Below are 72,089 nucleotides of genomic sequence, written 5' to 3'. Positions count from 1 at the left end.
ACAAGGGCCAACAAGTTCCAGGGAAAGACATACCAAGCAAATTCTCCAGCAACAAGGAACACAGCCCTGAGCTCCAAGATACAGGCAGCTCAAAGTCACCCCAAAACCATAGACATCCCATAACTCATTACTGGACATTTCATTGCACTCCAGAGAGAAGAAATACAGCTCCACCCACCAGAACACCCACACAAGCTTCCCTAACCAAGAAACCTTGAAAAGCCACCTGTACAAACCCACACACAGCAAGGAAACGCCACAATAAAGAGAACTCCACAAACTGCCAGAATACAGAAAGGACACCCCAAACTCAGCAATTTAAACAAGATGAAGAGACAGAGGAATACCCAGCAGATAAAGGAACAGGATAAATGCCCACCAAACCAAACAAAAGAGGAAGAGATAGGGAATCTACCTGATAAAGAATTCCGAATAATGATAGTGAAATTGATCCAAAATCTTGAAATCAAAATGGAATCACAGATAAATAGCCTGGAGACAAAGATTGAGAAGATGAAAGAAAGGTTTAACAAGGACATAGAAGAAATAAAAGAGAGTCAATGTATAATGAATAATGCAATAAATGAAATTAAAAACACTCTGGAGGTAACAAATAGTAGAATAACAGAGGCAGAAGATAGGATTAGTGAATTAGAAGATAGAATGGTAGAAATAAATGAATCAGAGAGGATAAAAGAAAAACGAATTAAAAGAAATGAGGACAATCTCAGAGACCTCCAGGACAATATTAAATGCTACAACATTCGAATCATAGGAGTCCCAGAAGAAGAAGACAAAAAGAAAGACCATGAGAAAATACTTGAAGAGATAATAGTTGAAAACTTCCCTAAAATGAGGAAGGAAATAATCACCCAAGTCCAAGAAACCCAGAGAGTCCCAAACAGGATAAACCCAAGGCGAAACACCCCAAGACACATAGTAATCAAATTAACAAAGATCAAACACAAAGAACAAATATTAAAAGCAGCAAGGGAAAAAGAACAAATAACACACAAGGGAATTCCCATAAGGATAACAGCTGATCTTTCAATAGAAACTCTTCAAGCCAGGAGGGAATGGCAAGACATACTTAAAGTGATGAAAGAAAATAACCTACAGCCCAGATTATTGTACCCAGCAAGGATCTTATTCAAATATGAAGGAGAAATCAAAAGCTTTTCAGACAAGCAAAAGCTGAGAGAATTCAGCACCACCAAACCAGCTCTCCAACAAATACTAAAGGTATTCTCTAGACAGGAAACACAAAAACGGTGTATAAAATCGAACCCAAAACAATAAAGTAAATGGCAATGGGATCATACTTATCAGTAATTACCTTAAACGTAAATGGGTTGAATGCCCCAACCAAAAGACAAAGACTGGCTGAATGGATACAAAAACAAGACCCCTACATATGTTGTCTACAAGAGACACACCTCAAAACAGGGGACACATACAGACTGAAAGTGAAGGGCTGGAAAAAGAGTTTCCATGCAAATAGAGACCAAAAGAAAGCAGGAGTAGCAATACTTATATCAGATAAAATAGACTTTAAAACAAAGGCTGATACAATTATGTAAAGTTTAAAAATTAAAATAAAAAAATAAAATATTAAAAAATTTTTTAATAAATTATCTTTGATCAATAAAAAAAAGGCTGTGAAAAGAGACAAAGATGGTCACTACATAATGATCAAAAGATCAATTTAAGAAGAAGATATAACAATTATAAATATATATGCACCCAACACGGGAGCGCCACAATATGTAAGACAAATGCTAACAAGTATGAAAGGAGAAATTAACAATAACACAATAATAGTGGGAGACTTTAATACCCCACTCACACCTATGGATAGATCAACTAAACAGAAAATTAACAAGGAAACACAAACTTTAAACGATACAATAGACCAGTTAGACCTAATTGATATCTATAGGACATTTCACCCCAAAACAATGAATTTCACCTTTTTCTCAAGCGCACATGGAACCTTCTCCAGGATAGATCACATCCTGGGCCATAAATCTAGCCTTGGTAAATTCAAAAAAATAGAAATCATTCCAAGCATCTTTTCTGACCACAATGCAGTAAGATTAGATCTCAATTACAGGAGAAAACCTATTAAAAATTCCAACATATGGAGGCTGAACAACACACAGCTGAATAACCAACAAATCACAGAAGAAATCAAAAAAGAAATCAAAATTTGCATAGAAACTAATGAAAATGAAAACACAACAACCCAAAACCTATGGGACACTTTAAAAGCAGTCCTAAAGGGAAAGTTCATAGGAATACAGGCATACCTTAAGAAACAAGAAAAAAGTCAAATAAATAACTTAACTCTACACCTAAAGCAACTAGAAAAGGAAGAAATGAAGAACCCCAGGGTTAGTAGAAGGAAAGAAATCTTAAAAATTAGGGCAGAAATAAATCAAAAGAAACCAAAGAGACCATAGCAAAAATCAACAAAGCCAAAAGCTGGTTCTTTGAAAGGATAAATAAAATTGACAAACCATTAGCCAGACTCATCAAGAAACAAAGGGAGAAAAACCAAATCAATAAAATTAGAAATGAAAATGGAGAGATCACAACAGACAACACAGAAATACAAAGGATCATAAGAGAATACTATCAATTATATGCCAATAAAATGGACAACGTGGAAGAAATGGACAAATTCTTAGAAAAGTACAATTTTCCAAAACTCGACCAGGAAGAAATAGAAAATCTTAACAGACCCATCACAAGCACGGAAATTGAAACTGTAATCAAAAATCTTCCAACAAACAAAAGCCCACGTCCAGATGGCTTCACAGCTGAATTCTACCAAAAATTTAGAGAAAAGCTAACACCTATCCTACTCAAACTCTTCCAGAAAATTGCAGAGGAAGACAAACTTCCAAACTCATTCAATGAGGCCACCATCACCCTAATAACAAAACCTGACAAAGATGCCACAAAAAAGGAAAACTACAGGCCAATATCACTGATGAACATAGATGCAAAAATCCTTAACAAAATTCTAGCAATCAGAATCCAACAACACATTAAAAAGATCATACACCATGACCAAGTGGGCTTTATCCCAGGGATGCAAGGATTCTTCAATATCCGCAAATCAATCAATGTAATACACCACATTAACAAATTGAAAAATAAAAACCGTATGATTATCTCAATAGATACAGAGAAAGCCTTTGACAAAATTCAACATCTATTTATGATAAAAACTCTCCAGAAAGCAGGAATAGAAGGAACATACCTCAACATAATAAAAGCTATATATGACAAACCCACAGCAAACATTATCCTCAATGGTGAAAAATTGAAAGCATTTCCTCTAAAGTCAGGAACAAGACAAGGGTGCCTACTTTCACCATTACTATTCAACATAGTTTTGGAAGTTTTGGCCACAGCAATCAGAGCAGAAAAAGAAATAAAAGGAATCCAAATTGGAAAATAAGAAGTAAAACTCTCACTATTTGCAGATGACATGATCCTCTACATAGAAAACCCTAAAGACTCCACCAGAAAATTACTAGAACTAATCAATGATTATAGTAAAGTTGCAGGATATAAAATCAACACACAGAAATCCCTTGCATTCCTATACACTAATAATGAGAAAACAGAAAGAGAAATTAAGGAAACAATTCCATTCACCATTGCAACGGAAAGAATAAAATACTTAGGAATATATCTACCTAAAGAAACTAAAGACCTCTATATAGAAAACTATAAAACACTGGTGAAAGAAATCAAAGAGGACACTAATAGATGGAGAAATATACCATGTTCATGGATTGGAAGAATCAATATAGTGAAAATGAGTATACTACCCAAAGCAATTTATAGATTCAACGCAATCCCTATCAAGCTACCAACAGTATTCTTCACAGAGCTAGAACAAATAATTTCACAATTTGTATGGAAATACAAAAAACCTCGAATAGCCAAAGCGATCTTGAGAAAGAAGAATGGAACTGGAGGAATCAACCTACCTGACTTCAGGCTCTATTACAAAGCCACAGTTATCAAGACAGTATGGTACTGGCACAAAGACAGAAATATTGATCAATGGAACAAAATAGAAAGCCCAGAGATAAATTCACGCACATATGGACACCTTATCTTTGACAAAGGAGGCAAGAATATACAGTGGATTAAAGACAATCTCTTTAACAAGTGGTGCTGGGAAAACTGGTCAACCACTTGTAAAAGAATGAAACTAGAACACTTTCTAACACCATACACAAAAATAAACTCAAAATGGATTAAAGATCTAAATGTAAGACCAGAAACTATAAAACTCCTAGAGGAGAACATAGGCAAAACACTCTCTGACATACATCACAGCAGGATCCTCTATGACCCACCTCCCAGAATATTGGAAATAAAAGCAAAAATAAACAAATGGGACCTAATTAAACTTAAAAGCTTCTGCACAACAAAAGAAACTATTAGCAAGGTGAAAAGACAGCCTTCAGAATGGGAGAAAATAATAGCAAAGGAAGCAACTGACAAACATCTAATCTCAAAAATATACAAGCAACTCCTACAGCTCAACTCCAGAAAAATAAATGACCCAATCAAAAAATGGGCCAAAGAACTAAATAGACATTTCTCCAAAGAAGACATACAGATGGCTAACAAACACATGAAAAGATGCTCAACATCACTCATTATCAGAGAAATGCAAATCAAAACCACTATGAGGTACCATTTCATGCCAGTCAGAATGGCTGTGATCCAAAAGTCTACAAGCAATAAATGCTGGAGATGATATGGAGAAAAGGGAACCCTCTTACACTGTTGGTGGGAATGCAAACTAGTACAGCCACTATGGAGAACAGTGTGGAGATTCCTTAAAAAACTGGAAATAGACCTGCCTTATGATCCAGCAATCCCACTGCTGGGCGTACACACTGAGGAAACCAGAAGGGAAAGAGACACGTGTACCCCAATGTTCATCGCAGCACTGTTTATAATAGCAGGACATGGAAGCAACCTAGGTGTCCGTCAGCAGATGAATGGATAAGAAAGCTGTGGTACATATACACAATGGAGTATTACTCAGCCATTAAAAAGAATACATTTGAATCAGTTCTAATGAGGTGGATGAAACTGGAACCTATTATACAGAGTGAAGTAAGCCAGAAAGAAAAACACCAATACAGTATACTAATGCATATATATGGAATTTAGAAAGATGTAACAATAACCCTGTGTACGAGACAGCAAAAGAGACACTGATGTATAGATCAGTCTTATGGACTCTGTGGGAGAGGGAGAGGGTTGGGAGATTTGGGAGAATGACATTGAAACATGTATAATATCATGTATGAAATGAATCGTCAGTCCAGGTTTGATGCACGATACTGGATGCTTGGGGCTGGTGCACTGGGACGACCCAGAGGGATGGTGTGGGGAGGGAGGAGGGAGGAGGGTTCAGGATAGGGAACACAGGTATACCTGTGGCGGATTCATTTCGATATTTGGCAAAACTAATACAATATTGTAAAGTTTAAAAATAAAATAAAATTAAAAAAAAAACTCAGCATTAAAAAACTAAAAAAAAAAAAAAACAAAAACAAACCACCACCACCACCAACAACAAAAACACGGTCATGAGTTACCTTCCTGACAAGCTATGACCAGAGGCAGAAATGGCTACATCCTCCCTGAATTCTTATCCATTACCTCTCCATGGACTGTAGTCCACCAGGCTCTCTGTCCATGGGGATTCTCCGGGCAAGAATACTGGAGTGGGTTGCTATGCCTTCCTCCAGGGGATCTTCCCAACCCAGGGATTGAACCCTGGTCTCCTGCATTGCGGTGGATTCTTTACCATTTGAGCAACCAGGAAAGCCCAAGAATACTGGAATGGATAGCCTATCCCTTCTCCAGGGGATCTTTCCTACCCAGGAATCAAACCAGAGTCTGCTGCATTGCAGGAGGATTCTTCACCCGCTGAGCTACCAGGGAAGCCCTTTACCTCTCCAAGTCCTGTAATTTCTCTGTCTTGTTAGACATTTGAGAAAATCTTAGGGAATGAGTTTTTGTTATTTCATTCACCTTTGGGTTGTCTTCAGCAGAAAGATTGGTTCAAAATACTGCATCATCATTACTACTCTAAAGACACCATTGATATTTTTTAAGTTGTATTTATTATTTGTATACTTATCTACTCCCCCAAATAAATTGATTCCATTTCTATGCTCAAAGAGTGATGCAAATTTCAAAATAACCACTATAGAGATGGGGATAGCTAGTGGAATTTGGTTTTAGCTTTGGATTTTTAAAAATTATTTTTCTTTTTGTATTGAGGTATGCTTTACATACAGTGGAGTGCACAAATCTTAAAGTACAGCTCAGTGAATTTTTACATATTGGGATACCCATGAACTTGCCCTTCAGATAAAGATATTACCCAGATGGTTCCATCTTGCTCCTTTGTAGTCAATACCATTCTCTTCCTACTGAGGGAAACGGTCCTTTAACTTCTATCACCATAGATGAGTTTGCCTCTTCTAGAACTTGATATAAGTGAAAACATATGTTTAATATTTATGATTACCATTACCTGCTCATCATTATTCATTTATGTTGTGACTAGCAAAAGTTTGTTCTTCTGTATTTCTTTGTAGTATTCTATGTTATGACTGAACACTTGGGTTACTTTCAGTTTGGGGCTATTGATGAAAAACACTGCCATGAATATTCTTGAAAATCCTTTTAGTACTCATTTCTCTTACATTGTTAAGTAGGAGTGAAATTGCTGGGTCATAAGTATATGCTTAATGTTAGTAGATACTAATAATTTTCCACAGAGATTGGACCCATTTACCTCCCTGGAGCCAACCGTGTAGAAGACCTCTGCCATCCCCCTGTGCCTTGGTAATGCTGGTCCCAGCCCTGTGCATTGTAAACATGTTTACCCCAAACATTCTGTTGGGGGTAAAGTGGTATCTCATTGAGATCTTACTTTGCCTTTCTCTGATAGTTGGTGATGTTGAGCATCTTTGCATGTATGTGTTGACTATCTGAAGATATATATATATGCCGGAGTCCAGCTCCAGCAGCCAGGGATTCAACCTGAAGTGGTGAGTGGTGTTGGTGAGAAACTGAGGCAGCCTCTCAGTTTTCTTGGACTGCCTGTTTATTTCAAGCTTATGATTCTCTTTTATACTTTTACAAAAGCATTAGGTCAGAGGTTTGATATTTTTAGTTCCCACTGACCCAGATTTGTTGTCTCCATAAATCATTGTTGCCCCTCAAAAGGAGTTTTTGCCTCAGCGATTCTCTTATCTACTTTTTCTCATGTGTCCTTGTGAATACACTGTAACTCATGCTAATGTCTGGGCTGCATACCACATTCCTCAGTTTATTTCTTATCTTTCTAAATCCTGTTTGCCCCTAGAATCCTAAGCTCACTATTTCTTAGAAAGGGCTTCTAGCTAATAATATCTCTAAAGTCCCTAATTTTTATAAGCTATAGTAGAATATGCTAACATTACAGCGTCCCTTAAATCTTTAGCTTCTAACTATTTTAATTATTCCTAAGCCCTAAATTCAGCAAACTCCTTTGCAATAAACACTTTCCTCACAAACAGGCTTCAGATAGCAATCCCTCCCATGGTCTCAAGCTGTGGCCTGTGTGTTCACCCTGGAACATTTTTTTGTAAAAGTCCTTGAACAAATGTCAGTGATTAACTTTATGAATTATTCTCTGAGCAGAGCTGCAGAAGGCTTTGTGCCTTCTCATGCTCCTCTCAAAAGCAATAAGCACCTTAATATTCCTTTTCAGTCAACTCAGCCGAGGAGGGGAAAAGACAAGTCAGAATTACAAGGCCTAACTCCTTCATCCCAGGACCATGCCTGCGGAATGAGGAGAGGGGTCTGGGGCCATGACTCCATTTTGTCAGTAATGCCTAATGCAGCTCCTGACATATATACATACAATATATAAAATCAAATGCTTCAAATCTTTGCTAATTTTAACAACCAGGTTTGCTGTCTTATTGATTTATATTATTTTAAAAATATATTTTGGACTCAGATTCTTTCTCAAATGTATCATGAACATCTTCTCCTAGTCTATAGCTTGCTTTTTCACCTTCTACCTGTTGTCTTTGGATAAACAGAAATTATTAACCACTGTAAAGTCTAATTTATGAATTATAAACATAACGATAATCTTTTCTTCTATGGTTCATACCTTTAGTGTCCTGCTATCCTGGATTTGGATTGGAGTATTCAGTTCAGTTCAGTTGCTCAGTCATGTCTGACTCTTTGTGACCCCATGAATTGCAGCACGCCAGGCCTCCCTGTCCATCACCAACTCCTGGAGTCTACCCAAACCCATGTCCATTCAGTCAGTGATGCCATCCAACCATCTCATCTTCTGTTGTCCCCTTCTCCTCCTGCCCTCAATCTTTCCCAGCATCAGGGTCTTTTCAAATGAGTCAGCTCTTCTCATCAGGTGGCCAAAGTATTGGAGTTTCAGCTTCAACATCAGTCCTTCCAATGAACACCCAAGACTGATCTCCTTTAGGATGGACTGGTTGAATCTCTTTGCAGTCCAAGGGACTCTCCAGAATCTTCTCCAACACCACAGTTCAAAAGCATCAATTCTTCAGCACTCAGCTTTCTTTATAGTTCAACTCTCACATCCATACATGACCACTGGAAAAACCATAGCCTTGACTAGACGGACCTTTGTTGGCAAAGTAATGTTTCTGCTTTATAATATGCTGTCTAGGTTGGTCATAACTTTCCTTCCAAGGAGTAAGCATCTTTTAATTTCCTGGCTGCAGTCACCATCTGCAGTGATTTTGGAGCCCCCAAAAATAAAGTCAGCCAATGTTTCCACTGTTTCCCCATCTATTTGCCATGAAGTGATGGGACTGGATGCCATGATCTTCGTTTTCTGAATGTTGAGCTTTAAGCCAACTTTTTCACTCTCCTCTTTCACTTTCATCAAGAGGCTCTTCTTTACTTTCTGCCATAAGGGTGGTGTCATTTGCCTATCTGAGGTTATTGATATACTCCTGGATTGGAGTATTACCCTTGCCCTAATCTGCCCATCTGTATTAAACTTACGCATATAGCAGACCACAGAGAATCAGAGGAAACATTTATGTTTCAGCTTTTGAGTCTACAACAATAATTATAATGGCATTTCTGTCTTCTCCTTCAGCTCTAGGCTTGGATATACAGATTAATGTTCAAGTTCCTGATGCAAAAGGGTGCATGCTGGAGTGTAACTCGGGAGGGTGGTTCCCATCACCCCAGATGGAGTGGAGAGACAGCAGGGGAAATGTAATTCCACACTCATCAAAGTCCTTCTCAGTGGATGGAGCTGGATTATTGCACCTGAAGATGAGTGTTCTTCTCAAAAACAGCACCCACAGTCCTGTCACTTGCTGCGTTTGTAATCCAGTCACTGGTCAAGAGAAAAGGGCAGGTGTTATCCTACCAGCTGAGTGCTTGTGGCTTGGCTCTATCAAGGAGAAACTGTTTTCATCTATGTGACAGACGAAAGATAAAGCTGACTGAAATAAATAAACGTGAAGTTGCTTTATAAACTACAAACTGCTCTAGACATGTAATATTTAAACCTTATTAAGTTCCCAGGAACAGGGAAAACACAGGATGTGAAAGGGGATATTTCTTTAAATGGAAATAATTGCATTAATTAGATAAAGAGCCCTTACTCTGTTTAGCATGTTAAGGTTTCAAAAATTATATGTCATTCAAATGCTAGATCCACTATCTCTAGCCTTGTGAACTTTGTTATTTGAGTGCAATATTCACTCTTTCTAGATTTCTAGATCCACTTAAACTTTAAGACCACTCATTTTTCTTGTTTGGAAATGATAGCATAGATAGATGGCATTTTGAATTTGAAATAAAACATTGCAAATGAAATGGCTTTACAAGACATAAAGCAAAACACAGAACTAAGATTGACTTAACAATTACGGATGCCACAAGTGGTCTTTATTACCACCTTATGAATAGATATACAGAACAGTTAGTAAATATCCAGCAATCAGTAAGTGACAAATCTAAGATTGGGGCCCAGTTCACACGGTGAGTACCTACGATCTGAGCAAGGCTGTTTTTTTTTTTTTTTTTTTCTGACAAAGGGTAACTGTGATCAGGGAAGTCGGAGGTGAACACAATAAACTGTGTCCTTTGTGCTTTGGCCAGTGACTAGGTACAGTCCCCAAAGAAGTCAAGGTGGATGGAAATGACAGGAGGCGAGAAAAGGCCCATTTAGTTAGAACAACAGTTCAACTGTTATACAGAAGGATTACTATCCCCAGCAGTAGTTCAAACACAACAGAAATAGTCAAATAGTTTACGAGGCTCTCTGTACTCCTTGAGATACTCAGATACCTGGGTTCCTTCTACCTTACTGCTCTGCAACCTCAAGGGTTCTAGTCCTCCTTGCATGGTTAGGTCTGATTTTCATCATTACAACTTTATCCCAAGTCTTGGGGATGTAGAAAGGGAAGAAGCAGAAAAAAAGCAATTTTCTTTCACATTTGGAAGTTGCGTAATCACTCCAGTTCTATCCCATTGACTTAATATTAATTGCCACAGCTAACTGCCACAGAGACTGACGTATAATCTTTCACTTGGTGACCACATGCCGCTGTAATAGAATTGGGGTTTCTGTCCACGGGGTCGCAAAAGAGTCAGACACAACTTAGCAATTAAACCACAACTACAGATCACTGCAATTGATAGTAATGATGGGCAAATGCTGGCATTACACTTTTCTGCACTTTGGGGAGTTTGAGGACTTCCTTGATTTATTTGCACTGAGAAATTTGTAGCTTTACAAAATATTTTGAGAAGGATATTGGGTTTTCTTTCCTAGGGGAAGTTTTATCATGTCAGTCCTAAACTAGAGAGAATTTAAACTCTGAATGTTAGGTAACTCAGTTTTATTTCTAGAATTTCAGAGATTTTGTATTTTTTAAAACTTTCTAAAATTTCAGTGAGGCACATCCTGATCCAGTTCCATGGCCATTGGCAGTCCCACATGTTACATGTATTGTGGTGCCCAGGTCCCTGTCCTGTAATTTTGTTCATTTCATGGATTTGTCCCCTAGAATTAAAAGGAAAAAAGTAGGAAGTTATTCCCCCATCCAACCCAAGCCTGTCCCATCCTTGGCCCCCAAATTCCCTGATTTTAGTCTATCCCCCAGTCCAGCTTCATTGGACAGTAGCCTTCATCTGAGCCCGGTACATAGTGCAGAGTGTAATGGGGGCCTTGAGAGTGGGTCCTGCTTCCTTAGCAGCAGTAGTCTATGCCCAGGGGAGCCTTGTGATACCACTGCCCTGCTTATCACGTCTTTCTCTGTCTTTCAGATATCCTGTTCAAATCAAAGTGTGCGGGGATGTTATGTGAGAACTTATACCTCCTGATATATCTGATCATTTTACTTGTTGTTTCATGTATTTTACTCAGGACAGGTAAAAAGCTCTGAAGTCACCCCATTATTTACCTGATATCAAATGCCTAGGGAAGGCTCATACAAAACTGTAAGCCCACACCTCAATGTATCCCACTCCTCTTTGTCAAAGAAGGTCTCAGTGTCTTGAGTTGCATCAGGTTAGGCTGCCATCTTCTCTCCTTGTGATTCTCCAGCACCGCTGCTGCTAGAGGGTCTATCACTACCAAGGCCTCCTGGTCCTTTCAGAGATACTGTTGCCCATCACTTGGGCCATTTTCTGAAATCTTAATGATAATAATCTGTCCTTTCCCATAGACAGCCATGGATCTTTAAACTTATCACTAGAATGGGTCAGAATACTTTACCTGATAACAAGAATAAAAGGAAAACATATGGACCAATGCCCAGATTTCTGTCCCTTCTCAGTTTGCTCTCAACGCCACTTTTTCTCTTCCTATCAATTAACCTGAACATACACTCTTTTTCCCCATTAGAAGTAGGAAACAGAGGCTTAATTTAAGCGAACTGAAAACAGAGGGCAGTTGAAGTTATCAGATATGTTGGTGAATGACTTTGGCCTTAGGAACTTCAGACCATGCAAGATGAGTAACAGAAGTGACTGCTTATGACATCAAATACTTTAGACTTTCTGAGAGAAAGAGGCCATCATACATTCTAGGCTTTTCTGAAAGGAGGAAGAGATGGATCAGAAGACTTTGGGTAATTACCTGATATATGGTGAAAAAATGACAGAAACACATTCAAAGACAGGTTCCTTTTGAGAGCTGTCATGAAAATGAGACTTACCTATGATTCAGGAAATATAAGGCTAAAAAAGAACATGGGATTCAACTTGTCCAGCCTTCTACCCAATTCATAAATCCCTCTATAACCTTGAATGAGTATTTATCATATGTCAACTGATGAGACAAACAATAAGTAGTAAACCACTTACTAACTTACCCAAACATTCCTACAAGTTAGGCTGTACTTATTATCATCATTCTTTAGATGAAGAAATTAAGGAGCAGAGTTTTTAAGCGACTTGGTCAGGCTCAAAGGTTCCTATAAATACAGAGGCAAAATTGGAACCCAGATGTTTCAAACGTCAAACACTTTGCTCCAGCCACCATGCTCTTCTTCATGTTGACTTTGTGTCTTATCAAGACTATGCTTTGCTTATTTTACAATGATGGGGAGGTCACGGGCTTATTAAAAAATTGAATTATTTATTCAGCATATTTATATTAAACCTCTCCTAGATAGTAGGTACTGTTCTAGATATTGACAATAAAGTACAAGAAAAAGCCAAAAAGTCTTTGCCCTTGTAGAGTTTACTTCTAGGATGACATGAGAAAACTTCCTTTTGGAACTTTCTTGTTGGTAATTTCTGCTCTTTGTGGTTTAAAAAACAAAACAAAGAACTAAGACAAAAATAAAAGCAAATACTTTCTGGGCCTTCTCTATTCTAAGCCAAGCATTCATAGTTATTTGTTCCTTGCATAGTATATTTCAGGATTACCCAATAATCTTGTCATTTTCCTCTAGAAATGTTAAGAATCATTAAATGAATCTTTTTCATCTTGCTTGCTGTAGGAACTCATGGCTTAATAAGAAGAGTTGTCTAGTCTTAAAATGATCTTTCTTACATTGTAGTAAGCTTCTTAGTATATGAATATTCAAGCAAAGATTAAATAGCTAAATGACAGAGATGCTGTAGGGGAGAGGCTTTCATTTTACCTTAAGGCTCTTACATCTGTTAAATTCTTGGTTACCAAAGTACTTTTGTCCTGTTAGCTAATTCAGAGTTTCCTCAAACTACCACTTTGTTGGTTCTATAAACTTTAGACCCTTAAGCATTTACAAGGTTATGGTGACCAGGCCCCTCCTCTTTCTAGATCTTTTTCCAAGGCTGATCATGTGCTGCATTGTGCAGAGGGAGGTAATTCTTCCTAACCCTTCTCTATCTTCGATGTGAATGTCTGTAAGCCCAAACTTCAGCCCAACTCCTAATTTTTATGCCTGAGCTCTGACATAGTTAAACACACGTGAATAGAAATAGCAATGAGAACTTTCCAAAGCTTCCTGTAACCAGAATGTTTGCTGTTATTCCAATGTATCCCCCAAAGACCTATCTTCCTAACTCTCTTGTTTTTTTTTTTTTTTTTTTTAGTTTCACAGAATAGATGGTTTGTTCTCTTTTCATGCTGTATCCCTTACATGATATATGCTGGCATCTCGCCTGTCTACTTGAAATTCAAGATTGGAGGTAAATGGGACTATTAAAATGGGATCTCTCTTGCCTGGTACCCTTGTGATTAGTAGTATTTAAATAAACCTGGGTGATCTTTGTAGCGGCAACAGGATAAGGAGTTGGGGTTTAGGTGACTTGCCAGAGGCTTTAGATTCTGCTCCCTGAACTGACTGAGGCCCAGAGTTTTAGGCTGTACTGATAGCTGTATTTCTGCCACCACTTATGATCATATTTGCTTGTGCTCTGAGGGAAAGTATATATTCCTTCAGTCCTTATAGCCATTTCATCCAAATTTATCAAATCCAGGCATTTATTTAAAAAACCCAATTATTATTTCTTTGAAGTGTCACTGATATACAGTATTGTGTTAGCTTCAGGTATATAGCTAAGTAATTAGCTTCAGTTCAGTTCAGTTCAGTCGCTCAGTCATGTCCAACCCCATGAACTCCATGAACTGCAGCACGATGCAAAGTCGTGTCTTCTTGACCCCATGAACCGCAGCACACCAGGCCTCCCTGTCCATCACCAACTCCTGGAGTCCACCCAAACCCATGTCCATTGAGTTGGTGATGCCATCCAGCTATCTCATCCTCTGTCATCCCCTTCTCCTCCTGCCCTCAATCTTTCCCAGCATCAGGGTTGTAATTAGTATATATATATATATATATACACACATTTCAAAATTATTTTTCATTGTAGGTTATTATAAGATATTGAGTATCTTAATAACTCCCTGTGCTGTAGACTAAATCCATGTTGCTTATTTATTTTATGTATAGTAGTTTGTATCTGTTAATCCCATACACCCAAGTTATCCCTCTCCTGCCTCCTTTTTACCCTTTGGTAACCACATTTGTTCTCTATGTCTTTGTTTCTGTTTTATATATAGATTCATTTGTATTTTTTTTAGGTTCTACATACATCACATAGTATTTGTCTTTGTCTGATTTCACTTTATATGATATTCTGTAGGTCTATCCATATTGCTACAAGTGGCAATATTTAATTCTTTTTTATGGTTGAGTAATTTTCCTGTGTGTGTGTGTGTGTGTGTGTGTGTGTATCTCACATCTTAAAGCAATCATCTGTGGAGGGGCACTTGGACAAAACCCAATTATTATTTTTTTAATTAATTTTATTTTATTTTTAAACTTTACATAATTGTATTAGTTTTGCCAAATATCAAAATGAATCCGCCACAGGTATACATGTGTTCCCCATCCTGAACCCTCCTCCCTCCTCCCTCCCCATACCATCCCTCTGGGTCGTCCCAGTGCACCAGCCCCAAGCATCCAGTATCGTGCATCGAACCTGGACTGGCAACTCATTTCATACATGATATTTTACATGTTTCAATGCCATTCTCCCAAATCTTCCCACCCTCTCCCTCTCCCACAGAGTCCATAAGACTGTTCAATACATCAGTATCTCTTTTGCTGTCTCGTACACAGGGTTATTGTTACCATCTTTCTAAATTCCATATATATGCATTAGTATACTGTATTGGTGTTTTTCTTTCTGGCTTACTTCACTCTGTATAATAGATTCCAGTTTCATCCACCTCATTAGAACTGATTCAAATGTATTCTTTTTAATGGCTGAGTAATACTCCATTGTGTATATGTACCACAGCTTTCTTATCCATTCATCTGCTGATGGACATCTAGGTTGCTTCCATGTCCTGGCTATTATAAACAGTGCTGCGATGAACATTGGGTTACACGTGTCGAACTATAGGTGATTTACAATGTTAAGTTACTTTTTGCTGTAAAGTGATTCAGTTACATGTTTATATATATCTTTCTGTTGTAAAACCCGATTATTGATGTTACCTATAGATTGACTCCAAGTCATGATTCATAAGCACTTTTGGGTTAGAGATTGTCTTTGAAAAATTAATGAAAAAATTAAAATGTAAAATTTTGCTTATTTTTATTATATATTCAGTTTCAAGACTGTTGAAAGCTATCTCTTAACCCTCTTTACTATATATTTAAGTGTCATTTAGAAGTGCAATTATACTATGCCATATTCCTTGTGATGCTAACATCTGATTAGTTTGCAATCACTGGGAAATATTTACATAGAACAATGACTGTCAAAGTAAACAAAAGAATCCCTTTATTATTTGCTAGGGCATTTTCCAATCTAGTACATATTTCTTAATTGCCCACAAATTAAGCACATTTTCATCTCCAGTTTGCATCTCCAGTTATAAATCATTTGCATCTCCAGTTATATATAAACTATTTACATGTCCAGGTATATGTAAACCATTTGCATCTCCGTTTACAAACCCAAGTCTCAAATCCTTACAAAGATGAAGACAAAGGCCAACCCTATGAAGTTAATTAGAAAGTAGTAAAACTATGTAAAACTGTACAAGATGAAATTCTAACAGTATGGGAGGTCTGAGTACCCTAAACCAATGTCAGACTACAATATACATGCTGCAGTACCTGTCTATGTATCTACCTATTTATCTAAACTTCTGCTGCTGCTGCTGCTAGGTTGCTTCAGTTGTGTCCGACTCTGTGCAACCCCATAGACTGCAGTCCACCAGGCTCCCCCGTCCCTGGGATTCTCCAGGCAAGAACACTGGAGTGGGTTGCCATTTCCTTCTCCAATGCATGGAAGTGAAAAATGAAAGTGAAGTCGCTCAGTCTCGTCCAACTCTGTGACGCCATGGACTGCAGCCCGCCAGGCTCCCCCATTATCTAACCTTCTAACAGCTACATATTTATCTATCATCTATCTATCACGTACCTACACACCATTGGTTTCAGGTTAGCTATTGAGAAGCATTGCTAAAAGAGAATTTTCAAACAGAAGAAATAATACCAGAAGCAAATATGAACATTAGGAATTAAGGAAGAAAAAGAGAAATGGTGGGCTTCTTGTGTAGCTCAGCTGGTAAAGAATCCACCTGCAATGCAGGAGGCCCTGGGTTGGGAAAATCCCATGGAGAGAGCATGGCAACCCACTCCAGTATTCTTGCCTGGAGAGAATCCCCATGGACAGCAGAGCCTGGTGGGCTACAGTCCATGGGGTCACAAAGAGTCGGCCACGACTGAGCGACTAAGCAGAGCACAAGAGAAATGGTAAATAGTTGGATAAACCTATTAGAATGTCCTTCTTCTCTTGAGTTCTTGAAAAACCATTGGCTATTTCTCTCCATGTTGTCCTACGAATTGACTCTGGACAAAGTACCATCACTGGAAGTGTATAACAAATGGCTTGGTCTTAGTCCATTGAGGCTACTATAACAAAATTCCACAGATCTGGTAGCTTATAAACAATAGAAATTAATTTCTTACAGTTCTGGAAGCTGAAATGTCCAAGATTAAAGTGCCAGGATGATCATATTCTAGTGAGGGCCTTCTTCCTCTTTCATAGCTGGCACCTTCTCACTATGTCCTAACATGGCAGAAGGGACCCGAGGAACTTAGTGTGGTCTCCTTTATAATAACACTAATCCTATTCATGAAGGTTCCAATCTCATGACCTCCCAAAGGCTATACTTCCTAATACCATCACATTTGCTGTTAGGATTTTGACATATAAATTTTGAGAGGGACACAAAAATTCAGACCATAGCAATGGAAGTAAGTAAAAGACAAACAAACATACAAAAACAACCTTCAAAAATGTTTGATGGTGGAAAACAAAAATCAATATTGTCCCACTGGATTTTAATGTATCTAGATATAGATGTAATATATAAGACAATTACAACATAAAGTAGTGACAATTAAAGGGACCTAATTGTAGTGGTAAAATTGTGATTCCAAGTAGGTTGTAGAAAGTTGAATATGTATATTTTAATGTATATTTTAGTGCAATCATTGAAACAAAAAAAACCCCAAAACAGTGTAAAATGATACAATTTCAAAACACAAAAGATAAATTAAAATATAATAATAAAAAGTTCAAAGTACCTCAAAAATTCAGTAAAGGGGAAACAGAGAAATAAGAAATAGGGAAAATGTAGAAAGTAAATTTAAAAAATGATAAAAACTTAAATCCAAAATATCAATAATTGTATTGAATATACATGATTTAATTTGTCAATTTTTCTTTACACTTCTTTAATTTGAAGCCATATTAAGTATATATACATTTAAAATTGATAAATGTTACTGATGAAAGAGAATATTAATCATTACAGTGTAGGTAATAATGCTTTCTTGCCTTAGTATCTACTTTGTTAAATGTAGTGTAGCTACACTGGTAAACTTTTGTTTGCCTTGTGTATCTTTTTTTAACCCTCAATCTTATAAAAATCTTTATTTAGTCTGTGTGCTCATGCTTTTATATTCTTCTTGCAAAAAATCATATAATTAAATTTTAATTTTTAAATCGATGTTGATGATAATTGCCATTTAAATGGATCATGTATCCTTTTTGCTTATTGATGTTTCAAATCTCTAACAACATTTTGTGTTATTAGTATTTTGTGACCTTCTTCTTTTATGTATGTTTCCATTCTTGCATTCACTTTTGTTGTATATTTTTTGTAATTACATTCTTATTTTTATAATTTCAAACAACTCCATCTGTTTTCACTTATAATTGGCATATAATTTATACAGCATTTCTATTATCTAAGTGATTCCCTAAGAAATTGTTAACATGTACACTTAACTTACCAAGTCCAAAGTGAATTAATACTTTAAACACCATTAGAAGATAACATGACTTTAGAATAATTCAATAGCATTTAGCCTTGTTGAGTTACATACTGTGGTTGTTGGGAATTTTAATGCTGTGTATAGTTAAGCCTCAGAAGAGGTTATTATAACCATTGCTTTATATATCATTGTTTATTTAAGTTTATCTATATATTTACAGTTTTTTAAAAACATTCATTCTTTCTTGCATCTCAGACTTTACAAATACTAACATTCTGAGTGGCAACATTTACCTCAACTTTATTTCAATAGTTACAGAATTTTAGGTTGAAGTTATTTTCTTCCAGTGCATTGAATATATTATGTCAGTATTTTGGCTTCTATTCTATTGAGAAATCTGCTGTCAGTTTGACTGTGACTCTTGAAAGTGAACTTTATCCTCTGGCTGATTAAAGAAATTTTATTTGCCTCTGTGTGTGTGTGTGTGCGCGCGCATGTGTGCGCACGTGTGCACACGTGTACTGTGGGATTTAACATTTTTTTCATAATAGAAATTTGTAAGGCTCCCTGATTTTCTAGATTAGTATTTTTAATGAGGTCTCAACAATTGTCAACTACCATTGTTTCAAATTCTTCCCTTTTTTCATTCTTTAACTCTTCTTTTTTTACAGCTGTAGATAACTATCAATCAGAACTTTCTACTCCATGGTATGTGTCTCCTTCCTTCTCTTTTTTGTTTTCTGTTTTCTCTTCATGTTCATATCTTCCCATTTATTATTTAGTTTATTAGTTACCTCCTGAAATATTACTACTCTGTTTTGAAACCCACCTTTGAATTCTCTATTTTAGATGTTGTTTCAATTTCATCTATTTACTACTTTCCACAGGTACCATGTCTCATTATCTGTAGTGCATATATTTCTTACATTTCTAATATTTCTTGTTTATTTCAAGTTTTTAAATATAATATGCATAGTGTTTTATAAGATTCTGTCTTATAATTGCAATATCTAAAATTATTTTGAATCTGTTTTGGATTTATGCTTAATATTGTCTTTGTAGTTCTAATTCATTCAACAAATATTTAATAAGGGCCAGACATATTTCTCAGAGAAGGCAATGGCACTCCACTCCAGTACTCTTGCCTGGAAAATCCCACAGACGGAGGAGCCTGGAAGGCTGCAGTCCATGGGGTCGCTGAGGGTCAGACACGACTCAGCGACTTCACTTTCACTTTTCACTTTCATGCATTGGAGAAGGAAATGGCAACCCACTCCAGTGTTCTTGCCTGGAGAATCCCAGGGACAGGGGAGCCTGATGAGCTGCCGTCTATGGGGTCGCACAGAGTCGGACACGACTGAAGCGACTTAGCAGCAGACATATTTCTAAGAACAGGAGATTCAGCAATAAACAAAAAATTAGAAGACCCTGACCTCCTGGAGTGTAGATTTTAGTGACAACATTTGGAATTAATGAAATGAAGACTACTATCTCTAACTTTTTGGTTGGTTCTTCCCGGTTTTATCACTATGACAGACTTTAAAGATTTTAACTGAGTGATCGTGACTCCCTTTTATCACTGTTTGTCCATTTGTTGTTTAAATGGATTGAGCTCCTGAGATACTGTGATCATATCCAGCGCATATTCAAATTTTGCCTTCTACCACTGAGCTGCAGTTACAAATAATTTTGTTTTAGCCACCTGCACAGAGGACCACTGTATTATATCTATGACATTTCTGGAACATTTTGCTTCTATATCTCCTAACCAAGCGTATAAAAACAAATAAGAGTCTGTCTTCAGTTATCTGGGGAGGAGTGAGTAGAGATGGAACTTCACAGATTGCATTCAAGACTCAGTTCAAACTGCATGCTCACCCTGGTTCATCCAAACCAGCAAGTCTTATCTTGTCATAAAGCCTGGAGGTGCTGTCACAAACTGGGCTCAGAAAATACATGTAAATGAGGGCCAGAAGGCAGATTTTCCTTTATCAATGTTCCATCTTCTTATCAAGTGGGTTCTACACAGGTTTCCCTTATTTGTGCATCTTTTCCAATTCTATTTCATTTTGTTTAAAAAATACCTTTTTTTTTCAATCCTCCCTCTTTTCCAGTCTCTGATTCAGATAATCTATTCCCATTGTATAGTACTTGGATACGTGATATATGTGTGATCCTGACTGTACTGATGATATTTTTCCCCGTACTCATTTCTTGTCTACTGCAGACCCTGGAAGGTAAGTGAGGCAGCAATGGGAGGAGCTCTGAGAATGTTATCTCCTATACCCCTAGCTGAATTGCTTGAGTGTTAAACCTGCACTCTTGAAACTTCTCTTACATGGTTATATAAGCACAAGGAAAAAAAAAAGGTAGCTTGGGTTATTCATATGTTTTCTTCTACATTAGCAAGCAGAACAAGGGCATTTTAGGGTTTAACCTCATGCCTTGTTAGGTGCTCATTCCATTAAATTCTAAAATTCCCCTTCCCTGATAAAAGAACACAGAAGTGTGAGAATAGGGGTTTTACCACTTATATTAAATAAAGAGTTAGTGTCACCAGAGAAAGACCTCAGCCCAACCACACCTAGCTGTTGACCAATTAATTATTGAAGATTTTCTTTTCACAGCGAAGGCCCACAGGGAAGGTCCTCTTTGACATCTGCATGGAACTCTTCCTTCACCTGAAGCTTATGGCATGGTGATGAAGGCACTTATACAGGGAGGAGTAGCATATAATCCAAATCATGAGCAATCTCCATGTAAAAGTCACATGTTAGCAAAAAGAAAGCAGATTCAATAGCATAAGAGCCAGAGCAACAAGAGCAGATTCATTTCATACCCTTCTGAATGCCATAGTTCCAAACCCTAATTAATTACTCAGTCATTATACTTCTCTGGAACTAATAAACAAGGATTTGGGGGTTACCTAGCGAAGAAGAATGGAGATCACATTAATCTTCCTATTCTGCACTTTCAAGTTCATGAATAAAATGTCAAAAAAATTCTACTTACTGAAACTTTTTCTCATTTTGCTTAAAGTTTGACATTTTAATTCTAGAGGCTTTTCTCTTCATGTGGGCCATAGATACCTAAACATTAGTCTCTTTTATAATAATTCCTTCCAATAACAGATACAGGAAATAGAAAAGAAGTAGGGATATTTAGGCAAGGTTACAGAGTCTAAATCCTCTATTCTTGTTATTTACTATCCACTGATTACACAGACAGTATTCCCAAGGCAAGTAATAAACAGAGACATGGCCAGGAAAATTGCCACTCCATAGTACTGAGAACTTTCTACAAAAGAGTTAAACTTCAATAAGTGGAGACTGAGCCTACTGCTGTTTACATTTGAGTTGAGCGTCATACCATGAACTAAAGTGGCACCAAATGTTTTAGACCCATAAACCCAACAATGATCTACCCTGTTGACTTTCCCACTACAATTGTGGAGGAAGGCCAGTCCAACAGGGCACAGCACTCAGGCAAAAAAATCAGGACAAGGGAAAGAAAGACAGGACAAAAGTGTGTTTGTTTGAGTTTCCTGAGCCATACAGCAAATGTAAGTTTCCGTGTTATTCTTTCCATACATCTCACCATCTCCTCCCCTCTCCCCATATCCATAAGTGTATTCTCTATGTCTGTTTCTCCATTGTTGCCCTGTAAATAAATTCTCCAGTACGGAGGGAGTTTCAAAAGAGAGGGGATATATGTATACCTATGGCTGATTCATGTTGAGGTTTCACAGAAAACAGCAAAATTCTGTAAAGCAACTATTCTTCAATAAAAAATAAATTAATTTTAAAAAGAAATAAAGCAGGGGATTATAAATTTGATGATATTTAAAAAGTGACTCTCTAATTGACCAGGTAGGTTAAAAGAAGAACAAAATAAAACTTTTAGAAATGACAAAAAAAAAAGTATGTTTGTCCCAGTGGAGACTTATATTAAGGCTCTGCTTCCTGCCAGAGATAAAAATGAAAGTCCACATGGAGGCGGAGGTAGCACACCATCCATACACTAAACAATGTCTCCAGAGGAATAGCATGCCAACCAAAGAAAGAACAAAGTAAGAGCGTGAGAGCCAGAAAAGGGCTGTGCTTGCTCTAACATAAACGCCTTTTGTCCCTTTCTTGCTACTGTTCAAGGGTTTTCCCTTCTGTCAAAAGAGGATCAGATAGATTCCAAATTGGTCCTAATTTGCTGATGTCCAAAATACCCATCAATTCCCTAAGGTTGTGAATCAAGAATTTCCTTTTCTGAGAGGTGTCAGAGTGTGTCTTGTCCTGACTTGTTCCTAAGTCAAGCAGTTTCAGAAGTATCAGGCTTCCTTTACCTGGACTGCAATTTCCAAAGAAATGGGTCATAGCTATGATATTTGAGTTAATGTTCTACTTCCAAATAATACCATTTAATGTTTTCCCTGAAAAATATATTCCAAATATTCCAACATGAAGTTAGAACTATATCTGTCTTAGGAGAGACTCTATTCTCTTTTCAAAATTGTATATTCCAAGTTTATTGTAGGCAGTTCTCAGATTTTGTGGCTTGCATGATACTTAAAGCATTATCTTTGTTTGTCTCTATGTATCTCTCTATCTTTCAGCCTTCTTGAATGACCCTTGTAATTTAAAAATTATTGCTAATATTGGTTTATGCACTAGAACTTAACTGTATAGAACATTACAATCAAAGGGGTTCTTCTTTCTCCAGTTTTGTTTTATCTAGAAAATGTAGACCTTTATCTTATCTCCACTGTTTTGTGGATGTCATAGAGTACCAACGTGGCCTCTGGTGTACACTCCCCCCATATCTAACTAATTAGACTTGAACTTACACACCTTCAATATTACTCACTGCTTCTGTAACAAGTTTTCTACAATGATGGACATTCAACTTCTCATACAAAACATAGGATACTTGAAGACTGTAGAACCAGCAGTATAAAACTTAGAGGAAAAAGCATTTTGGACCAATGTCCTATACTTTTGTGTAAACCCAAATAATTGCCAATGTATGAGAGCAAATTAAAATTTCTATATATAGTCTAAGAACTCCTAAAATATATCACCCATGTATCTTCCTTGCAAATTTATGTGAGAAGTTACCTAAGGCAAGTGCAATTGTACCATAATTAAGATCTCAAGCTAGGAGACTATCTCATATATAGGAAAAGTGGTATGCTGAGAAACAACTAAATGTATCATAAAATCTAAATGTTTCCCTTAAATAATCCAAACATACCATAGTCAGAGATATAAAAGGACTAAAATCTTTGACTTTCAAACTGAGACTTAAATTAAGATGAAGTTACAAAATAGAAGATGGTTGGTTTTCAGGACATATGCTTTGATGGTTAATTTTATGTGTCAACTTGACTGGGCTAAGAGACCCCCAGATAAGTGACAAAACACTTCTGGGTGTGTCTGTGAGTGTGTTGCCCAAAGAGTTTAAGATCTTAATCAGTAGACTGAATAAAGCAGTTAGCTCTCTCCAAGATGGAAAGACATCATCCAATGCGTTGAAGGTCTGAATACATCAAAGAGGTGGAGGAAGGGCAAATTCTGTCTCTTCTTAAGCTGAGATGTCCACATTCTCCTGACCTCGGACATCAGAGATCCTGGTTTTCAGGCCTTCAGACTCCAGAACTTAACACCAGTGACCCTTGATTCTTCGGCCTTAGATTGGGAGTTATACCTTCAGTTCCCCTGGTTCTCAGGTCTTGAATTTGGACTGAATTATACCACCAGCTTTCCTGGTTCTCCAGCTTGCAGTTTGAAGACTGTGGTACTTCTACTGGTATCTGCATCCATGTGATCAAATTCCTATAACATATGTCCCGTTATATATCTCTACATGTATCCTATTGGTTCTGTTTCTCTGGAGGATGACTAGTATATATGCTTAAAACGTAATGATGAAAGCAGTTTCAGTGTAAGGGGATTTAAAAAGCCTGGAAAATAATAGCTGTATACTGATATTAGGGCTTCCCAGGTAGCACAAGTGGTAAAGAATCCCCTGCTGATGCAGGAGACTTGAGAGATGTGAGTTTGATCCCTGGGTCAGGAAGATCCCCTGGAGGAGAGCATGGCAACCCACTCCAGCTTTCTTGCGTGGAAAATTCCATGGATGGAGGAGCCTGGCAGGTTATAGTACCTAGGGTCATAAAGATCCAGACATGACAGTAGTGACTTAGTATGCACATGCATGCATACTGATATTAATACTTGTAATTATAAAGAAAATATAATTAATATAGATAAAGAGGATTACTATTGTTGTTGTTCAGTTGCTCAGTCGTGTCCGACTCTTTGCAACCCCATGGACTGCAGCATGCCAGGCTTCCCAACCATGCCAGTTCCTTCTCCAACACTTGGAGCTTGCTCAAACCCATGTCCATTGAGTTGGTGATGCCATCCAACCTTCTCATCCTCTGTTGTCCCCTTATTCTCCTGCCTTCAATCTTTCCCAGCAACAAGGTCTTTTCTAATGAGTCGACTTCACATCAGATGGCTGAAGTATTGGAGCTTCAGCTTCAGCATCAGTCATTCCAATAAATATTCATGGTTGATTTCCTTTAGGATTGACTGTTTTGATCTCCAGGATTACTACACAGCATTTTAAACTTTAGCCATTTTGGTTGGCATGTGGTGCTATTTCACTGGGTCTTAATTTATATTTATGTGATAACTACAAATGTCACTTAGTGAAATGTATTGGGAAAAAGAACATATTTAACAGACTGGTTCCAAATAGGAAAAGGAGTTCGTCAAGGCTGTATATTGTCACCCTGTTTATTTAACTTATATGCAGAGTACATCATAAGAAACGCTGGACTGGAAGAAACAGAAGCTGGAATCAAGATTGCCGGGAGAAATATCAATAACCTCAGATATGCAGATGACACCACCATTATGGCAGAAAGTGAAGAGAAACTCAAAAGCCTCTTGCTGAAAGTGAAAGTGGAGAGTGAAAAAGTTGGCTTAAAGCTCAACATTCAGAAAACAAAGATCATGGCATCCAGTCCCACCACTTCATGGGGAATAGATGGGGAAACAGTGTCAGACTTTATTTTTCCGGGCTCCAAAATCACTACAGATGGTGACTGCAGCCATGAAATTAAAAGACACTTACCCCTTGGAAGGAAAGTTATGACCAACCTAGATAGCATATTCAAAAACAGAGACATTACATTGCCAACAAAGGTTCGTCTAGTCAAGGCTATGGTTTTTTCTGTGGTCATGTATAGATGTGAGAGTTGGACTGTGAAGAAGGCTGAGTGCCGAAGAATTGATGCTTTTGAGCTGTGTTGTTGGAGAAGACTCTTGAGAGTCCCTTGAACTGCAAGGAGACCCAACCAGTCCATTCTGAAGGAGATCAGCCCTGGGATTTCTTTGGAAGGAATGATGCTAAAGCTGAAACTCCAATACTTTGGCCTCCTGATAAGAAAAGCTGACTCATTGGAAAAGACTCCGATGCTGGGAGGGATTGGGGGCAGGAGGAGAAGGGGACGACAGAGGATGAGATGGCTGGATGGCATCACTGACTCAATGGACGTGAGTCTGGGTGAACTCCGGGAGATGGTGATGGACAGAAAGGCCTGGCATGCTGCAATTCATGGGGTCGCAAAGAGTCAGACACGACTGAACAACTGATCTGATCTGATCTGATACTTGTCTTTCACAGTACAAAAATCAATCCAAGGCAATGCATAAGTGTCTACATGAGACTTTAAGAGAGTGAACTGTTAGGCTGTAATCCAAAATGTTAGATTACAGAAGGAAAAGTTTGATGGATACCTAACACCTCAAAGAAAGATTTCTGGAGGTGGAGTTTGAATTGGCCTTTTAAGACTATTAATGTTTTAGGCTCAGAAATTAGGAGAAATAAAGCAAGAGGAGAAGACAGTTAGTGATGCTAAGGAATAGGTCTGTTGTAAGAATGGATTGTTTTTAAGCAGTCTTGCTTCTCTCTTAGGTCCCCGGTGATGTGAAAAGTTTCTCTGTGAGATCTGCATGGTGGATGAGAATTAGGAACATGTTAATACACTTTTCTGATTACAGAATTAAATGAGTCATAGAGTCTGAGTCCAGCATCTTTCTGAGAATATGTTGTATCTGGAAATCCTTCACTTTCCTACAGGACTGAATTTTTTTAATAGGAATATTTTGTTCAATATAGTTAGGTCTGAAGGGTAAATTGAAAAGGACATTTTTTCCTAGGGTTGTACAGGTACACAGATTATTCATTTCTTTTTCTCTAAGCCTGAAACCATCATGGTGTGTATTGCAATTCATATATTGATTTTAAAATATGCAGATTATTACACTATTTTAAGTTGTTATACCTAAATTTTAGAGTCACAAACACTATATGTAAGTTAAGGACAATACTTAAAATGACCTAGGAAAATGTTTTTTACTGCCTCTTCCTTGGTCAGATCTATAAATATTTCCAACTTTTAAATAAACATCACTGTTGCTTCTTGGAGAAAAGAACTTCGCTTGATTGAAATGCAATGTTGTTTTTCACAATCAAGATGTGTGACAAGAAAGTAAACGAGCTCATTAAAGTCACATTGTCTTGGGCTTCATTTCCTCATTGGTCATTCCTGGGTTTTGATAAGCTAATTTGTACTGAAGTGTCAGTATTTTATTTGTCATCCTTGAAATATGAGATTCTACCACAATGCCCCATTACATCTTAGTAGTAGCCTCAGGTTAGATAAAGCACTAGTATAAAATTCAGTGAACTGAATTTTCGAGTATTATAGCCGGCACAACTAGTCACAAGGAGCGGATTTTTTCACTCTTTAGCAGTTAGCAAAGATGCAACATGAGATTTAGCTAGCAAAGTTTCTGATAAAAGCAGTAATGGCTTCAATAACCGTGTATCTATCAGGTATTTATCCCCATAATCCTCTGTTTTGATGGTTCTCGAAAAATATTTGTATTACAGAGAGCTCTTTTACCTTTACTACCCCATAGGTTTATTTTCTTGTATCATCTAATTTTATGCTTTCATATATTTCTGTTAAGTTGATAATTTCATTATCTCACTAGTCATGACCTGAGACCAGATCCTGATACACTTGCCAGCTAGCTGTCTTCACCATAGACATGTCAAAATCAGTACTCAGAATTGATATACATTTCCCTTCAGTGCTCTTAATTCTGTTTTCCTGCCTCCTGTATTTCTGTGTTGATTATCAGTATCTCCATGTTTATGATCTCTCAAAAAATACATCTGGGCATGGTTATTTACTTCTTTATTCTTCTCAGACTCTTTTCCTGCCCAACACATCCTCTAGTTTCATCAATACTGTTCACTTCTCCTTTAATATATGCCTTTTAGAAGTACTTCTCACTAATGAGAAATTGGAAAATCACATTGGGAACTCTGAGGAGGGCAAATGTATTAGAAATTTTGAAACAGGGAGAGGATAGGAATTGATACCATCTACAGCAGCAGCATATGAAAAATCTGCAGATGATAGCCCTGCTGCTGCTGCTGCTGCTAAGTCGCTTCAGTCGTGTCCAACTCTGTGCGACCCCATAGACGGCAGCCCACCAGGCTCCCCCATCCCTGGGATTCTCCAGGCAAGAACACTGGAGTGGGTTGCCATTTCATTCTCCAAAGCATGAAAGTGAAAAGTGAAAGTGAAGTCTCTCAGTCATGTCCGACTCTTCGCGACCCCAAGAACTGCAGCCTACCAGGCTCTTCCACCCATGGGATTTTCCAGGCAAGAGTACTGGAGTGGGGTGCCATTGCCTTCCCCAATGATAGCCCTACATGTGTTTAAAAATGGAGTAAATTACATGAAGAAGACAAAATAGAAGAAAATGATTAATAATGTATTATTACAAACCTTTATTCTGATGATAGAGACTGTTTATCGACAAAATTACTGAAAATCATATCAATCACACTGTATCATGGATAGTTCTTAGAAAAGTAAGGGATGCATATTGTTGCCAAAATCCTATTCTTGGAGTTTGGGGTAGCATAGGCATTAAATATTAGTGACAGTATATTCTGAGTCACAGATTAAATAATATATCTCTTGATACCTCAAGTTTATTTAAAAACAGAGTGGGTTAGAGATGAGCTATTTTTAAATAACCTTTCCCCCAAACCTTTCATAACATATTTTCATTGGTGTACTTTTTATTTTTGAAGGGAAGTGGGAAAAAAGGAGCAAATTTTCCTAATTATTTGACAAAGTTAGTGAATATTGATATGTACACTGTAAAGGAGCACAAAAAAACCTCATATAACCTTTGAATTTATGCAAGAATCATACACATAATTCTTGTAAGTGAAATTAAACATTACATGAAAACTAACTTCTAACTCAACCAAGAAGAGGATCAAAAGGATCCTTTACTATTAAGAATATAGTATTATATTAGCATAATATAATGCATCAATTATTCCAATGAGAAATATGATAATAATATAGTTGATGTCATTAGAGTTATTACATTTTGAAATAGTTTCTAACTCAAGCTAATCAAAAGAAAATGTCTATTTTAATATTCTATATATTAACCTTCAAAAACAGAGTATTGGAAATATCAAGTATTATTATTAAGTAGCTGGATATGAACTTGGGCAAACTCCGGGAGATGGTGAGGGACAAGGAGGCCTGGTGTGCTGCAGTCCATGAGGTCACAAGGAGTCAGACAAAACTTAGCAACTGAAAACAACAAAAGCTGGAGAGAATGCTCCTTGTAGCCTGCATTAGCTTATTTAGGTGATGGGTTGAGATACAGAGTTTTAAAATGAGCTCAAGATCAAAGAGTTAAAAGCCCCTGTATTTTTGAGGTGTTGTTTATATCACTGGTAAAAAGTTTGGAAGGTCTGAGTATCCTGTGGCTTGCCTGGTGCTATACTTCTAGCGCAGCCTGAGATGAAGAGTCTGATTCTGTACACCCCTGACAGGGGCCATGTTTCATTTGAAAGTAAACCTTTACCAAATCAAGACGTTAGATATAAACCAAAAAGCTAGAAAATGAATTTCAGAAAGTAAAACATAGAATAAAATAACATAAAAGCATAAATAAAAAATGTTCAGATTACCAACAAAAAACCTTGATTTTTCCTCTAGTAAAATAGACACATACCATAGTTAAACTTTTTTATGAAAAAAAGGGACAGGTCGTATGTAAAAATATAACAAGAAGGAGTAGATAGTTCTGCCTCAAGCCATGATGAAACAAGATGTTCCTAAACTCTTCTTTGTGAACTGTTTAAATAGATGAGTAAAACATGTGTTTATCAAGTGCTTGAGTATGTCAGTGAGAATGGTGAAGTAAGAAACTTCAAAAATCCACCTCTGATACAGAGTGTTTGTGGTCCACCCCCACACCCAAAATTCATGGGTTCACACCCTAGCCTAATTTACTTGGAGATAGGACCTTTACAGAAATAATTAAGGTTAAATGAGGTCATAAAGATAGGGCCATGATCCAATAGGATTAGTTTCTGTGTAAGAAGGAACATGAGAACTAGTGCACTCTCTCTCTCTACACTTGTACACAAAGAGGTCATGTGAGCACGCAGCAAGGAGGTGGTCACCTACAAGTCAGGGAGAGAGGTCTCACCAGACACGAGCCTGGCACCCTGATCTTGGACTTCAAGTCCCCAGGACTAGGAGAAAATACACATCTGTTGTTTCAGCGGCCCAGTTTATAGTATTTTGTTATGGATGCCTGAGCAGGTTGATGATTTTCCTTTATGAGATAGTAAGTACACTAGGAAAAAAAAAATGCCAGAAATCAACTTTTTTCAGAATTCTGGAAAGTAACCACAAATTTGTAGTCAGGGGAACAATTAGAAAAAAAATCTGAATTTCACTAAGAATAGTGAGCTTTGTGGCATTCTAACTTAACCTGTTCTTATCACCTGCTTCCCATCTCAGTAGTAACCTTGAAAAGAATAGCCTTAATTCACCTACTAGTATTGAAACAGGTAGTAGAACGGACTTCAATAGCAAAGATACAAACAGGATGGAACCCACATGCATGGACTAGACCCTCATTTGTTGCTGTTATTCAGTCCCTCGGGCTTGTCTGATTCTTTGAGAGCCCATGGATTGTAGCATTCCACTCTTCCCTGTCCTTCACTATCTCCCTGAGTTTGCTCAAACTCATGCCCATTGAATTGATGACACCATCAAACCATCTCATCTTGTGTTTCCCCCTTCTCCTCTTGCACTTAATCTTTCCCAGCATCAAGGTATTTTCCAATAACGGCTCTTTGCATCATGTGGTCAAAATATTGGAGCTTCAGCTTCAGCATCAGTCCTTCCAATGAATATTCAGGGTTGATTTCCTTTACAATTGACTGGTTTGATCTCCTTGCTGTCCAAGGGATTCTCAAGTGTCTTCTCCTTCACCACAATTCTAAAGAATCAATTCTTTGGTGCTCAGCCTTCTTCATGGTCCAACTCTCACATCAGTACATGACTACTGGAAAAACCATAGCTTTGACTATATGGACCTTTGTTGGCAAAGTGATGTCTCTGACTTTTAACATGCTGTCTAGGTTGGTCATAGCTTTTCTTCCTAGGAGCAACTGTCTTTTAATTTCATGGCTGCAGTCACTGTCCACAGTGATTTTGGAACCCAAGAAAATAAAGTCTCTCACTTTCAATATTTTCCCCATCTATTTGTCATGAAGTGATGGGACTGGATGCCATGATCTTAGGTTTTTGAATCTTGAGTTTTCTTAAATTAATTTATTTTTTAATTGAAGGATAATTGCATTACAGAATTTTGTTGTTTTCTGTCAAACCTCAACATGAATCAACCATAGGTATACATACATACCCTCCCTTTTGAACCTCCCTCCCATCTCCCTCCCCATCCCACCCCTCTGGGTTGATTCAGAGCCCCTGTTTGCCTTTCCTGAGCCATACAGCAAATTCCTGTTGGCTATTTTACATATGGTAAGTTTCCATGTTACTCTCTCCATACATCTCACCCTCTCCTCCCCCTCTGCCCATGTCCATAAGTCTATTCTCTATGTCTGTTTCTCCATTGCTGCCCTGTAAATAAATTCTTCAGAACCATTTTTCTAGATTTTGTATACATGCGTTAGAATATGATATTTATCTTTCTCTTTCTGACTTACTTCACTCTGTATAATAGGCTCTAAGTTCATCCACCTCATTAGAACTGATTCAAATGCATTCCTTTCTATGGCTGAGTAATATTCCATTGTGTATATGTACCACAACTTCTTTATCCATTTATCTGTCGATGGACATCTAGGTTGCTTCCATGTTCTAGATATTGTAAATAGTGCTGCATTGAACAATGGGATACATGTGTCTTTTTCAATTTTGGTTTCCTCAGGGTATATGCCTAGGAGTGGGATTGCTGGGTCAGATGGTGGTTTTATTCTTAGTTTTTTAAGGAATCTCCATACCATCTTCCATAGTGGTTGTATCAATTTATATTCCCACCAACAGTGCAAGGGTGGGACTTTTCTCCACACCCTCTCCAGCACTTGTTTGTAGACTTTTTGATGATGCCAATTCTGACAGGTGTGAGGTGATATCTTATTGTAGTTTTGATTTGCATTTCTCTAATGCCATCACTTCATGGCAAATAGATGGGGAAACAGTGGAAACAATGGCTGACCTTATTTTTCTGGGCTCCAAAATCACTGTGGATGGTGACTGCAGCCATAAAGTTAAAAGACGTTTGCTCCTTGGAAGGAAATTTATGACCAACCTAGACAGCATATTAAAAAGCAGAGACATTATTTTGTCAACAAAGGTCTGTCTAGTCAAGGCTATGGTTTTTCAAGTAGTCATGTACTGATGTGAGAGTTGGACTATAAATAAAGCTGAGAGCATAAGAATTGATGCTTTTGAACTGTGGTGTTGGAGAAGACTCTTGAGAGTCCCTTGAACTGCAAGGAGATCCAACCAGTCCATCCTAAAGGAGATCAGTCCTGGGTGTTCATTGGAAGGACTGATACTGAAGCTGAAACTCCCAATACTTTTGCCACCTGATGCGAAGAGCTGACTCATTTGAAAGGACCCTGATGCTGGGAAAGATTGAGGGCAGGAAGAGATGGGGACGACAGAGGATGAGATGGCTAGATGGCATCACCGACTCGATGGACATGAGTTTGGGTAAACTCCAGGGAGGCCTCGCATGCTGCGGTATCATGGGGTCACAAAGAGTCGGACACGACTGAGGGACTGAACTGAACTGAAGTGGGCAGTGTATGGCAACTAGTATTGGCCAATACATTCCAGTATCTTGCCTGGAGAACCCTGCTTGACAGAGAAGCTTGGCGGGCCACAGTCCACAGGGCTGCAAAGAGCTGGACACAACTGAAGACTTTTTTTTGCCTGTGGCAGCTCTGCCCCAGTGAGGGTTGAGCATGAAGGTGGTGCAGCTGCTTGGCTTGCAGGGACCCTGAGGTGCCAAGTGTGCAGGGACACCGACTGCCTTTGCCACAGGCATTATGGCCCTATCAGAGTCTTTTTTTGAACCTCTTATAGCTGGTGATCAGAAGGCCCCTTTGGCCAGTCTTTCTCTGTAGCTCCACCTATTCAGGAATTTAGAGGGCTCCCTTGCCTGTGGCCCTTCTCTGTTGTTTGGTGCATCAGGCACATAGAGGGGGCCCCCTGGCTGGGGTGTTTCTCTGTAGATCAGCATGTCAGGCACTTAAAAGGGGCATGCTGGGTGGGGTCTTACTCTGTAGTTCAGCGTGTCAGGCGTTTGATGTGCCAGCCTGTCTACTGTTCAGCTGCCGATGCTAGCATGTGGGGGGAGGGTGGCTATGGTGATGGCTCCACCCCCTACCATGACTCAGCAGTATCGCCTTGCTTCCATGGCTGCCTGGCTTTCCTCCACAAGCATTTCCCACCAGTGTCCTCCCTCATATACCCTAGATCTGTCTCTTTGCAGTCAACAGCAGCCCTTGACCCAGGATTGCTCCACAATCACTAAACAGCTCCCAGCTTCTGGGCCTTCTAGGGGACCTGCATCACTGTCCAGGGTATGTATGGCTGTGGCAAGGACTGTCTGATTCTGATTCCATTTAGGCTGCCACAGATCAGCTGTTTCACTCTCAGCCTTAAATATATCTCCTCTGACTCAGACAATTGCCCCAATGTGGGGATCAGACAGACCCCCTGCTTCAGTTCCTCCACCTGCCAAGGGCAGGTCCAGTCCTACTAATACTCCTGTTTTTCCCTTTAGTTCTTTTGTTCTACCAAGTTTTGTGTGGTTCTATATATTCTTTTCTGCTGGTCAAGTACTCCTGTCTGCTCTCTGCTGGTGTTCTTCATGCACTTGAAGAGATGTACTCCACATCCACCTACTCCTCTGCCATCTTGTTCTCCTCGAATGTTGTATTTTAAGCCAACTTTTTCACTCTCCTCTTTCATCTTCATCAAGAGACTCTTTAGCTCTTCTTCACTTTTTTCCATAAGGGTGGTGTCATCTGCATATCTGAGATTATTGATATTTCTCCTGACATCTTGATTCCAGCTTGTGATTCACCCAACCTGGCATTTCACATGATGTACTCTGAATAGAAGTTAGATAAGCAGAGTGACAAAATACAGCCTTGATGTACTCCTTTCCCAATTTTAAATCAGTCCATTGTTCCATGTCTGGTTCTAACTATTGCTTCTTGACCTGCATACATGTTTCTCAGGAGGGAGGTAAGTGGTCTGATATTTCCATCTCTTAAGAATTTTCTACCGTTCGTTGTGATACACATAGTAAAAGGCTTTAGCATAGTCAGTGAAGCAGAAATATGTATTACTATTTCTGATCTTGTTGAAGAGGGCTCCCAGGTGGCTCAGTGTTAAAGAATCGGTCTGCCAATGCAGGAGATGCAAGAGACACGGGTTGATCTCTAAGTCAGGAAGATCCCCTGGAGGAGGAAAGGGCAACCTACTCCAGTATTCTTGCTTGGAGAATCCCATAGACAGAATACTTTGGCCAGGTGATACAGAGCAGACTCCTTTGAAATGACCCTGATGCTAGGAAGGATTGAAGGCCAAAGGAGAAGGGGGTGGCAGAGGTTGAGATGGTTAGATAGCATCATTGACTCAATGGACATGAATTTGAACAAACTCCAAGAGATAGTGAAGGACAAGGGAGTTTGGTGCTGCAGTCCATGTGGTCACAAAGAGTCAGACATGACTTAACAACTGAACAACAACAACTTGTTGAAGAAAATATATTGCAAAAGCTAGAGCCCTTCATCAGAGTTGACATACGCATTTGACTTAGGACTCAGAGAAGTCAAAGGAGGATTCATGGGAAAGTAGAGCAGTTTCAGATCTAGCTTCTGCATCATGCCAATGAAAGGAATCAGCAGATCAGCAGCAACATATATAATACAAGCTGTAAAATGGCTGCTGCTTCCTTTTCACTCTCCATCCCCCAAGAATTTTCCTTATGGCCTACCCTAACTGGAAACACAAAAGAAAGGACTTTCTGAAAAGTCTGGTCAAGTTGACACACATGTAATGATACCATCACAATGTCCTTAAATCAATATTTATTTTTACATATGAGAAAGGACAGAATCATCTGAACATAAAGCAATGGGAGAAATGGACAGTAGAAACAGACAGAATAGACCAAAGCTGCCTGAGATGGTGAAATTAGCTGATAAGCTTAAAATAACTTTAATTGATTTGTCCTGGCATGTCGAGGAAAAGATATTTAATAGATAGCATTACCATAGAAGTGGAGTCTCTAGTAGGAAAATACTTGGGCTTCCCAGAAGGAGAAATATAACTTTTGAAATAAAAACTCATTAAAAAGAGTTTAGCAGCTTATTCAGCTGAAATAACATGGGATTAGTGATTTGGGAGACTATTTAATTGTAAATATCCAAACTGAAGAACAGAGAGGAAAAAGAATATAAAATGAAAAAAGCCTAGGGAGATGAGAGACACAGTGAAGGCTCTAACAGACATATAACTAGACACCCAAAAGCAGAAGACATATTTGAAGAAACAATGACTGAAACATTATCATTTTTTTGGAATGTTATTTTTAAATCCATGTATTAATGGAGGTACATTAACTTCAAGCAGTATCAATATAAATTAAACCATATCAAACACATTGTAGTCAAGCTATGAAAACCAAATTGAAGCAAATCTGTTTAAAGCAATTGGAGAATAAGAGACACATTGTCTTCAAAGAAGCAACAATAAGACAAATAGTTGACTTTTCAACAGGTAATACAAAAGGCAGAAAATAATGGAATAATCTACTTGACACGTTGGAAGAAAATAAGTTTCAACCAGGATTTTGTTCCAGATGACACTATCCTTTAAAAATGTAGGTTAAATAAAGATGATTCCATAGAGGCCTTGGAGAATTATTCTACTTTTTTAAGGAGAAGTTTATAGCAACCAAATCTCTTGGTTCTTAAATCAAATTAAACAAGGTTATATGTCTATTTTTTTTGTTGTTTAGTTGCTCAGTCATGTCCAGCTCTTTGCAACCACATGGACCATAGCCCGCCAGCCTCCTCTATCCATGGGACTTCCCAGGTAAGAATACTGAAGTGGGTTGCCATTTCCTTCTCCAGGGGATCTTCCTGACCCAGGGATCAAATCTGAGTCTCCTGCTTTGGCAGGTGGATTCTTTACCACTGAGCTACCAGGAAAGCATTACATCCTGGCATAAAAACCACAGTCAGTGCCTGTATTTCTGTAAGTCAGTGTCTTTACTTGAAGGTTTCTAGTTTTTCAGAAAGGTTATTACCCTGATGAGCTTCCCAGGTAGTGCTGGTGGTAAAGAACCCACCTACCAATGCAGGAGAGGTTAGACACATGTTCCTACTCCAGTATTTTGCCTGGAGAATCCCATGGACAGAGGACCCTGGCGGGCTGCAGTCCATAGGGTCACAAAGCGTTGGACGTGACTGAAGTGACTTAGCACACACACGTCTTCCTGATACCCACCATGTGGGTTACCCACTGAATGGAAATTTTTTCCAAGTTTCTTCTAGATTATAACTTGAACTTGTTTCTACTCCCATGGCCTTTGTTACTTCAGTCATTATGAAAGCCAATCCTGAAATAAATTTATATACTAAAATTTTCCTTGTGTCCCTTATCAGAGTAAATATTCTGGTTTCACTTGAAAACTTAATCCCTCTTACATTTAATTTAATGTACAAAATCATTCTTTTAGCTCAAAGTACAGAAGATGTGTTATCTGTTTATTTAATTTTTATTATGGACCCTCACGCTAAGAGCCTTCTGATGCATTTCCCTGATTGATGTCCCAGATATGTTTAATTGCTGATAGACATGACATTTAATTCTGATAGGTATAGATTTATTTCTACTTTCAGAGTTACTTTCATTTTCCCATGTAGATTACTGACTTTATTTCAGTCATTACCTTAATTTGTTATCTTCTGTCTTCTGGTTACTTTTCTATCCATTTTAACTTTAACATAGTTTGTACAAGAGCTACAAATGAATGCAAATTTGAGTGTATATTTTATTTGCTCTCCACCTGGCAATTATTTGACTTTATATAAAATTGCAAGGGAAAAATTAAATTGTGAGGGCATAGCTACTTTTCTTGGAGATCTTAGCCTACTGATCTTCTGTAGTCTATCCATTGTCCCAGATGAAACGTTCGGTGCTTGTTTAATCCCTTAATTTTGTAGGAAACCTGTTGAGGAAATAAAAGGTACTCAAGCTATTGTAAACTCACATTTTACTAAAGGCAACTAGTTGAAATAAAAACACGTTTGAGAACATATTGATCTCTTCCAAGATGCCAAAGTCATCTTTGGAAAAGCCATGAGGAAACAACTTTTATTTAGAAGTCATTAACTTGACTTCTCTGGCTTAAATCAATGAGAGGAAAGTCTCTGCCGGGAGGATGTATGTAAGGAATAAAGGTATTCTAGAAAGGAGTCTGATTTAATTTGCACAGTATCTCTTTGCAACTGAAGTAAATGGATACCCTGGTGAAACTATAATCAATAATATATATTCACACACATACATTATCTCTTCCTGTCTTTTTTCTCTTTTTCTCTTTTCTCCTTCACTCTCATAACTCAAACAGCAGTAAATCACTCTATGTTGTGGGAATTTGCTTGGAAAAGGCTATCATTGCACAATATCATCTGATGCTTAATATCACAAGGCACATCAGAAACTACAGTGAATCTGTGGACTTGCCTTTTAAATTTTTCTAAATATTCTTTATGTATCCTTTTAACCTTTTGGAACTTGAAAAGTTGTGAAACATAAGAGACAGAATTGGAATAATTAACTTTTCAGATAAGCGAAGAGCTAACTCAGTCAGTGAAAGGGTGCAGAGAAAGTTGTTACTGAAAAAGCAATGAGATTCATCCTAAACCCTAATACAAACTTGGTAGAACTGGAGAAAACATTAAGAAAAATTGCTGAAAAAGTATTTGGGGCAATTATTTTTTCTTTGTAAAACAAAATTGACTTGATTATGAGAAATGGCTAATTTTCTTTTCTTTTTTTTGGCCACACCCCACGGGATGCAGGATCTTAGTTCCTCAGACCAGGGATCGAACTTCAGCCACCCTGCGGTGGAAGTATGGAGTCCTCACCACTAGAATTCCCGATTTTTAAAAATTTAAAAATCTAGTAGCTAATATAGAGCATTTCAATTTATGGTCAAGTTTGATCTTGTCCAATTTTGGCCTATTGTGAAGTTGCTGCTATAGATTCTATAATATTAGCAATGTGAGATATATTAATATTCAGTTCAGTTCAGTTCAGTTCAGTCACTCAGTCATCTCCGACTCTTTGCGACCCCATGAATTGCAGCACTCCAGGCCTCCCTGTCCATCACCATCTCCCGGAGTTCACTCAAACTCATGTCCATCGAGTCGGTGATGCCATCCAGCTATCTCATCCTCTGTCGTCCCCTTCTCCTCCTGCCCCCAATCCCTCCCAGCATCAGGGTCTTTTCCAATGAGTCAACTCTTCGCATGAGGTGGCCAAAGTACTGGAGTTTCAGCGTTAGCATCATTCCTTCCAAAGAACACACAGAGCTGATTTCCTTTAGAATGAACTGGTTGTATTAATAGACTGCAAATGGTGATAAGTAGAATGAATTGGGTCTTTTCAGTCAACTACATTGCACAATCTCTCTTTCAAATCAATTAATATATTTTCTTGATTTATTCATAAACATCTGGGAAAGCAAAAAAGGTAACTGACAAAATCTTTGAGTGGCTGAAGCAACTCCTTCATTGGTCTCCATGGGACAAAGAGGAGCAGTGCTGAGAAATGGCCTTATGATACCACATGGTTGAAAACAGGATTCATTTTTTAATAACTCTGGTCTCCAGTGTGAAAGACAATAAAACCTCTCCTTGATTCTAACTCCTCTTTTAATCCCACTCGGTCAGCTGGTAAGTCTGGCTTTTGAGTGGATGAATACTGGCTACAGGCTCCTTCCTGCTCTCCGCTATCACTAATCTGTGCCTCATAGGATGCAAGGATAGTGATTGAGTTGCTTTCCTCAGTGGTAGAAACCAGGCCTGAGAAGCATAAATCTGTACTGGGGGAAGCACACATTTGTCCTTGCAATTGTTTAATCTCAAAGGGTGGAATGTTTCTCAACATTGGAGAGGTAATGAAGGGTCTGACTCCAGTCCAGGTTACTATTCGTGATTCCTTATGTCAGACCACAGGAAATGACAAAGGATTTGCCTAGCAGGCTCCTCACACCAGACTTGGTGCACAAGCAGCACCTTGCAGTTTCTGGAGGGAGGTGCAATCCAGGACTAGGTCCTTCACTCCCAGCAGCCCTGTTCATATGCATACCTGCATTCCTAGCCCAGGTACCTCTTTTTGGAGGCTTCCTTACTTTAGCCGAGGGTCCTCAGCTAAAATGCTTTTTTTATTTTTAGTACCCTCTGCTGAGACCTTTCACTGGGGGAGGGCATCTTGATTAAATTATTCTTCTCCACTTTGACTCAGGATTGTTCCATTCCAGTTCTCTGTTTCTCCTTCCCTTCCATTCTCCCCGAGTTAATAAAATGGCAGGAGTCTTTTGTGCAGTGTTCTTTATAGTGAGACACTATTTCAAACCCAGGTCTCCTGCATTGCAGGTGCATTCTTTACTGACTGAGCCACCAGGGAAGCCCAAGAATACTGGAGTGGGTAGACTATCCCTTCTCCAGGGCATCTTCCTGACCCAGGAATTAAACTGGGGTCTCCTGCATTGCAGGCGGTTTCTTTATCTCCAGAGCTACAAGGGAAGCCCTAGTGTTCTTCATAGTGAGACACTATTTCCCCAGCCTGTGCTGCAGGTCACCTGACCCTTGTCCAGCGCTGGAACTATGAGGAGCCAGCACTGTTTTCCTTTGTGGCCTCTTACACACCCACAATAAGGGGATAAAAGCATGACTGTTGCCTTTAGTTTCTCTTGTCATCCTAATTGGCGACCTCAATATCTAGCAGCTCTCGACAGGTAGTCCAGAGAGACCCAAGAGTCAATGCCTGCAAAGATGAGAGAGCAAAGTACCCGTTCTTTGTGGCTCTAGGCCATTTTAAGCTTAAGTAAAAAGCTTGTATGTATTGTCCATAATAACTCATGATAGATTTGCACTGTATTTAGGGGAAAGAGCCTGCTAATAATTAAGAATATATATTTTCATAACCCTGCATACATTTTTTAATGGAACATTTTAGGATTGTAGGTTACTGTGGAACACAAGAATCAAGTATTAAAATGTTTCTTCTCACATGACTAGTTTTACATTTCCTTCCATTGATTTCATAAGCAGATTATATTTTGCACATAAAGCCAGGACTTTCAATGTTGGATGTTATGGAATTTCAAAAATATACACTCTACTCTGAACATAGCTTCAGAAATGTTCCTGGTTCAGCCTTTGTAGAAGCCTACAAGTTTCTGTAATGTTCAATTATCAACTATAATATTACATTTTTAATTCTGTCTTTGAGATCAAAATAGAAGAAAATGCAGAGCATTGAATGTTTCTGGATGAAACACTTGGACCTTCCGGTTCTACTAGAATTATCACAAGTGTGAAGTCAGAACTGAGACTGTCATTGGAATCTGAGGCACTAACATTGCTCTTGTAGAAACCCTGGGGAGCCTCAAGATGGCTACAATCAGAGAGCCCTTATACAGGGCACACGTCTTCCTCCTTTCCCTCTGACATTCCTTCCTTCTTTCTTTCCTCTCTTCCTTCTGTCCTCCTTTTCTTTCTTTCTTCCCTTTTTTTGTGAAGAGACTAGATTGTGTTCATTTCTTTTCAGTGATATCAGCTGATACCTCAGTAAGATTTTGAGCGAACAGGCAGAGACAGTGAGAAGTAGTAGCGGTAGATGTTTCAAGAGATGTAGAAGCAGAGAGGAGAAGACAGACTTCACTGGGGTAGAATCTGACCGCTTCTGGTCTTCCTCCCCTCTGGTTGCCTCTCTGATGTGTGTGTATGAGCAGCTATAGGCACAAGTGTGTGCATGTGATATTTATTTGAGTACACAATGTTAGATCTTTACATCAAAATTCCTCAGCTGAATAATCTCATAAGGCATGACTTATCTTCCCCATTTTGTGGAGGAAATAAAATTAGATCCTCAGAGAAAAGCCATTTACCCAAGGTCAGTCAGCATGGTTAACCCAGGATAAAACCCAAGGTTATTGGATTAAAAAAACTGTGTTCTTTTCATTAAGCAACCATCCTTCTCTAGCCTGAGTATAACCTTGTCTCAAAATTGCCTTCTTTCTGCCCCCATCCCTGCCATTTTTGTTTATTAAACAGGGTACTCCTCTCACCTCTTTTTTCTTTATTCTGAATTCTATTTAGTTGAGTTTAGAGTTATCCTGAGCCTATTACTATCTTGCTTGGGCAGCTTCATTGCACGTGTAGTTTCACTACATGTACCAAGTACATCATGTTAGAAAAGTATAAATTCTGGCAAGAAAATCTCTAAAGTATTGTTCTTACATCAAATTCACTGAGAGCTTCGTACACTAACAGATCAAAAGAAAATGCACAGGTCTTTGTTTTCCCCCCAGCTATTAATGCACAAGGACTGGAAAGGTCACTTTTGTAGAAACCCCAGGAGACTCAAGAAGCTACAGTCAGAGACTGCATCTGGAGATCAGTTAGAAGAATGATGCCTTCTGAGTTACCACCCTTCCCATTCCATTTACCTCTGAGTCTAAAGTAAGCAGAGGAAATGATCATGGTGATGAAGACCATCAGAACACACAGGATCACAGTCATATCCTCCAGCCACATGACATCCAACTCGAAATGTGGATCTGAAACGGGGACTGTAGGCAGATGCAAGCGTTAGAAGATTCATAGCAGGGAAAGGAGGACTGGATTACAGACTAACAATAGGTTCACTTTTCACATTCCTATTGCTCCATACTTCTGGGCTTGTATGAGGGTGAAGGAAAAGTAGGCTGGGTTGTGCAGACGATCCTGGAGATGAGCACATTTGGGCTAAGTGTGGAAGAAGGCTGTGAAGAGGCAGATATTGCTTCTTCCACCCAAGCACCATGACACTTGCTCTGGTTGGCCATTATACCCTTGTCTACTTCACGAGGTGCTGCAGGCCCTCAAGAACTCTAGACCTCTTGAGAAATATGATGAAATAAAATAATCTGGAATGAGCAGAATCTCTGAGATGAGAAAGATATTATAATTCTCAAAAGTTATCCTCTTATCTATAGCAGACAGCTTCTGGAAAGTATGTTTTCAGGGTGATTATAAAAGTGGAGAATATTCCCACCTCATAATACTGATTAATATGTCTTGTGATGGAAGCACCATTACCAACAGTTAGGGTATCTGTTTCATTACTGGTCAGCTATGCCTATTCAAAATTACTTTCCTATATTAACTCTAGTTTGTTTCACTGACATGATTGTTCACTGATTCATACTATCTTGTAGAGAAGGACAACCAAGACAGTAAGGATGGGGAAACAGGAGTCAGGAGTCTTAAATCCATGTCCTGGAAATAATGGTTGAAATAACTGACAATATTCTTCTTGGAGAAGAGAAAACTCAAAAGTCACCAAAATTGTTGCCCTCACAATATATTCCATATGGTCGTAGACTGTACAAATGGAGGGTAAACTGTTTCCCTAATAAATATCTACTTTACCCTATAATTTGATATAAATTCTCAGCCCTTGACTAAATTGGAGGTCCCTTTATAAGGGTGATAGCTTGAATTTTTTTTAAATAGAAAAATTGCTCTGGGGGCATGTGCAAAATGATCAGAGAGTGAAGTCGACAAGTCTCTCTCTTGGTCACACATCTCTATTTTTCTCAGATTAACATTAAGGAGAACTTCAAAGCTCTTCTCCTAAGGGGTAGAACAAAATTTAAAATAAAATTGAAAGAAAAGCTTGGAAATAAAATAGCTCTAGCATGCTAAGAGTACCAGAAAATTGTGTGTGTGTGTGTGTGTGTGTGTGTGTGTGTGTTTAAATCTATGCTGACTTTTTGGTTTTCTTTACTTCTACTTGGCTAGGGATGTCCATGGTGAGAAGGAAAGTTAAGGTCATGGTGGGGTGCGAGTGAAGAAAGACATGCCATGAGCTTAGGAGAAAAGGGAAGAAGAATGATGGCAAACACATGTAACCCAACCTTCCCACCAGCTGAGACCCCAGACAGGGAATTGTGACAGAATCCATAGATAATGCTAATAATAATGATAGTAATAATAGTATCAAACATTAGTGTGGTTTGCACTATGTGTGAACCCAGACTAAATGACTTCAATATATTGATTAATTTAACCTAAAATAACCTTATGAAATAGGCATTATCATCAATATTTTAAGGATGAAGAAACTACAGTTCAGAAACTTTAAATAAGTCCCTCAAGTTCACACGCTTAGTGGTATAGCCAAGAAAGCCTGACTCTACTCTGGCACTGATTCTTCGGAATAAATAGTATACATCTCTTGCAGGTTTCTCTGTGCATGACCTCCACAGAAAGCAGGAAGAGCAGAATATGTCTGTTGGAGACTCAAATGCTGGCTATTTCTTGAGAAGAAACATTTACCTGCATTTAGAAAGGCAATCTGATTTATTGTAAAATATTCAGAACAAGGGACACATGATTTGAACCCCAGTAATAATTTTATTATTTGCTGGGTCAACTGATGTAAGTTGATCAAATTTTACATTCTGCTGTATCTGAAGTTCCAAAGTGCAGATAATAATAAACACTGCATAAAGATGTTAAGAATTAAAATATACAATGTTTGTGGAATTTCCTGGAAATTCATATCTGTTAAATGAATTGACAAGTGCTTTCTGAATAGATAAACATCAAGAAGGAAAATCAGTCCAGAAAGTCACGACAAACAGAAAGTTGCCTAAATAAGGAATGAGGCCGCTAAATGAGATAGTTACAGAGGAACCAATATCCATGGAGGAAAGTCCATTTTAAGTAAGGAGAAGAAAGTTCAGTAGCAATTAGAAAAGAGATTAGTGGGTGGGTGTTCCTTGCTTAATTACTAGGAGTTGTGAGCACTGTGGGTGGAGGCCTCTGTGATCAATGACTTAGTTTTAGGTCTTCAAGTTAGAGTAAGCAAAAATAAAATTTTAATTCCCAGATTCACTATTAAGGATTCCAGGTCTGCTTCGACAATGACAGTGACCTGCAACCTATTCTTGGGGTTTTCTGTTATATCCAATGGAAGCCTCATAAATCACTAAGGACACAGGCAATATTTCCCTGTAATGACCAATTCCTTTTCACAAGACTGCTGACTAAATATCTCTTTCTTTTTAATTTTATTTTTAGTCTTTCCATAGAGGATCAGTACACTACAGTTATTGAAACAGAGGTTTAAGTGCATGATTGGGGTCCAGGCATTGCCATTACTTAGCTGTGTGAATAGCTATTCAACTTCTTTGTATTCCAGATTTTATCACATATAAAATCTGGTTCACTGAAGAGTAAATGTATTAATATTATAAAATCCATACAGCACATAATAAATATTTAATATGTACTAGCTTTTACCATAGTATCTTGCTCCTTTCCTCTAGCACAAATGGAGAGAGTATTTAGTTTGCTAACATGCAAAGCAAGATTCAGGTATGGCTTTTCTTAAAGTGAAATATAAAAGCAGTTTCCAGTCTAGTATTATTTAAGACTATTTGGTCTTTATTGCATAGGAGAAGATTAATAAATAAAATTCTCTGAATAGCTCAGCCCCACTTTGTGCATGGGGACCTCAAAGATAGAGCTGAGGACCCATTTTAAAAGGGTTCAGCTATCCCCAAACTTTTACAGTTGCCCTTTCCACTTCACCTTCAAAGAGAGTCAAGGAGAGTCAAAGGGAAGGATCAGTTTCAGTTGTCCATACAGACCATGAGTAGTAGTAGTGTTAATCTGGCTCTTGGCGACCCCATGGACTGTAGCCTGCCAGGCTCCTCTGTCGATGGAATTCACCAGGGAAGAATACTGGAGTGGGTAGCCATTCCTTTCTCCAGGGGATTTTCCTGACCCAGGGATCAAACTCAGGTTTCCTGTATTGCAGGCAGATTCTTTACCATCTGAGCCACCAGGGAAACCTGAGAACAAACCATTAACTTAAGCAAAATATCTGTGGACATATAAATCATTTTGAGAAGAAGACTTTTTACTTTGTATCAGTCTCTTAGAGTAATCTATAACCCCCAACGTTTAAGATATACTGAATTATTATCTCGTCTAAGCTAAGCTAAAAGTACAGGAAGAATTGGCTGGATTTTTGGCAGAATATAGTTATTTTACTGAAGAAAATATTTTCTTTTGCTAGGGAGAAGAGGTATCAGCAGTTTGTATCATTAAACTCACAAAATTCTGGAGGCTGGAATCCAAATCCAGTGATATGAGGTCCAAAAATTTATTGTTCATGGAATTCAAACAAATATTTGAGGTACAAGAAGAAACCCAAGCTTTCAGATAAACAGCATTGTCACTCTTCTTTGGCTAAATGTTTTACCAGATACTGAGCACTTGGAGATATTTTCACAAAGTTTTCATCTTTTTGGTCCCACATACCTCTTTTTTTGTAATGCAAATAGAAAATGAAGGAGACAATCATACTGAATGAGGTCAAGACTATTAGTATGCCCACTAACCAAGGAGGTGCTGCATTGCAGGAGCAACCTGAAAAAAAGAAAAATAGAGGGAGGTCACCATCAGTTATTGGTGTGGAAATACTTCAGATTGGGGGAAATGCACCAAAAAAACAAGATTTATAGTTAATGCCATCCCTTTGTATATATTTAGAACAGGACTAAGGGTAGGGGGCGGGGCAGGAAATATAGGGCTAAGGCTTAGGACTAGCAGATCCTGAGTATCTAAAGGCTTAGGTCTAAAGCTGTTGGTCACTGGGACAAAAGCAGAGCTGTTTCTAGGATGGGAGTGGTTTGGGACTGAGGCTAAACAGACCCAGAGGAAAGTAACTCATTTTTCTTTTTCTTCCTCCAGCCCATCAATCAGTGTGCCGCATTAGGGAGAGTGAGACAGAGCTATGCACTAGTCCTTATTATATCTAGATTCAAAATAGGCCAGAGTAGGATAGGTCTGGAGACCTCTGAACTGCCTAAGAGATCATAAGAGCTCTGAAAGTAAGAATCTCATGAAAGGTTGTTAGACAACATACTGCTTAAAATCTTATTTAGCACACATCACTGTGGTGTCATTTGGCTCTCTAGTCTTCCCATGAAAATATTCTATTACATGGGGGGTGGCTCAGACGGTAAAGCGTCTGCCTGCAGTGAGGGAGACCCGGGTTCTATCCCTGGGTTGGGAAGATCCCCTGGAGAAGGAAATGGCAACCCACTCCATTACTCTTGCCTGGTGAATTCCATGGACAGAGGAGCCTGGTAGGCTACAGTCCACGGGGTCGCAAAGAGTCAGACACGACTGAGAGACTTCACTTTTTCTTTTAACAACACAAGTGGTGCCCATTCCTCCATTGTGGAGTATTATGCATAGTCTAGGGTTTCCCAGATGGCTCACTGGGTAAAGAACCTGCCTGCCATTGCAGGAGATGTGGGTTTGATCCCTGGATTGGGAAGATCCCCTGGAGGCGGGCAAGGCAACCCACTCCAGTATTCTTACCTGGAGAATCCCATGGACAGATAAGACTGGTGAGCTACAGTCCATAAGGTCACAAAGAGTTGGACATGACTGAAGCAACTTAGCAGACACACATGCACAGTCTAACTTAATGTTTAAAATTTGGGATACAAAGATTCATGAGCATCATGGTGGCATAGATGGCTCTCATTTTCGTCTCCCCATCAACGTCAAAAATGTGGCATCTGTCCATAAAGAGAAGTACCTCTACAGGACACAGAACCATACACCAAGGGACCTGGGAAGAGTTCTGCTCACCTGTGTGTCAGGTAACAGGAAGACAGTACCCAGTACAGGCTCTCAAACATAGTGGAGATTGTAAACTGCTTCTGGCTCCTTTTATCTGTGCTCCTAGAGAACATGCAGAACACTGAGCTACTAAAGAGAGAGGCTTTGTGGAAGTCCAGGTTTTCAGCTAGAAAGAGACCTCAGAAGAATGTAGTCTTGAAAGATAGAGCTATACCAGAAAGGATCTGTGAATTTGAAGGTTTAATTTATTAATTTATTAATTTTAATTGGAGGATAATTACAATATTGTGATGGTTTTTGCCATACATCAGCATGAATGGGCCACAGGTATACATGTGTCCCCCCCATCTTGAACCCCCAGCCCACCTCCCTTCCCACCCTATCCCTCTGGGTTGTCCCAGAGCACTGGCTTTGGGTGCCCAGCTTCATGCATCAAACTTGCACTGGTCATCTATTTTGTATATGATAATGGACATGTTGAATTTGAAGGTTTTAAAACAGTACACCTTCGAGTCATGAACAACTATTTTTTGTGTGTCTTAAAATTTCCCCCTAAATCCTCCAAGTCTATTTCCCCTGATGCAACTTGGTTGAGATGGACGAAAACTTTCCCCTTGGGAAAGGTAAGCTACCTGGAGTAACTCTTCCTGTATGCTTTATTTTCCTGATACTGTGTACTATTTAAGTGACCTCTATGCAGCTGTTAATGCCCTGTGCATTCAGGACTTTATTTCCTTCCCTGACGGAGTCATTGTACTATTTAAGCAGTCAAGTGAGAGATACGTGTAAACTGTGTTAAGTGTTAAATGCTAAATGTTTAAAAGCTCTCCCAGTTTGTTGGGAAAGCTATCACCATAGGAAAAAATAATAATTTGAATTTGATTGAGGTACAAGAAAGCCCAGGCTTTCAGACACACAGCATTGTCAGAAGGTCAAGGAATGGTGAAGAGCATCTAGTAACAACCTAAGAATTCAGAACTTTCTGAGGCACACAGACTTGGAAATCAAGGGTCATGCAGCTTTAGCTCCCCCTTCCCCCTTTACATCTCCCACCCTTCAAACCCACTTACTTTGCAATCTATGATGTAGAGCAACACTGGATGCCGTGGTAAAGGTCAGCGGCAGAGCCAGAATTAAGCCCAGAATCAACTTCCAAACTGTATTCCATAGAAATGGTTTATCTGAAATAGATTCATCGAAACCATTGAGGATCCCACAATGCTGAGATATTAGACCTAAGCTAGTTTGGGGAGGCAGTTATAATTGGGTGAGCAGAAAGCGACCAAGAGTCTGAAGTGGGACTAAGCCAAACGTGATTTAGTTTGAGACTGGAGCAAAGGTGAGTGAAGACTGCTCATTCCAATTCTTCCCATCCATTCTATCTCATGTTCCCCTTGAAGTAGGGCTGGTTTCTTCCCACTAAGCCTCAGACCAACTCAGTTCTTTAGTCCTTTTGTTTAAGCAACCAGTATATATGTAGTCCTGAGTTCTCCAATGTGTTCCTGGGTCTGGCATTATTCTTCTTGAATACATTTAGAGATTATGTAAACTTTCCTCCTCTCCTATTCAGATAAACAAACATCTGCTTTTGTTTGCTGATTTGCACATACTGTACATAGATACCTGTCATTTCACTGGGAATCTGATATTTTTCTCCCCAGAGAAATAAACACAGAACTATTCTAAAAGTAGTAAATTGCTAAACCTGTTGGGGACTTATTCCTATTATAATAATCTTGAATTGGGATTATTCAATCATTCAATTTCAATTCTCTTGAACTGAGATTATCCCTCTCAGTATTTGGCTCCAATATTAATTTCACAGACATATACAAATATTAATACATGTACAGTTACTTAGCAGTTTCCAAGGCACTCATTTTGTTTTATTTCAATCTTTCAAGTATCTATTATTTTTTTGCTTATCAACTATGTGCCATGAAATATTTGAAGAGGCTGGGGTATATCAAATACAACCAAGATCCCTACCTTTGTTTTAGAAAAGTAGATAGATAAGTGACAAAAAAACATAATAAATAATCTATATAGTAGGTTAAAAGGTGATACTACTATATAAAAAAGAAAAATGAAAAGAGGGTAAGGTGATAGGAAATCCCAGGAAGAGGGAGTGGTACAAGTTGCGTTTTTTTAAAAATCGGTTTGAAGTGAAGTGGTCTTTATTTCAAAGGTGAGACGAGTATAGACTTGAAGGAGATAGGTAATTTATTGGAATTATAGCATTCTGGCATGAGGGAACAACTGGAGCAAAGACCCCAAAGCAGGGGCAGTTCTGTCTTAGTTGGGGAACAGCAAGGAGGCCCCTGTGATTGGACTAGAGGAGACACGAGAGAGCATTAAGGGGTAGGTCAGGTAGGGAACAGGAGCACAGGTAGTGCAGGGCATTGTGGGTCATTCTACTCAGAATACAATGGGGAATCATTGCAGGGTTTTAAACAAAGGGTGACATATGTTTCACATTTTAAATGTGTCCTGATATCCATATGAGGAGACTACACTATTGTGAACAGGAGAAGAAGTAGGGAGAACTTTATAGATGCTATTGCCAGTATTCAGACCATGGACAATAGTGTCTTTGACTTAGATAGCAGCAAAGGTTGTAAGAAGTGGTGAGACTCTGGGTATATTTTATAAGTAAAACTAGTATTATCTCTTGACACATGTGATATCGAATATAAGAGAAAAATGGGAGTCAAGGATGACTTCAAGGATTTTTTTCTAAGAAACTAAAAATATGAAGTGTGACTGGGAAGGCAATAAATCACACAAGTTAACAGGTAATTAAGAGTTTAATTATAGATCTGTTTCATTCATAATATTTACTAGATGTCAGTATTGAGATTTTGAGTTTAAAGATGAAATTAGGGTTTGGGAGAGAGGTCTGGATAAACGATATCATTTGAGGAGTTATTATGATTTCATGTTAAACTATGAGATGGAATTAAGTCACACTAGAGAAAAGTGAAAGTCGCTCAGTCATGTCTGATTCTTTGCAACCCCATGGTCTATACAGTCCATGGAATTCTCCAGGCCAGAATACTCCAGTGGGTAGCCTTTCCTTTCTCCAGGGGATCTTCCCAACCCAGGGATTGGACCCAGGTCTCCCGCATTGCAGGCGGATTATTTACCAGCTGAGCCACAAAGGAAGCCCAAGAATATTGGAGTGGGTAGCCTATCCCTTCTCCAGCAGATCTTCCTGACCCAGGAATTGAATTGGTGTCTCCTGTATTGCGGGAGAAGGCAATGGCACCCCACTCCAGTACTCTTGCCTGGACAATCCCATGGATGGAGGAGCCTGGGGGGCTGCAGTACATGGGGTCGCTGAGAGTCGGACATGACTGAGCGACTTCACTTTCACTTTTCACTTTCATGCATTGGAGAAGGACAGGAAACCCACTCCAGTATTCTTGCCTGGAGAATCCCAGGGATGGCAGAGCCTGGTGGGCTGCCATCTATGGGGTCGCACGGAGTCGGACACGACTGAAGTGACTTAGCAGCAGCAGCAGCAGCTCCTGTATTGCAGGCGGGTTCTTTGCCAACTGAGCTATGAGGGAAGTCCACAGAAGAGGGGGAAAAAAAAGACTCAAAGACTATGCCTTGGGAAACTTGTATTATCAAGAAGTCAGAGTGAAAAGATGAAGTAGCAGAAGAGAATAAGGAAGAAAACAAGCAGGTAGGTGAACAAAGCCAAGACAATATAGTATCCTAAAAACCAAGTGAAGAGAGTATATTTATTTTTCTCTTTAGTTTATAAATTTGATGACAATGGCCATCATTTGGAGAACAAACACACAGATCTCACTTGATAGTACAATGCTTGTCTTCTCCTCTTGACCAGTTACAGGGTTTCGAAGGTAGCAGGTGACATTTCCATGGGTGCTCTGTATTAGAAGGGTCATCTTCATGTTGAACAATTTGTCTGTATCTTGTGAATGGGATTTTGAGGAAGGTGGGATGATCTCTTCTCTGCTGTCTCTCCATTCCATTTGAGGCTGTGGAAACTAACCTTCTGAATTACACTCCACTAAAAGACCTTTGGTATTAGGAGGATGCACCAGAATCTGCGTTTCTAGGCTTGTAGCTGTTGGAAAGAAGGGAAAACAAGATTCAGGTGATGGGTTGAGGAAATATGAGAGTAGGAAAAGCCCCTTTCCACTGTAAATCTTATGCCTGTAGATATACTGACAGCTAAGCACTGTAAGGTTCTGATTGTCCCTACGAGCTAATCACAAGGGAAACCGGCTAAGCCAGACTGAAGTGTTGCAGTATACAAACTTAACACCCCAGTCCTAAAAAATCAGGACAGTGCATTTGTTTGATCTATTCATTTAGTCAGTCAAAAATATTTATTGCTTATTTTCTAAACCTAGGAGACTGAGTTAGGTCATGGATGAACAAAAACAATCAAGATCTCAGTCCTCATAGAATTTACAGTGTAACATTTTTCTTACATTTTCATCATTAGTCTCATCAGTTCAGTTCAGTTCAGTTCAGTTGCTCAGTCATGTCCAACTCTTTGTGACCCCATGAATCACAGCATGCCAGGCCTCCCTGTCCATCACCAACTCCCAGAGTTCACTCAGACTCACGTCCATCGAGTTGGTGATGCCATCCAACCATCTCATCCTCTGTCGTCCCCTTCTCCTCCTGCCCCCAATCCTTCCCAGCATTAGGGTCTTTTCCAATGAGTCAACTCTTCACGTGAGGTTACTATAATTCATTATTAAATAGTAAATAGCATGAAGTCTAGTTTGCAGCTTTAATTGAAACTTTAATTTATGTGCTCTTTGCATAAAATAGGTAACATATTACTATCGGATAGGCCAGAAAGTTCTTTTGGCCAACCAGAACAAACTTTTTGGCTAACCGAATATTATCAAAACAAATGATTATGTATCAGTTTAGAGAAAAAAACAAGTTTTTGAAAAATTTCAGTATGTTGCTGGGGATGTAAGACTTGCCTAAACTGTGAACAAAGAATGAGCAGAAATTTTAAAAATTACTCCATTTTACTGTACATTAAAGTTACTTTAAATTAATGTCTGTTAAAATTTCTGCAGTGATGGAAATATTCCATGTATCTATGGTCCAATATGTAGTGTTTGCTACATGAGACTTTAGCACTTAAGATGTAATCAATGAGATTAAAGAACTAAATTTTCAATTTTATTTAATTTTTACTTTTATTTTATTAAATAAAAATTGAAGTAGCCAATGTGGCTAGTGGCTATCACACTGGCTAGGTTAGTTCTAGGCAATACAGATGAGTGTCACAATAGCCAATGAAAGTGTTATGTGCGAATGGGCCTTGGACCCTACCCTTATGCCCTCACATTTGGGAACCCCTTCAATTAACTTTGAGTCTTCCATTTCCCCACCATTTCTGTGCTATTCAGAAAACTTGAAGACTGAGGCAATTTTGGAGGACATAGAAGAATGTGGATAAGACTTTTTGAATTAGATTTAGAACTAGTTCAGTTCAGTTCAGTTGCTCAGTCGTGTCTGACTCTTCGTGACCCCATGGATCACAGTACACCAGGCCTCCCTGTCCATCACCAGCTCCAGGAGTCTACTGAAACTCCTCTCCATTGAGTCAGTGATGCCATCCAACCATCTCATCCTCTGTTGTCCCCTTCTCCTCCTGCCCCCAATCCCTCCCAGCATCAGACTCTTTTCCAATGAGTCAGCTCTTCACATGAGGTGGCCAAAGTACTGGAGTTTCAGCTTTAGCATCATTCCTTCCAAAGAAATCCCAGGGCTGATCTCCTTCAGAATAAACCGGTTGGATCTCCTTGCAGTACAAGGGACTCTCAAGAGTCTTTTCCAACACCACAGTTCAAAAGCATCAATTCTTCAGCACTCAGCCTTCTTCACAGTCCAACTCTCACATCCATACATGACCACTGGAAAAACCATAGCCTTGACTAGACGAACCTTTGTTGGCAAAGTAATGTCTCTGCTTTTGAATATGCTGTCTAAGTTGGTCATAACTTTCCTTCCAAGGAGTAAGCGTCTTTTAATTTCATGGCTGCAGTCACCATCTGCAGTGATTTTGGAGCCCCAAAAAATAAAGTCTGACACTGTTTCCACTATTTCCCCATATATTTGCCATGAAATGATGGGACCAGATGCCATGATCTTCGTTTTCTGAATGTTGAGCTTTAAGCCAACTTTTCCACTCTCCTCTTTCACTTTCATGAAGAAGCCTTTTAGTTCCTCTTCACTTTCTGCCATAAGGGTGGTGTCATCTGCATATCTGAGGTTATTTATATTTCTTCCCGCAATTTTGATTCCAGCTTGTGCTTCATCCAGCCCAGTGTTTCTCATGATGTACTCTGCATATAAGTTAAATAAGTAGGGTGACAATATACAGCCTTGATGTGCTCCTTTTCCTATCTGGAACCAGTCTGTTGTTTCATGTCCAGTTCTAACTGTTGCTTCCTGACCTGCATACAAATTTCTCAAGAGGCAGGTCAGGTGGTCTGGTATTCCCATCTATTTCAGAATTATCCACAGTTTATATTGATCCACACAGTCAAAGGCTTTGGCATAGTCAATAAAGCAGAAATAGATGCTTTTCTGAACTCTCTTGGATCAATGATCCAGCGGATATTGGGAACGTGATCTCTGGTTTTTCTGCCTTTTCTAAAACCAGCTTGAACATCTGGAAGTTCATGGTTCACGTACTGCTGAAGTCTGTCTTGGAGGATTTTGAGTATTACTTTACTAGTGTGTAGCCTTGTCTAACTCAATGAAACTAAGCCATGCCCGTGGGGCAACCCAAGACAGGCAGGTCATGGTGGAGAGATCTGACAGAATGTGGTCCACTGGAGAAGAGAATGGCAAACCACTTCAGTATTCTTGCCTTGAGAACCTCATGAACAGTATGAAAAGGCAAAATGATAGGATACTGAAAGAGGAACTCCCCAGGTCAGTAGGTGCCCAATATGCTACTGGAGATCAGTGGAGAAATAACTCCAGAAAGAATGAAGGGATGGAGTCAAAGCAAAAAGAATACCCAGCTGTGGATGTCACTGGTGATAGAAGCAAGGTCCAATGCTGTAAAGAGCAATATTGCATAGGAACCTGGAATGTCAGGTCCATGAATCAAGGCAAACTGGAAGTGGTCAAACAAGAGATGGCAAGAGTGAATGTTGACATTCTAGGAATCAGCGAACTAAAATGGACTGGAATGGGTGAATTTAACTCAGATGACCATTATATCTACTATTGCGGGCAGGAATCCCTCAGAAGAAATGGAGTAGCCATCATGGTCAACAAAAGAGTCCGAAATGCAGTACTTGGATGCAATCTCAAAAATGACAGAATTATCTCTGCTCGTTTCCAAGGCAAACCATTCAATATCACAGTAATCCAAGTCTATGCCCCAACCAGTAATGCTGAAGAAGCTGAAGTTGAATGGTTCTATGAAGACCTACAAGACCTTTTAGAACTAACACCCAAAAAAGATGTCCTTTTCATTATAGGGGACTGGAATGCAAAAGTAGGAAGTCAAGAAACACATGGAGTAACAGGCAAATTTGGCCTTGGAATACGGAATGAAGCAGGGCAAAGGCTAATAGGGTTTTTCCAAGAAAATGCACTGGTCATAACAAACACCCTCTTCCAACAACACAAGAGAAGACTCTACACATGGACATCACCAGATGGTCAACACCAAAATCAGATTGATTATATTCTTTGCAGCCAAAGATGGAGAAGCTCTATAAGTCAGCAAAAACAAGACCAGGAGCTGACTTTGGCTCAGATCATGAACTCCTTATTGCCAAATTCAGACTTAAATTGAAGAAAGTAGGGAAAACCACTAGACCATTCAGGTATGACCTAAATCAAATCCCTTATGATTATACAGTGGAAGTGAGAAATAGATTTAAGGGCCTAGATCTGATAGACAGAGTGCCTGATGAACTATGGAATGAGGTTTGTGACATTGTACAGGAGACAGGGATCAAGACCATCCCCATGGAAAAGAAATGCAAAAAAGCAAAATGGCTGTCTGGGGAGGCCTTACAAATAGCTGTGAAAAGAAGAGAAGTGAAAAGCAAAGGAGAAAAGGAAAGATATAAGCATCTGAATGCAGAGCTCCAAAGAATAGCAAGAAGAGATAAGAAAGCCTTCCTCAGCAATCAATGCAAAGAAATAGAGGGAAACAACAGAATGGAAAAGACTAGGGGTCTCTTCAAGAAAATTAGAGATACCAAGGGAACATTTAATGCAAAGATGGGCTCAATAAAGGACAGAAATGGTATGGACCTAACAGAAGCAGAAGATATCAAGAAGAGATGGCAAGAATACACAGAAGAACTGGACAAAAAAGATCTTCATGACCCAGATAATCACGATGGTGTGATCACTGACCTAGAGCCAGACATCCTGGAATGTGAAGTCAAGTGGGCCTTAGAAAGCATCACTACAAACAAAGCTAGTGGAGGTGATGGAATTCCAGTTGAGCTCTTTCAAATCCTGAGAGATGATGCTGTCAAAGTGCTGCACTCAATATGCCAGCAAATTTGGAAAACTCAGCAGTGGCCACAGGACTGGAAAAGGTCAGTTTTCATTCCAATCCCAAAGAAAGGCAATGCCAAAGAATGCTCAAACTACCGCACAATTGCACTCATCTCACATGCTAGTAAAGTAATGCTCAAAATTCTCCAAGCCAGGCTTCAGCAATATGTGAACCGTGAAATTCCTGATGTTCAAGCTGGTTTTAGAAAAGGCAGAGGAACCAGAGATCAAATTGCCGACATCCACTGGATCATCGAAAAAGCAAGAGAGTTCCAGAAAAACATCTATTTCTGCTTTATTGACTATGCCAAAGCCTTTGACTGTGTGGATCACAGTAAACTGTGGAAAATTCTGAAAGAGATGGGAATACCAGACCACCTGATCTGCCTCTTGAGAAATCTGAATGCAGGTCAGGAAGCAACAGTTAGAACTGGACATGGAACAACAGACTGGTTCCAAATAGGAAAAGGAGTACGTCAAGGCTGTATATTGTCACCCTGTTTATTTAACTTATATGCAGAGTACATCATGAGAAATGCTGGACTGGAAGAAGCACAAGCTGGAATCAAGATTGCCAGGAGAAATATCAATAACCTCAGATATGCAGATGACACCACCGTTATGGCAGAAAGTGAAGAGGAACTCAAAAGCCTCTTGATGAAAGTGAAAGTGGAGAGTGAAAAAGTTGGCTTAAAGCTCAACACTCAGAAAACGAAGATCATGGCATCTGGTCCCATCACTTCATGAGAAACAGATGGGGAAACAGTGGAAACAATGTCAGGCTTTATTTTTTTGGGCTCCAAAATCACTGCAGATGGTGACTGCAGCCATGAAATTAAAAGACGCTTAATTGGAAGGAAAGTTATGACCAACTTAGATAGCATATTGAAAAGCAGAGACATTACTTTGCCAACAAAGGTTCATCTAGTCAAGGCTATGGTTTTTCCAGTGGTCATGTATGGATGTGAGAGTTGGACTGTGAAGAAGGCTGAGTGCTGAAGAATTGATGCTTTTGAACTGTGGTGTTGGAAAAGACTCTTGAGAGTCCCTTGTACTGCAAGGAGATCCAACCAGTTTATTCTGAAGGAGATCAGCCCTGGGATTTCTTTGGAAGGAATGATGCTAAAGCTGAAACTCCAGTACTTTGGCCACCTCATGTGAAGAGCTGACTCATTGGAAAAGAGTCTGATGCTGGGAGGGATTGGGGGCAGGAGGAGAAGGGGACGACAGAGGATGAGATGGTTGGATGGCATCACTGACTCGATGGACGTGAGTCTGAGTGAACTCCGGGAGTTAGTGATGGACAGGAAGGCCTGGCGTGCTGTGATTCATGGGGTCGCAAAGAATTGGACACGACTGAGCAACTGAACTGAACTTACTAGCATGTGAGATAAGTGTAATTGTGCGGTAGTTTGAGCATTCTTTGGCATTGCCTTCCTTTGGGATTGGAATGAAAACTGACCTTTTCCTGTCCTGTTGCCACTGCTGAGTTTTCCAAATTTGCTGGCATATTGAGTGCAGCACTTTCACAGCATCATTTTTCAGGATTTGAAAGAGCTCAACTGGAATTCCATCACCTCCACTAGCTTTGTTCGTAGTGATGCTTCCTAAGGCCCACTTGACTTCACATTCCATATCTGGCTCTAGGAGAGTGATCACACCATCATGATTATCTGGGTTGTGAAGATCTTTTTTGTCCAGTTCTTCTGTGTATTCTTGTCACCTCTTCTTAATATCTTCTGTGTCTGTTAGGTCCATACCATTTCTGTCCTTTATTGAGCCCATCTTTGCATGAAATGTTCCCTTGGTATCTCTAATTTTCCTGAAGAGATCTCTAGTCTTTCCCATTCTTTTGTTTTCCTCTATTTCTTTGCATTGATCACTGAAAAAGGCTTTCTTATCTCTCCTTGCTATTTTTTGGAACTCTGCATTCAGATGGGTATATCTTTCCTTTTGCCTTTCCTTTTCCTTAGTTTTATTTAGAACCAAGTAGTCAGTAAATTGAGTCAAGGGGAAATGGGAGTAAGAATGATTATTAAAAAGACAGTTGTAAAGATTTAGGTCACTTCTAGAGTCAGGTTTTACTAAAGTGTTGCCAAAAAAATAATTGAAAAAAAATAGTAATAAATCCTGTTGATACTTTACAGATATAACAGTGCATATGGACATGGAAAACCAGGCAGTTCTTGCTGATAAAGGTAATGTGTGCAGAGACAAAATTTGCAATCTTAATCCTCCACTAAATATATGAATCTGAACTTGCTAACTAAACCCTGACTATGAAATGGTCAGAAATATTGAGAATTTTCTTAATACTCAGCCTCAGATGGACTGAGAATATGGATGCATAGAAGTGTCAGAGGGATCCATCCTTACCTGTGACCTTTACCTCTGTGATGGCCTCCTCATAGAAATCACCATCTTTGAAGGAACAGTGGTACCTCCCGTCATCATCAGCATTCACACTAAAGATTCTGAGGGTCACCTTACCCTCTCCAATGGCGTCTGTGAGGAGCTCAGTCCACTCCACATAATTAGAGATGGTTTCTCCATACAAGTCTTTACCATCCTTGTACAGGTGAACAGGTCTTTTGTAGTGATTCCAGAACCAGCATATCTCCATGTGTTCTGCACTCTGTGGTGGGGACAGCAGGCAACTGAGCTCAACTTTTCCACCCAGTGGAGCCAAGATTGGCCCCTCTAGGCCATTCACTGTGAACTGCTCTGGGAAGGGAAATAGTAACCAAAAGGTGAGCGTATGAGCCAGGACACACCATTTACTTGATTCATATATGTACCAGCTGAGTTCCTAGCTTTCTAGGTATCAGTGGGCTTTTAACATTCTCTGTAAATACCACCTATAGGACCACCTTAATTTTTTAGTGTCTTTCTAGATACTCCCAAATTTTCCCTTTGAATAGGATCAAGACATAAATTTCAAGGAAATAGAAAAGCAGAGACCAGCTAAAAGTTCACCGGGCTAGGTACTTAATAATGGTACAGTATTGAGAAGAGTTCCTTGTGCTATACAACAGGTCCTTACTATTTATCTATTTCATACACGTGGTGGTGGTTTAGTCACTAGTCATGTCAGACACTTGTGACTCCATGAACTGTAGCCTCTGTCCATGGGATTTCTGAAGTAAGAATACTGGAATGGGTTGCCATTTCTTTCTGCAGGGGATCTTTCTGACCCAGAAATTGAACCTGAGTCTCCTGAATTGCAGGTGGATTCTTTACCACCTGAACCAGCAGAGAAGCCCCTATTTCATATATAGTAGTGTGTATATGTCAATCCCAATCTTCCAGTTTATCCCCCACATCCTTTCCTCCCTGGTAACCATAAGCTTGTTTTCTACATCTGTGACTGTTTTGTAAATAAGTTTTAGATTGAAAAATAAGTTTTACCATTTTTTACAGTGTACATATAAACAACATCATTTGATATTGGTCTTTATGCCTGACTTACTTCACTCAGTACAACAATCCCCAGGTCCATTTATGTTGGTGCAAATGGCATTATTTCAACTTTTATGGCTGAGTATATATATGTACCATATCTTTTTTATCCATTCATTTGTCAATGGCTATTTAGTTTGTTTCCATGTCTTGACTATTGTAAATAGTGCTGCAATGAATATTAGGTGAATGTATCTTTTTGAATTATGGTTTCTCTGGATATATATCCAGGTGTGGGATTGCTGGAACATATGTTAGTTCTATCCTATCAGGAAGCTTCCATAAGCCTCTTATCTTTCTCTGTCAGAAGGCAAACAGACTGAAAACCACAGTCAGGGAAAACTAACCAATATGATCATATGGACCACAGCCTTGTCTAACTCAATGAAACTATGCATGCCATGTAGGGCCACCCAAGACGGACGGGTCATGGTGAAGAGTTCTGACAAAATGTGGTCCACTGGAGAAGGGAATGGCAAACCACTTCAGTATTCTTGCCTTGGGAACCCCATGAACAGTATGAAAAGGCAAAAAGATAGGACACTGAAAGATAAACTCCCTATCTTTAGGTTGGTAGGTGCCCAATATGCTACTGGAGATCAGTGGAGAAATAACTCCAGAAAGAATGAAGAGACGGAGCCAAAACAAAAACAAAACCCATTTGTGGATGTGACTGGTGATAGAAGCAAAGTCCTATGCTGTAAAGAGCAATATTGTATAGAAACCTGGAATGTTAGGTCCATGAATCAAGGCAAATTAGACGTGGTCAAACAGGAGATGGCAAGAATGAGCATCGACATTTTAGGAATCAGTGAACTAAAATGGACTGGAATGGGTGAATTTAACTCAGATGACCATTATATCTACTACTGTGGGCAAGAATTCCTTAGAAGAAATGGAGTAGCCATCATGCTCAACAAAAGAGTCTGAAATGCAGTACTTGGATGCGATCTCAAAAAAGACAGAATGATCTCTGTTCGTTTCCAAGGCAAACCATTCAATATCACAGTAATCCAAGTCTATGCCTCACCCAGTAATGCTGAAGAAGCTGAAGTTGAACGGTTCTATGAAAACCTACAAGACCTTCTAGAACTAACACCCCAAAAGATATCCTTTTCATTATAGAGGACTGGAATGCAAAAGCAGGAAGTCAAGAAGCGCCTGGAGTAACAGGCAAATTTGGCCTTGGAGTACAGAATGAAGTAGGGCAAAGGCTAACAGAGTTTTGCCAAGAGAACGCACAGGGCATAGCAAACACCCTTTTCCAATAACACAAGAGAAGACTCTACCCAGGGACATCACCAGATGGTCAATACGGAAGTCAGATTGATCATATTCTTTGCAGGCAAAGAAGGAGAAGCTTTATACAGTCAGCAAAAACAAGGCCAGGAGCTACCTGTGGCTCAGATCATGAACTCCTCATTGCCAAATTCAGGCTTAAATTGAAGAAAGTGGGGAAAACCAACAGACAATTCAGGCATGACCTAAATCAAATCCCTTATGATTATACAGTGGAAGTGAGAAATAGATTCAAGGGACTAGATATGAAAGACAGAGTGTCTGATGAACTATGGATGGAGGTTCATGACATTGTACAGGAGACAGGGATCAAGACCATTCCCATAGAAAAGAAATGCAAAAAAGCAAAATGGCTGTCTGAGGAGGCCTTACAAATAGCTGTGAAAAGAAGAGAAGCAAAAATCAAGGAAGGAAAGGAAAGATATACCCATCTAAATGCAGAGTTCCAAAGGATAGCAAGGAGAGATAAGACAGCCTTCTTCAGTGATCAGTGTAAAGAAATAGAGGAAAGCAACAAAATGGGAAAGACTAGAGATCTCTTCAAGAAAATTAGAGATACCAATGGGACATTTCATGCAAAGATGGGTTCAATAAAGGACAGAAATGGTATGGCCCTAACAGAAGAAGAAGATATTAAGAAGAAGTGGCAAGAATACACAGAAGAACTGGACAAAAAAGATCTTCACAGCCCAGATAATCATGATGGTATGATCACTCACCTAGAGCTAGACATCTGGAATGTGAAGTCAAGTGGGCCTTAGGAAGCATCACTACGAACAAAGCTAGTGGAGGTGATGGAATTCCAATTCAGTTCAGTTCAGTTCAGTCGCTCAGTCGTGTCTGACTCTTTGTAAGCCCATGAACTGCAGTACACCAGGCCTCCCTGTCCATCACCAACTCCCAGAGTTTACCCAAACTCATGTCCGTTGAGTCAGTGATACCATCCAACTATCTCATCCTCTATCATCCCCTTCTCCTCCTGCCCTCAATCTTTCCCAGCATGAAAGTCTTTTGAAATGAGTCAGATCTTTGCATCAGGTGGCCAAAGTATTGGAGTTTCAGCTTCAACATCAGTCCTTCCAATGAACACCCAGGACTGATTTCCTTTAGGATGGACTGGTTGGATCTCCTGCAGTCCAAGGGACTCTCAAGAGTCTTCTCCAACACCACATTTCAAAAGCATCAATTCTTCTGTGCTCAGCTTTCTTTATAGTCCAACTCTCACATCCATACATAACTACTGGAAAAACCATAGCCTTGACTAGATGGAAAAAGTAAGAGAGTTCCAGAAAAACATCTATTTCTGCTTTATTGACTATGCCAAAGCCTTTGACTGTGTGGATCACAATAGACTGTGGAAAAATCTTCAAGAGATGGGAATACCAGACCACCTGACCTGCCTCTTGAGAAATTTGTATGCAGGTCAGGAAGCAACAGTTAGAACTGGACATGGAACAACAGACTGGTTCCAAATAGGAAAAGGAGTACGTCAAGGCTGTATATTGTCACCCTGCTTATTTAACTTCTATGCAGAGTACATCATGAGAAACACTGGGCTGCATGAAGCACAAGCTGGAATCAAGATTGCCGGGAGAAATATCAGTAACCTGAGATATGCAGATGACACCACCATTATGGCTAAAAGTGAAGAAAAACTAAAGAGCCTCTTGATGAAAGTGAAAAAGGAGAGTGAAAAAGTTGGCTTAAAGCTCAACATTCAGAAAACGAAGATCATGGCATCCAGTCCCATCACTTCATGCCAAATAGATGGGGAAACAGTAGAAACAGTGACAGGCTTTATTTCTTTGGACTCCAAAATCACTGCAGATGGTGACTGCAGCCATATAATTAAAAGATGCTTACTCGAGTATATTAAAAAGCAGAGACATTACTTTGCCAACAAAGGTCTGTCTAGTCAAGGCTATGGTTTTTCCAGTAGTCATGTATGGATGTGAGAATTGGACTATAAAGAGAGCTGAGTGCCAAAGAATTGATGTTTTTGAATTGTGGTTTTTGAGAAAACTCCTGAGAGTCCCTTGGACCGCAAGGAGATCCAACCAGTCCATCCTAAAGGAAATCAGTCCCGAATATTCCTTGGAAGGACTGAAGGTGAAACTTCAACACTTTGGCCACCTGATGTGAAGAACTGACTCATTTGAAAAGACCCTGATACTGGGAAAGACTGAGGGTGTGACGAGAAGGGGATAACAGAGAATGAGATGGTTGGACGGCATCATTGACTCAATGGACATGAGCTAGAGTAAACTGTGGGAGTTGGTGATAGACAGTGAGGCCTGGCATGCTGCAGTCCATGGAGTTTCAAAGAGTAAGACACAACTGAGCAACTGAACTGAACTGAACTGAACTGAAACAAAATATGAAAAGAAGCTTAATATCATGTGTCATTAGTAATTATAAATTAAAGCAATCAGATACTACCAAAAGCCTATTAAAATGGCTGAAATTCAAACACTGACAACATCAAATGCTGACAAAGATGTGGAGCAAAAGAAACTCTCATTGTTGGTAGGAATGCAAAATGTTATAGCCACTTAACAGAAGAGTTTGGCAATTCCTTACAAAGGTCAATATGTAATCACTATATGTTCTAGCTATCAGCCTTCTAGATATGTAACCCAAATGGGGTTGCATCCACACAAAACTACATACACACAAAACTTTCACATCAATGTTCCTAAGTATTTTTATTCATAATTGCCCTTAAATTAGAAGCAAACAATATAAACTTCAATAAGTGAATGAATAAACAAACTCTGGTACATCCAGACAATGTAGTATTATTCAGTGGTAAAAGAACTGAGCCATCAAATCATGAAGATACATGGAGGAAACTTAAATGCGTATTGCTAAGTAAGGGGGTCATTATGAAAGGCTATGTATGTATTGTATGATCCCAAGTACACGACATTCTGGAAAAAGGCAAAACTATGGGAACAGTGAAAACAGCAGTGGTTACTAGGACTTCAGCAGGAGGGAGTGATGAACACAAGGAACGTAGGGTATTTTTAATATGGGGTAAAATGGTTCTGTTTGATACTGTAATGGTAGACACACGGCATAATGCATGTATTAATATAGCACTTTTGAGGATTTAAGAGCTGAGCAATGAAAAAGATATGACCGCAAGGTGGCAGTAGCACTCGTATTTGAGAAGCAGTTTGACAGACTTGCACAGGTGACAGTCCCCACAGTATGAGAGACCATTTAGAGGCGCAGGGAACACCATGCAAAAGGGGAGAAGGGCCAGGGAACTCACAGGGGAGAGACAAGTCAGGGAGAAGTTTTATGTGTCTAGCAACGTCACCCCACAGCACAGTGAAGAGTCAGGGCTCTGCAGGACAATAGTGGCTTGGGGTCTCTCTAGCTACAGGGAGAGCTATCTTACCTATGGCTAGCAGATGTTGGATGCAGTTCCAAGGGACATAGAAAGCAGAAAGGCATTACATGGTTAAAAGTATGCTCATGTTTTAATATATTTAAAACAATTGGATATGTAAAAATTTGAGTTTGACAATGGCAAGCTTTTGAGCGAGAGGGTCTCAGCCTTAAAGGAGTAAGCAATGTAGGGCCAGCATGCAGAGGCTGCTTGCATTCATTTATGTAATAATTTGTTAACACCCAGAGAATTGTATAACACGAAGTACAAACCCTAATGTGAACCTGATTTAATAATATTAATAATTATCAATATTGGTTCATCAATTGTAGTACATGAATTGATACTGCACTATAGAAAATGTTTGTAGTATGGGAAACTTTGGAAGGGCAGGGAGAGGAGGGGAGAATGGGGTTTTATGGAAATGCTATGTAATTTCTTTTCAACAAATATTTATTTATTAGTCTGTGCCAGGTCTTAGTTGCAGCATATGGGTTCTAGTTCCCTGACCAGGGATCAAAGCTGGGTCTCCTTCATTGGGAGCATGGAATCCTAGCCACTGGACCACCAAGAAAATCCCTCTGTGTGGTTCCTACACAATTTTTCTGTAAAGATAAAACTGCTTTAGAAAATAAAGTAGTAAAATTTAAAAAGTCAATGAGGATAAAAAGTAGGACAATTAAAGAGGGATTTTGGAAACATCGTAATTTACAAAATAAAATAAAAATCCAAAGCAAAAAAGCTCTCTGCATATTCAAAATATAATTAATAAATCAATAGACAATTATAAACTGGTAAGAAATAAGTGGGATAGGTACAACAGATAAAAAATTCCCAATATTTTAGAGTTCTTAAACAGCAATGAAGGAAAACCAACAGGACAAAGAAGATGTGCAGTAAAGACCTATGCAGGCAGTTCAGAGAAAATGAAACACAATTTTTGTCTGAAAGATATTAAGTCTCACTCATTAACAAAAAGGTAAAATACAATCACTATGAGAATTTATTTTTCATCTGTAAGTTTGGAAAAGATAAACAGCTCTGGTACCTGTAATATCTGAAATAGTGATATTACCTGAAATAGTGGAAATGTAGACTAGTAACGATTTCAGAATGACATATTCAATACCATAATAAAAAAACACATAACCTTTGACGAGCAGGTCTATTCATTGGAATATTTGCTACCTTTGTACTCACAGGTATGCTCAAAAACATATGTATAAAGACATTGGTAGCAGCACTGTTTTATTAGCCAAAGGCTGGATCCCACCTAAATGTGCATCACTTAGATTTCTGTCATTTAATAAGCAGCTTTTTGCTAGAAATTTTTAAATCTTATGCTCCATTTGATGTCTCAGGCTTTCTATTGTTGTTGTTCGGTCACCCAGTGTGTCCAGCTCTTTGTGATCCCACTGACTGCAGTGGGCAGGCCTCCCCGTCCCTCAGCATCTCCCAGAGTTTGCTCAAGTTCATGCTCATTGCATTGGTGATGCTGCCCAGCCATCTCATCCTCTGACACCCTCTTCTCCTTCTGCCCTCAATCTTTTCCAACATCAGAGACTTTTCCAGTAAGTCATCTGTTCGCATCAGATGACCAAAATTCTGGAGCTTCAGCTTCAGAATCAGTCCTTCCAGTGAATATTCAGGGCTGATTTCCCTTATGACTGGCTGGTTTGATCTTGATGTCCAAGGGACTTTCAGGAGTCTTCTCAGCACCACAGTTCAAAGGCATCAATTCTTTGGCATTCTGCCAAAGAATAGACAGGGTTTCTATTACCTACATTTAAATATACTATTATTTCTGCTTTCCATAGATCCCTTTACAAATGTGGATTTTCATCACCTGTCAAGTTTCCACCAGCCTATCCCATCCTTATTTTACTAATAATTCACATGGATTCCAGTATGGATCTGTGACCTAGACCACTTTCTCAAGGTATAAATAGTACTTAAATCTGTCTCCTAAATATGAATATTGGTTCTCAAGGGCAAGTATTAGGTCTTTATTTGCCTCTTCTCCATGGAACCTAACAAAAATCTGGGTACATGATAAAGAAGACTTGCTGATTAGAAATATTTAGTTTTTCTAACCATAAACTGGATCTTATAGTACACATCATCATAACATAACTACATATTAAATCTAGAAACAATGGTCCCTTTTGTTTGGTTCTTGTTTTCCCTGACCTACTTGATACTGGTGTGGCTCAGAAGAGTAGAAAACTTCATACCTGAACTTGGTGTTATCATCTGCAGGAGGAGCATGGTAACAAAGTATCTAGAGAAAGATTGTCCTGTCATTTCCATTACACCTGATAAGAAATGAGGCCAGTTTAGAGACAGTGTTAACAGAAGCAAGAAGTTGCAGAAATCACATATCTCCACATCTTTTTTTCTGCAGTAATGGACTGCCAAATAGTGCTGCCAGATAAAATGTAAGACTTCCAGTCTTATTTTAATATCAAATAAAACAGTGACAGCTTTTTAGTATACATACTTTCAGTACAATATTTGGCATCCTATAATTTTTATTTACTAAATCTGGCAGCCTTGCTCTTAAGAATAGCCATTGTAATCACCAAGTCCAGCCACTGGCTCCTTTCCCATTAAAAGGTTGCTTCTCTCAGGTTAGATGTCATTTGTCTTCCGGTTTGTAAACTCCATTTGGTAAACTACTTCCCCAGGGAAAGTGTGTTAGTCCCTCAGTCATGACTGATGCTTTGTGACTCTAAGGACCACAGCCCACCAGCCTCCTCTGTCCATGGGACTTTCCAGGAAAGAATACTGGAGTGGTAGCCATTCCCTTCTCCAGGGGATCTTCCTGACCCAGGGATGGAACCCAGGTCTCCTGAAATGCAAGTGGATCCTTTACTGTCTGAGCCACCAGGGAAGCAGGGAAAGTGGCCGCCTGTTTAGGGAATGGGTCCTAATCTTGAAGGTCCCAGTGTTCTAAACATAGACACAGTCAGTTACATTTAGTTACAAGGGAAAATCTAAAGACAGAGATTTAACCTATCTGGAGGGATGAACCAAGTGGCCATTTTAGAAGGGAATCTGACTTTCTTCTCTTTAGTTGGCACAATCCCTCTGAATTTTCTGCTCCTGGAGGGCTCACAATTAGAGACAGATTTGTGGACCTATACGGCCAGTAAAAGCAAGGGAAGAATGAAACGGTCTTTCTTAGCCAATCATGAAAGCTTTTTGCCAGTTCTATAATGACTTGGCTTTTGACTCAGAACACAAATGTGAGTCATCTTTTAGGCCCTCAAAAAAAAAAAAAGTTTGTTAAGTGCTAGGGGATTATGGTAAAATGAACAGACAGTGAATGGTAATAATAACGTGAAAATGCCATGCTTTGCGCCTGATATACAGATATCTGGAAATAGAAAGGAGCCGCAGAAGCCAGTAGGCTGAATTCAGAGCAGTTTGGTTGGTGATCACTCAGGATGACCCTGGGCTGTTCACCCTTTGCACTGACAGTTGGACTGCTCTGAAGGGATGAACTACCCCTTGGCTGGGACAACGAGAAGCCAAGGAGCTGATGGTCATGAATAAGCCCTCGTGGGGTCAGGATTGGTAGAAAGATATTTGGATTTACTTTCCAGAGCCTGAGGTAGTCCTTACTATCTTCCATGTCCCTGCCTGTAATATGCTGACACCCCTTGGCAACAAGCAGCAGATGCCCTAGCTTGGGTATGTGACCTGGCAACTGATCTTTCAGTAAATATAGCAGATTGGGTGCACAGAAGGAGTGGTCAGGTGGGATGGCACATTGCCAAAAATGGTGGATTTCCCTTGAAATACAGCGACATTGTTAATGTAGTAATTTTATATCCTGTATATTCTAAATAATATCCAATGCAACTGCCAAAGGAGTCTGGGGTATTCCAGCAGACTTTCCAACTGGTAAGAGATTGGTAAATTGATTATATTGGCTCCCACCCTCCAGATGAGGGTTCTAAGTTTGCCCCGGTATGTGCAGCTACTGTATTTGGCCTAACCCAAGCTTTCCTCTGTCCCTGTGCAAGCCTGGCTGTCACCATTAGGGCATTATGAAAACAGTACCATGCAGGATACCCTCATTGAACAAACAGTGATCAGGGATCATGTTTCAGATGTCATGATGTACAAGACTAGGCAAAAGTCCATAACATTGAACGGAGATTCCACCTTCCCTAAACCCCACAAACAGTAGGGTTAGTAAAGAGAAAAAATGGAATATTAAAGCAACAAATTAAATGTCTAGCAGGTAAAACCATCTCAGCCAGGTGCATTGAAGTACTGTCTCAGGCTTTAATACATTTGAATGGTCAACCAGGAGAGCTTGTTGCTCCATATGCCAGACTGGAGATCCTTGCCAAGACAATCAATTCTTTAAATGCATGCTGAATGCGCACTTAAAAATGACTAAAATGGTCAATTTTATGTTATGTAATAGTTTACTAACATAAAAATATTTTTAAATGTTCAAACAAAAAGCAAATAGGCCAACAGAAGACTATAAAATCTAACACAAATCATGTTTAACCTGCCAGGAAAGTGAATCAGATCAGAAAAAAAGAGATCTTTAAGCCAGAGGGATCATAGGAAAATTTCCTATATTATAGAAGCAGTAAAATTCACCCCTGTTCTGCAAATTTTTTTTTAAGCTAAATCAACTGTTTCTGATATATGTTCCTTACCTGTTTAGGGTGACTGAGTGAAAATATTTTTATGAAGGTTATTCATGTTACATTTTGTAAGCCAATAATTCTTCAGATACAATTTTTTTAAGTCACCATAAATATTCCATAGTGAGCTATTTCTGTTTATCTTTATTTTTCTTCATCCTAACTAGTAACATTAGAGAAGAGGAATCCTAGTTGCAAAGAATACTATGCAATGGGGACTGCTCACACTACTACTGTATGACTAAGAAATGACATGCGTAAGAATATTTTATTTGCTCCTGATCAAAACAGACTCTAGCAATTGAGCCCAGCATTTGCTGTGGCATGTGCTCAGTCACACACGCACACACACACACACACTCACACACACACACACACTCACACACATACAATTAAGGGAAAATAGAGACAAACAAAAACCTCACTGTGGAATATTTATGGTGACTTTTAAAAACTGAAAAAAGATTTTCCCTAGAGGTGACTGAGACTTCTCAGTTCACCTCAACCTTTAGAACCCCCAAATCTCATAGTCTTCAAACATAGGTCTGTCAAGACTAGAAATGCAGGGACCAGAGACTTCCCAAAAAGCACAAGGAAGAAGAAGAGATGGAAGAAGTGATAACCATCTGTGAAGAAAGGACCTTGTCCTTGAATCTTCCACTTACTTGAGCCTGGAGATCCTGAGTCAGCCCTTCATTGTCCTTAGAGAAAGCTCCTGCCGGGTCACCACCTGGGCTTCCCCCAGTGTGGAGGCTGATGGGCACCAGGCAAACTACCTACCAAAGTCCCTGCTCGCTGTGCTCATCCCACTCCCAGCACCTGATGCTGTCAGCCTGATCCTTACGTTCCTTTCCAAGGGAAATTCCGAGGAGCCTGGCTACCTCCCTCTGTAGGCAGCAGTCTTTGTTCGCATTCCGCGACTGCACCTGGTATCACTGTGCTAGCATTGCAAGTACTAACATGACCTGCCTCGCTCTGAAAGGAGGCAATGCATGATCTGATTTAGACATTACCAGTAATTCGTGCCTGGAAAATCCCATGGATGGAGGAGCCTGGTGGGCTGCAGTCCATGGGGTCACTAAGAGTTGGACACGACTGAGCGACTTCACTTTCGCTTTTCACTTTCCTGCATTGGAGAAGGAAATGGCAACCCACTCCAGTGCTCTTGCCTGGAGAATCCCAGGGATGGGGGAGCCTGGTGGGCTGCCGTCTATGGGGTCACACAGAGTCGGACACGACTGAAGCGACTCAGCAGCAACAGCAGCAGCAGCAGTAATTCGTGCTGAGTAAAATGGCCATGATAGAGACATTTATTCTGAATGCTGTACCTGCACCCAGAGGGGAAAGGAAGGGAGCTGTGGAAGCGCAAGTAAGAGACACTAAATTCAGATTAGGCATCGGGGAAGCTTCAGTGAGCTGACAAAGGTTCAGAGAAGATTCTTGAAACAAGATGGACAGTTAGCCATGTGAAAAAAAGGAGCAGAGCAGGTTTTCCAGGCTGAGGGAGCAGCAGAAATGGTAAATTCAGAAAACTTGAAGTAGTTTGCTGTGGCCATAATGGGAGATATGATGTGAAAATGATGGGAAATGACCTGTAGAGAGAAACAAAGGTAAAATTATAAAGTTTGTCATTTTAAGAAGTATCTATAATACATACTTAAGTGTATATACACACACATATATATATACTTAAATCTCATATAATATAGGAAACACACATTTAGGTATTATAATATATAGCTATATACATAAACATATACATGTGTGCTTCCCTGGTGACTCAGATGGTAAAGACTCTGCCTGAAATATGGGAGACATAGGTTCAATCCCTGGGTTGGAAAGATCCCCTGGAGAAGGAAATGGCTACCCACTCCAGTATTCTTGCCTGGAGAATCCTATGGACAGAGGACTCTGGTGGGCTACAGTCCATGGGGTTACAAAAAGTCAGACATGGCTAAAAAATGACTTAACACGTACATTTGTGCACAAATATATGGATATATTTATTCTTTATTACACATATTTGGGAGTATATGCTATAGACATATAAATACACTTAGATATGCATGCATATCTTAATGATGCTTATCTGTACATGTGTATGTGTGAGTGATGATATATGTATATATGAATAAATCTATGTGATTATATTTATGCACAAACACAGACATATATATATGTTAATATAAAAATATAAATGATATGTACATGAGATCAGGAAGAGGGCAGTGAGAACTTAAAGTAGTATCTGAGGAGACAATGCATAATTGGGAACATTTGAGATCTATTTAGCATATAGAATTAATAGGGTGAATTGATCGAAACTGGGGAAATTGAAGACTTTCAGGATGTCTCCCAGATTTCAGCATTCCACTGACCAGATGAATGGAGAGAATATTATTTGAGGTGTAGCTGAGGGAAAGAACATTATTAACACAAAAGGGCAAAATATGGTGATTGGGGTGAGTGAGTTTGATTTGGGATAGATGGATTTTAATGTCCCTTTTAGCTCAGTTGGTAAGGAGTCTGCCTGCAATTCAGGAGACCCCAGTTCAATTCCTGGGCCAGGAAGATCCACTGGAGAAAGGATAGGCTATACACTCCAGTGTTTTGGCCTGGAGAATTCCATGGACTGTGTAGTCCATGGGGTTGCAAAGAGTTGGACACGACTGAGAGACTTTCACTCCACTTTTGGAGTCTTAAGGTTATGTTCAAGAAGCACTTGGTTGTTTTGGGTCTAGAGCTCATGATTTGTCTTTGTTCTCCTCTTTGCAGTGATAGGAGCTACTGGCCTTTTCATGTGAAGTCCTCAGGAAGCCTCCTCAAGGCTTTCTCCTTTCCTGCAGGCTCCAGGGCCGAAGGCTGCCCTGCTGTTCCCTTTAGCTGTCCCCAGCCACACTCTGCATTGCTGTCTGACCCTCAGAACCCTTACTCCTTGATGCACTCCAAATAAGGCAACTGAGCTCTTTCTTTTAAGCATGTTGCTGTCAGTTCTTTTAGAGCAACTTTGTTGTTGTTCAGTCACCCAGTTGTGTCTGACTCTTTGTGACCCCACGACTGCAGCACGCCAGACCTCCCTGTCTCTTACCATTTCCCAGAATTTCTCAGGTCCATGTCCATTGCAACGATGATGCAATCCAGCCGTCTCATCCTCTGACGCCCTCTTCTCCTTCTGCCCTCAATCTTTCCAGCATCAGGGACTTTTCCAGTGAGATGGCTGTTCGCATCAGGTGACCAAATTACTGCAGCTTCTGCTTCAGCATCAGTCCTTGCAATGAATTTTCAGGACTGATTTCCTTTAGGATTGACTAGTTTGATCTCTTTGCTGTCCAAAGGACTCTCAGAAGTCTTCTCCAGCACCACAGTTTAAAGGCATCAATTCTTTGGCGCTCTGCCTTCTTTATGGTCTGGCTCTCACAACCATACATGAGCACTGGGAAGACCATAGCCTCGACTATATGGACTTTTGTCAGCAGGGTGATGTCTCTGCTTGTCAACACTCTGTTTAGATTTGTCATCGCTTTCCTGCCAAGAAGTAATCGTCTGATTTCATGGCTGCAGTCATCATCTGCAGTGTTTTTAGAACCCAAGAAGAGGAACTCTGTCACTGCTTCCACATTTTCCCATTCTATTTGCCATGAAGTAATGGGGCTGGATTTTAGTTTCTTTAATGTTTAATGTCGGCATTTTCACTCTCCTTTTTCACATTCACCAAGAGGTTCTTTAGTTCCTCTTTGCTTCCCGCCATTAGAGTGGTATCATCCATTTAGAAAAACTAGAAGGTTAATGAAGAAATGTAGGTGGAGATGCAAATAATTCTAAAATATTAAAAGATGCTTGAAAAACAGACCCCTGGCCTATATAGCTCGATATACTCCAAGAAGAGTATGGGGTCCATGGTGGAACTCTGCCATTTCATCTGTTACACATGGGATGAGCAGAAGACCATTA

At 39.3% G+C, this 72,089-nt stretch overlaps 1 protein-coding gene across 1 annotated transcript; it reads right to left on the bottom strand.

Moving 5' to 3' along the window:
* Positions 1 to 39,823: 39,823 nt before the first annotated feature.
* On the bottom strand, positions 39,824 to 65,775 carry LOC129656487 (putative selection and upkeep of intraepithelial T-cells protein 1 homolog). Its single transcript, XM_055587121.1, is given in 7 exon segments — positions 39,824 to 39,876; positions 41,564 to 41,686; positions 45,432 to 45,539; positions 47,837 to 47,947; positions 50,587 to 50,865; positions 57,687 to 58,034; positions 65,700 to 65,775. Coding segments are annotated over 7 exon segments (1,098 nt in total).
* Positions 65,776 to 72,089: the final 6,314 nt, after the last annotated feature.

This window comes from Bubalus kerabau, chromosome 6 (assembly GCF_029407905.1).
Source record: "Bubalus kerabau isolate K-KA32 ecotype Philippines breed swamp buffalo chromosome 6, PCC_UOA_SB_1v2, whole genome shotgun sequence".
NCBI classification, from domain to species: Eukaryota; Metazoa; Chordata; class Mammalia; order Artiodactyla; family Bovidae; genus Bubalus; species Bubalus kerabau.
This window is presented reverse-complemented; position numbering and strand designations above follow the sequence as displayed.